General features: G+C 46.0%; 2 long non-coding RNA genes across 2 annotated transcripts; one reads left to right on the top strand and one right to left on the bottom strand.

Annotated features, from left to right (window-relative positions):
- Positions 1-31,187: 31,187 nt before the first annotated feature.
- On the bottom strand, positions 31,188-45,881 carry LOC145532965 (uncharacterized). Its single transcript, XR_014073730.1, has 8 exons — positions 45,552-45,881; positions 43,267-43,409; positions 35,386-35,536; positions 34,968-35,031; positions 34,563-34,697; positions 34,203-34,303; positions 32,168-32,977; positions 31,188-31,339 (listed from the first exon to the last, which is right to left on the bottom strand). It is a non-coding gene; the product is annotated as an uncharacterized LOC145532965 (long non-coding RNA).
- A 34-nt stretch (positions 45,882-45,915) lies between these two features.
- LOC145532962 (uncharacterized) lies at positions 45,916-50,778 on the top strand. Its single transcript, XR_014073729.1, has 2 exons — positions 45,916-45,989; positions 48,168-50,778. It is a non-coding gene; the product is annotated as an uncharacterized LOC145532962 (long non-coding RNA).
- Positions 50,779-72,089: the final 21,311 nt, after the last annotated feature.

The following is a 72,089-nucleotide window of genomic DNA, read 5'->3' as shown; positions in this document are numbered from 1 at the left end:
AACTCAAGAGAGACCGAAATAATGTAGGGAATTGACTCAAAAATTCACAGAGAAGGTAACCAAGCCCAGAGAGGGAGGCTGAAATGAGAAAGCTCAATGCAAGAACTATCCGAGTTGGCTCCCTGTTTCTGCCCCGTAGCCAAGGATAACTGGAACATTCCAAGGGATTCCCCTTGACGCAAGAGGAGAAGAGTTTGATTTCAGTTGAATGAGCTCAAGGTTTGAGTTTAGATCCAGCAAATGAAAAGGGGACTGGTATGCAGGTGAGGAGTGAGCCCAGGTGTGCAAGAGCTAGGCATGAGGATTCAGACAGAAAGGCTGACAAGGCGTCCTACCTCAAGGGACCAGCGGATTACTTGGTGGCGAGTTGACTTCTTTGGGCCCCTTCCATGTCAAAGGGCTGGATGTGCTTGCTTTTACAGGAATGGGCACATGCTCTAGCTATGGGTTTGCCATTTTCTGCCCACAAGGCTTCAGACGGCACCACGGCCCAAGTGGTCAAGATGGTTTGATCCACTGGTATTGATCCTCTGAAAATCACAAGGGAGGGACTGACTCCATAGCAAAGGCGTTGTGGGAGGAACCCATGGTTTCAGACAGAGAGCCACCCGGAAGCTGCCAGCCTGGTGGGGCCCTGGCATGAGAAGGTGACGATCAGGAGGTGACGCCCAATGAGGATGGGGTGCCCTCCTCCAGGGGGCAGGGAACCATGGAAGAAAGGGCCTTCTCAGGACGCTGTGACCCTAGTGAGAAGAATTCATGCATCAGTAACCATGGCAGAGAGGCACCCAGCTCACCATCACTCCCTAGGACTCACCAGGAGATTTTGTGAGTCCTGTCCCCATACTTCTGTGCTCTGTGGGGTTAGGATCTTGGTCTCCAAAGAAAGCTAACTTTCCCAAAGAGACACAGCAAAATCCCACTGAACTCCAAGTTGAGGCTGCCACCTGGCCTTTCAGGAGACTTGAGCCTGGTCATCTGGAAAATGTCAGTCTGCTGTGATACAGGGGTGGGAGAGGAGGTGGGTGGGAGGAGGTGTGTGGCCCCCAGCACCCCCTGGGGCACCCCTGACGCTCCCTTGCCCAGTTGTCAGGGCAAACAGGTGAGTGCCCAGCTCTGCCTGTGACCAGGGACTTGATCCGGAGAAATGGTGGTCTCGGTCACATCACCAGGCCAGCTTCAAGGCCAGCAGATGTGCTAGCTGAGGAGGGGGGCCGCTGGAAGGAGTGGGGAGGTATCAAGGGTGAGTTTTCTCTGGCCCTGGGATGGGGCCACAGTATGGAGGCTGCTGGACCTCAGCAGGGCTCTGAGTCCTGCCCCGTCAGTCCAACACGAGACCACTGTCTCGGTCCCAAGACAGGCTGAGACCTGGGACCTCGGACACTTCATTGCGATGTATACACCTAGACAGAGGTCTCCTCAAGAGAAAAATACAAAGAAGCCATAAGGGACTAAAAATAGCTGCATGCATGTACAGTTGGGGCAAATTATGGACTGTGCTGTGCTGTTCTTAGTCACTCAGTCGTGTCCGACTCTTTGCCACCCCATGAACTGTAGCCCGCCAGGCTCCTTTGTCCATGGGATTCTCCAGGCAAGAGTACTGGAGTGGGTTGCCATGTCCTCCTCCAGGGGATCTTCCTGACCCAGGGACCGAACCCAGGTCTCCCACATTGCAGGCGGATTCTTCACCATTAGAGCCAGCAGGGATGTCTCCACTGCAATTCACTCCACCCTCTCCCCCGTCCTGCTTCCTGTCCATCTTTCTAGGGGGGTCAATCCCTAGAAAATACCCTCCCTACCCCACTCCATCTCAGACGGGGTCCCAAGGACCAGCCTCCACCAGGAACAGGAAGGAGCAGAAAAAGCCAGTTTCAGAGAGGGCAGGATGCCAGAGGGAATATCCTGGGGTTATTAAGGAAACAAAGACCCAAAGACGAGGAAGAGGCTTCAGGCACTGGAGGATGTATATTTACATTCTGTAGAGTCACACCATCCCACAGGCACAGCAGAGGGCTCTCTGCCCTGGTGCTTCCACACACACCTGACCACAGAGTCCTCCTAGCCTGAGGGCGGTGTCCGGGGGCCAGTGGGCAGAAGCCATGCAGAGCAATACAGCAATCTGTCTGGGTTTCATCCATCTGGGGGAATCTACCCAACCCTGGCTGCCTCTTCCACGTGCTCACACCAAGGCGAGGGGAGGAACCCAAACTTTTCACCTTGCGGTTTCAGTCTGTATGATTGGCACTCGGACATGCAAAGGAAGAGCTCCGTTTATTTAGCTTCTTCCTTCCACTCCCTTTGTGAGAGGTTCTGTCTCCTCCCTCATTTTAAGAGCCCCGCCGCCACACATGTGTGCGCACACACACACGTACACACACACACACGTGTATGCACACACACGATTTCCTGTGAATCCAAAAAAACAAGAAAGAAAACAAAAAGCTGGCAGATGCTGATTTTTCCGCTCAACTGCACATATTTTATAGTATTTCTCTCTGTTTTTCTCCCAAGACGCCCACCTGACCTCGCTCGCTCTCCAAATTCTCTCCATTGTGGCCAAATGTCACAGATCATGTGAGGCCGTTCCAGCCCATGAAAATAGGCTGTAGATGAGTGCATCTGCCCTTTGATCTTAACCCTTGTCTTTCCTTCCACAGTCATTTCTCCAACTACATGAAAAGCCCCTTCATTAGCGAGGTCTTTCTGACACAGCACAGGGAGAAAGGCAACACCCCCTCTCTCTGAAGCAAAAGGAAAACAATCAGAGTTATTGGTTCATATTTGCATACAAAAGTCTTGGCGTTTCAGCTAGGATTTCCAGAGCTGGGGGCAGAAAACACCCAGCTGAGCCTCCCACAAACAGTCAAAAGACAAAGAACACGGAGAAACGGAGAAAGGATGAGTCCTAAACGCCTGCCCTGCCTGCATGCTAAGTCACTTCAGTCGTGTCCAACTCTGTGCAACCCCATGGATTGTAGCCCGCCAGGCTCCTCTGTCCATGGGATTCTCCAGGCAAGAATACTGGAGTGGGTTGCCATGTCCTCCTGAAGAGGATCTTCCCCACCCAGGGATCGAACCCATATTTCTTACTGCATTGGCAAGTGGGTTTTTTACCACTAGCACCACCTGGGAAGCCCTAAAACTAAAATAATAATAATAATAATCAAAGAAAAACAAAAGGAAAGATAATGTCATCACAAAAATTTAAACAATTATTTCAATAGCCTATTTAAAGGGAAGATCATTCTTTGGGTTTCACAAATACGCACTCAGCTATGATTTCATTTTCGCATCAACGTCTATGTTTTGTTAAGAGGTTTGCAACAATTTCTGCAAATACCAGCAATTTTTGGCCATTTTGAGTGCCAGGCACATCCAGATTCCAAGTTTGAACATGACAAAAGTAGTGTTTTGCTCCTAAGACGTTTCCATCTAAATAGATGTCCCAGTTTTAACTTAATTTGGGAGCTCTTTCACGTGATGGTAAACTCCACATCTACAGAGTTCTCTGCCTTTGGGGGTGCAGAGATGTGGCTGGAGGGGAGACATTCATAACCCAGCTTCTTATGAAACTCGTGAATTTTCCAGGTTTCTCCAGCACCTGTAACTTTGCTTATTTTCAGTTTGCTGTGGTAAGTCTGCGTTCAGGCTTTCTAAATGGGAAAACTGCTGTGAACATGAAAAATTTCCTTTGGAAAGTCTCCTCTCTGCTACTTAGTACCTGGACCGACTGCTGCTTTTAATCTTATACCCACTGGGACTGTGCGGAACTCTCTCTAAAATTGCAATGTATATAACTTCTGAAATGTTTTAAGTACATGAAAACGAATTAAGAACAACTTGAAAGCTCTGGATTTCTCCTCTTCTCCCCCATTTCAAAGACACTTATTGAAACTTCAGGGCAGAGCAACATTGGGGGATCAGAGGAGCAGATGGTGTGAGGATGAGATGGCCCCTCCCAGCCATCTTCTCAGCTGCAGGCTGCATATCCTTTATTATTACTTCTTCGGTCCACAGGACATTTTTGTTCTCATTCTCTAGCTCTGCCAGGATGCGTAAGATGATGCGTAATGTGTAAAGCATGCGTGTACCACTGCCCGTGAGTGAAGCTTATTGTTTCGGGTTTTGTTCTGGCTCTCTCTGTGCAGCCCAAGTATAAATTCTTCAGTGACATTGAAAGAGTCTGAGATGTTAAGTTCATAGGACCGCATGGTATGTACATACCATCACACATTATGTTTTACTGTTGGTCTTTTACAGTTGGAAAATATTTTGTTCAGGATATGACATAGCTGCAGTGATATGTTATCTCATCATCTCCTTAGCAACAGATGCTATGGTCCCTTATGCAAAACTCTGCCATCATATCTAAGGGACCACTCTCTGGTACTCTCCTTCTGACTAATGACTCTTGGAGCCTTCCCAGGAAGGAATTAAATTAGTTTTTTATTAAGTTTCTTTTATTGTGGTAAAACATACATGACATCAAATTTAGTACTTTAACCATTTTAAGTGTACAATTCTATAGCATTAAGGACATTCACATCCTTGGGTGTCTTATGATTCTTAAGATTGCCTACATATTAATGTATTGAGTCCAGCCCTGGGTCAATAAAGGAGTCAAAATCTTTGTCTTGTTATAAGTTGGAGTTGATGTCCAGCTACTTGGATCATGATGAGAAGGAAAGCAGAGGGCTGGTGGGCAAGGGCTTGATTTTTGAAAAGATGGGACAGGAGGATCCCTCTGAGAAGGTGCCCTAGAGACACCTTGAGACATGAATGGTGATGAAGGCCAGCCCTCACAAGGTTGAGAGAGAAATCCCGTGAGCAAAAGAAACATCAGCTGAATGTTTGAAGTACGAGAGGAAGTCAGGATGGGCAGGGGTCCAATCATGGCAGCCTTTGTTGGAGGCTACAGTGGACATGTCCAGGCGTCCCTGGAATATGGAGTATTCAAAACCAGGGGCAGATGAGACTTCTCATGAAATGAATCATCATCTATTTTTAATGGGCACAGAATCAACTTATCTTGGCCGATGACCCTGGGTAAGTCCCTACTCTGGTTTCCATCTGACGATCAAGGAGGCTGTCTTTGGTTGATGACAAGGCTCCTTTCCAGCTGCAATGTTCAAAGACTCTTTTTTTAAATCTCCTTCCAGGGGCTTCATCCTTCACACACAGAGTTGCCTGGATCCAGACACTGAGCGATGGCTCTTGGCTGGGAAACGGACATCCAGAAAGCCACCAGCATTCTTGAAGTTAACTTCTGACAGAGTTCACCACTGGTAAGAGGAGAAAGCCAGTTTCCTTGTTGGAAAAGAACATCTCTATCTTGTTGCTGTTTAGTCCCTAAATCGTGTCCAACTCTTTGGGAGCCAATGAAATGTAACCTGTCAGGCTCCTCTGTCCATGTCCACAGGATTTCCCAGGCAAGAATGCTGGAGTGGGTTGCCATTTCCTTCTCTAGGGGATCTTCTTGACCCAGGGATTGAACCTGCATCTCCTGAATTGACAGGCAGATTCTTTACCACTGGGCCTTCAGGGAAGCCCATATTTCTATCTTACTCTTAAGGAATATAGTGGTTGTAGATGATGGTGGTCATGAGGATTGAGGTGGAGGAAAAAGAGGAAATTGAACAAGGCTGGGTCACAAAGTATTACTTCTCCAAATGCTCTTAGTGGCTTAAGGTCTGGGTCATCTGTATCTCTCTGAAACTTCCTTCTGTCTCCTACACACACCACTGTTCTCAAATCCCTCTCAGCTCCCCAAGGACCATTAACAGTGAACCAGTAAGATAAGTAGGGAGCCAGTTGGAAACAAATCAGTCTCAGAGCTTTTTTTTTTTTTTTTTCAATAAGCCATTGCAGATTATTTGTTAACTCTTCAGGGAACAGATTTCAAACAACCATATAAATCCCCCTGGTCTTTGGCTTTGAGCAAACATATAAGGGTTTCAAAAATGAACCTGGTTTTAAGTTGGCCAGACTTTCTTGTGTCCAATCCAAGGTCACCACATTGATAAGGATCTGAGGTCCACAGTTTAGAAAACTGAAGAAATAAAACTGTCCCCAAAACCTAAGTGTTTTTTAATGAGAACCTAATGTACAGAACAGGGAACTCTAGTCAATGCTCTGTGGTGACCTAAATGGGAAAGAAATTCAAAAAGAGATTGTATATGTAAATGGAGAGCTGATTCACTTTACTGTACCACAGACACTAACATAACATTGTGAAGCAACTATGTGTGTCCATGCATGCTCAGCTGTGTTCAAATCTTTGTGACCCCCTGGACTGTAGCCCACCAGGCTCCTCTGTCCGTGGGATTTTCCAGGCAAGAATACTGGAGTGGATTGCCATTTTCTTCTCCAGGGCATCTTATGGACCTGGGGACTGAACATGCATCTCTTGCATCTCCAGCATTGCAGACAGATTCTTTACCACTGAGCTACCTGGGAAGCCAAAAGCAACTATACTCCAATTGACAAAAGAAAAAGAAAAAAAAAAAAACCCTAAGTGGTTGTTTTTTTTTTTAATGACATTTCCTTTGGCATTTCCTAATGAATCTTGAATTGACAAGTTAGTACTTGGCAGGAATCACATAGATGTGGCTTTGGATCCCAGCTTGGAGTCTTCCAGCAGTGTGGCCTGGGGAAAGTTCTTAGACCTCTCAGAGCCTGATTGCTTATGGATAAAAAGGGGACAATATTTCGGGGTTCGTATGGCTATGGTTGCTCCCATCTATCTCAGAATTATTGTGAATATTATTATTTTTACTTGTAGAAGCTGAATTCCTTAAAATCCCATAGTCCCCCAAATAAACCAGTTTATTCAGCACATACAATCACTGATTTTTCAGAAGGTTCTTTACAGTTACTATTGTTCCAACTACAACATTTGGAATGGGCTGGTCATAGCAGGAAAAGGCAGGATGTAGATTGGAGCCCAACACCATGTGGCATCAGGACACCACATTCATTCAATGGCTGCTTAGGTTGGAAAAGGAGTTGTGAAATCCCTCAAAGCTTGAGGCAGTCATACATCTCTTTCTCTGATGAAGGGGTAAGATATTAAAAAACATGGAGGAAATGGTCCACAGACAGGCTTTTGGGAAGACAGGGCACTTGGCATGACCTCACGGGGTCTAGGGCAAAAGCTGGGGCATAGCTGTGATGGAGACCTCAGCCCTGACAGCCACCAGCCCACAGTGCTGTGAAGACCACAGGATCAAGGGAAGCCACCAAATGCATAGGGTTAAGATCTCCTTTCTACTGCTGGGCAAACAATTGCCCCATCACCTCCAAAACTTTCCCAGTGTTACCAACTCCAAGCTTGCTCTGCTCACCACACAAGAGGCCAATGAATCTGAGATTCAAGGTTTTGAAGCAAGGGATAGGACTTTATTCGGAGAGCTGGCTGACCAAGAAGATGGTAGACTAATGTCTCAAAATAACCATCTGGTCTGGGTCTGAATGTCAGGTTCTTTTATGAATCAAAGATGGAGAGAGGTGAGGAAACAAAGTAAAAAGGTGATTAATCTTGCAAACACCTCATAGAATAGCAAGATTCAGGTAAGAGGATGTGTTAATTTCTTCCTTCCTGCCATCTACAGGTGGACAGGGTTCTGAACAAAGGCGTTTTAGTTTAACAATCAGGCAGAGGGGGCAGGATTCTCTGAGGCAGGCTATTATGTATGATTATAATAACAAAATCAATGGAAATCAAGTCAAAGAAATGGTTCTGACATAGGGTCAGATTTGGCTTATTCCTGCATCACCACCTCTGCACTCTGCTGCCCCATGTGGGATTCAGGCTTCAGTTTCATGCAGGATACCCCGGTTCCCACTGTGAGTAGAGTCCAGTGGGGAACTTGCCCACCAACAGGGCAAGTGTCAGTGACCTTGTGTGCAGACACAGTTTCCCTCACCAGTTCAGCTCAAGAATCATGATGCTGGGGCTTAGAGAAGGGACCTGGAGGTCTTCAAGAAAGAGAGATGAAGGAATGCCAAGAATGATGCTTCTGAAAAGAGGGGAGATCAGCACTGGCCCTGCAGGCTCCCATTGGCCAATATGGGAAAGGATTCAGGGAGAGAGAGGAAGAGGTACCCCTGGGGAACAACAGCCTGAGCTATCCAGGACCCTCTCTTTAGTCTGGGCTGTGCCGACTTGGGATGCTGGAATTTGTAAGTGTTCCAGGTGTTGGCAGTGGAGTGGAGCACATGACAGCTGACACCCTCCCAGGAATGATGGTAGGGGGAAGGCCTAGAGACAAACACCAGCTAAGGAAACACATCAACCAAGTATCCATTTGACGTGCGCGTTGACAGGACCACAAGCCAAGGAATGAGCTGCAGTCCGTTGCCAGGGTGTTGCTCAGGGTGTCAGGGGAGTGTCTGTGGACTTGAATGTCCAGGGATACCTGAGGGCTCTGTGGGACCAGCAAAGGGGCAGTGGCAGCTCGGCCTCTCTGAAGACCAGGAAGAAGGCAGTAAGATGGTGCTGTGTGGGGGACATGATGAGATGAGGGCACACAGCCCAGTGGGACTTTGCTTTGGCTCGGGGTGTGATGGAGCCTTTTAGGCAATGGCGTCACAGGACCTGATTGCATCTGAAAGAAAGGGTCTCCTTGACTGCTGCATGGAGCGTGAACCCTGGGAGGACATCAGCTGGGGTCCAGTTAGGAAGCTAGGCTGATCCTGAGAGAGGCTCGGGACAGGCAGCTTTGAGGAGACAAAGCCAGAGGCAAGAGGGTGAGGAGGACCAGAGGGCACACCTTGAGATGCACAGGCCCAGCGTACCCATCTCAACCTGCACGGCATGTGTGAAGTCACTGTGGTCTCCTCATCAGCTCTCTCCTTCACTGAAGTGTAGCTGATTTACAGTACTGTGTCAGTCTCTGCGGTTCAGCAAAGTGACTCAATTATACACATATAGATATTCTTTTTAAATATTATTTTCCATTATGGTTTATCCCAGGAGATTAGATATAGTTCCCCGTGCTATCCAGTAGGACCTTGCTTATCCATTCTAAATGTAACAGTTTGCATCGACTAACCCCAAACTCCCAGTCCATCCCTCTCCTTCCCTGCCCCCACCTCCCACCCCACCTTGCTAACCACAAATCCATTCTCTATGTCTATGAGTCTCTGTTTTGTAGGTAAGTTCATTTGTGCCATATATTAGATTCTCAGGGACTCCTCCAATGGGACTGATGAGCCCACTCATTACTGAACCAACACGATGGGATCACCACGCGGGGGTCTGAATCTAGGACAGTGTTTCGCCTGGTTCAGGAAGTTCTCTGGGAGGGTTGTTAACTCTATTGGGCCACGAGAGATGGTTCTGCATCCTTGGGGAATAATCCACAAAACCCGCCTCATGCAAGGGCATGAACTCTTCCTAGTTCTTTTTTTTTTTTTTTTTTTTTATAAATTTATTTATTTTACTTGGGGGCTAATTACTTTACAATATTGTAATAGTTTTTGCCATACATTGACAAGAATCAGCCATGGGTTTACATGTGTTCCCCTTCCCGAACCCCCCACCCACCTCCCTCCCCCTCCCATCCCTCTGGATCATCCTAGTTCTTATTCATCCTAGAGGAGTAATAGCTTGATTCCCTGTAGAATCGATGAGTGTTAAACTCTAACCTGTTCTAGAAGATTCAGCTTGAAATGTCGTCATCAGGCTATTCTAAACTGAAGTGGGATGAGATTCTGAGGAATGCTAGTCAGGCACCTTCAAAACGCCACTTGGTATTTCTAAGGACGGTTTCCAGTCAGATTTTCAAGCAAATCACTGAGCTAAAAATAATAATCAATTGAAGATGCCCTTTGATATTAGTACTGAACATTGTCTTGTTGCAATTTAATTAAAATCATGTACCAGTAGTGTGTCTTAACCTAATCACTATTTTCCAGATCTACACTGAGAAATTAACCTTAATAATCTTTTTATTCTTCCTAGTCTTTTTCCAGTTTACTTAACAGAAAAAAAAATCACAATTTATTATAAATGAAAAAAAGAAACATACCTTAGCCTTTCTCTACTTCTCACTGAGAAAACCTTTTCAAAAATTTAAGCTTTTTTTTTGTAGCATTATAATCATGTAGAGAAGCCATGGTTCCGTCAAGTGAACATAAACACCTTAGCACCTTCAATAATTAATTGTAGTATGAAATTTGGCTACATATATACATTTTTAGCAATACCTTAAAGCACAGACTATGTAGATTTAACATGCATCAGTTACTTAAAAGACACTTATTTCTTACAGGAAGTAAAATATTGGGTTTGGGGGGAGGGGTTTGTTTTTTTGGGATTAAGTGACAGGAGTTCTTTGTTTCCAAATAGAGCAGACTTCAGAGAAGTTTATTTTGCCATTAGTGCATGCCTGTAAAATCTTGAACAGAAAGAAATATAAAAGGGTAGATCAAGTAAAAATCTTCCCTCACATCAAAAACCTAGAATGATGCTGAAATGCCAGCAAAAAAAAAAAAATTAATTCACGTACCAGGCAGAACCTGCCACTCTATAAGATATATAAGACCTCTAGATAAATTATAAGGGATTTGTGGATTCTGCATATATTGATTAAGACATCAAGCATTACATACCAACCAATAATGAATTACTTCATGCTGGAAGATAAAACTTTGTGATATTTAAAATTACAGACTTGAAAGTAAGTAAAATTACCCCTAATTACGCAGAAGGGAGTAACACCTTCGCAGTAAACAAGATAAGCACCTCAAACAGCACTAATAATTTTAATTAACATTTTCAAGTTTCCTTCTACCTCTTTCCAAGGTCACCTTCTCCCTCCTGGAGGAACAGCTGCTGTGGCTCCAACTTCCATCACATTTCTTATCGTGAGGATTAAGCAAGAGGAATATTTTCTGGAATTAATTTTTTAAAACAAGTAATTGTGGGCCAAAGTAAACAGTGAATGGTGGTAGCCCATGAGCAATGATTTAAAAATGGATTGCAAATCTAATTTTCCATCTTTGTGAAGATTGCAGCTTGTCTTTACCAAGTTCCTTTATTGGAACCATGAAATATGCCTGAGCTATTGAATATTCAGATTATAATCCAAGTCTAGGAGAATTTAACCAGCAACGCTGAAAATGAATCTCACATATAACACAGCCTATCTACATAGTATTTGTATTCTCTGTTGAGTACTCGTTAATACATTCATTTGTTCAAGATTTATGATTTTGCTAAACTGTTTTCTCTCTTTTGTAAATTAAGAAACCAGCAAGAATAGGGCTTTGTTATATCAATGGGTTTGTTCCATGCCACAAATTTAATGTACAGGGTCACTGAGAATATAATGTGTAGTGAAAGAATCTCATTAGGGCTAAAATGAATGTAAAATGTGTCAATTTGATCCAAATGAGAACTGTAGTAAAACCATGTTTGATGTTCGTGTGCAATAAATCTTTAACATTTGTCTGTAAAGTATTAGAGAACCCACAGGGAAATCTGTGTTTGTGATAGCAGCACATTTCCCATGGTTTTCCTCTATTATTCTTTGTTGGCATTTAGCATATGGAAGTCAAAAGTGAAAATCTAAGATGGGGGTTATTAACCATGATTCTAAAGTAAACAGAAAATGTACCTCATGCTCTTTAATGTACTTTAGAAAAACTAGAAATCATTTCAAAAAATAAGACGAGCAAATCTTTGAAGACACCTTCATCGTGCCTTTCGAGAGATGCTACAATCTTGTAGTTTCGATCTTGGAAAACAGAGCCTGATTTGATCCATGTTTGCCTGGAGTATCTTTTACTTTTAGATTTGATTTTAAAGATTCTAATGGTTTCATTTTCTATTGTATATGTGGTGACCATTATCTTTCCAATTCATTTTTATTTTGATATATTCATATTGTTAATTACTGTTGTATTTCAATTTTCTCCCTAGTATTTTTGTTCCTTCATAATGGCTTTATGGTTCACTGGACCGAAATGACTAAAATGAAAGATTTCCAAGATTTCTTCAGGGAGTAATTTACAAAAGACCAGCATTTTTTAATTGCTCCTGATGTTTAGTTCTGGATATCTGCTTCAGAAAGAAATCAATCTTCGTCTTTTAGGTGCCATACTGAGCACATCATCATCTTTTTTAGAAACTTGATAATTAAAGCATTTTTTTTTCTAAAATTACTTAAACATTTTCCTTCTCAATGTGATTTCTCTAATAGCTAGGAGCACAAAAATGGATGACCATTTCTGTTTACATTAATGTAATTCTTTTTTTTTTTTTTTGCAGAAATGTATTTTGCTCTTTAATGTAGTGAAAAATAATAATAATCAGTGTGACGTCAAAAATAATTAAGAGAAATAGCCAGGTTTACCCAATAGGAAAATTCTTCCTGTAGACGAATGAAAAGAAAATTAATTCCCTGTGTTAAGGTAATGAAAATCATTTTCAGGGTCCCCAAGTAAAAGAAAAAGTTAACAATGGATACGCCTTCAATAAGAAACAGCTCATTTTAAAAACTGATATGTTTAAGATCTTACAGTGTCACTGATAAGATCCATGGGAATATTCTGGCAAGAAGCAATTTCTTGTGTGCACCATGCTAATATTCTCTTAAAAGATGACATTCCCTGTTTTCAGTAATCCTGACACACATTCCCAGGAAATACGGTGATTTCAACTTCAGATTAGCTTGTGGTTGGAAAGGGACATCTCCCTTCGTCACCTTTAACTAGATGGCCATTGAGATCTGGCATGGAAAATTGTCACAAAGGGACCTGCCCTGTGCCCTTTCCTGTATGATGTAATCACCCAAGTTGTAAAGGCCATGCTGATTGATAACTGATATTCTTGCTTTCTTTTGGGAAACTCTATAGTTAATATTGGGCTATAAAGAATCTGCCTGCAATGTGGGAGACCAGGGTTCAATCCCTGGGTTGAGAAGATCCCCTGGAGGAGGGCATGGCAACCCACTCCAGTATTCTTGCCTGAAGAATCTCCATGGACAGAGGAGCCTGGTGGGCTACAGTCTGTGGGGTCACAAAGAGTCAGACACGACTGAGCTACTAAGCACAGCACATAGTTAATACTGACTCTGATTTTCAATGTCTGTGTTAAAAAAATACAGAGACTGAACTATTGTACATATATCTTCACAAAGTATTGTGTGGTGGCCTACTTCCAAATGAAGATTATTTCTTCTGGCTGAGGTGGGGCAGCCTAACCCATGCGAGGATTCTGTATTGGACACTGTCCCTTTCAGTTGACATCCCAAGAAGGACTGGTCTGTGGTTTCTATTGTCATTTGGAATCTGTTGTGTGGCATATTTTCTTCTTTTTTGCAGCAGATTTATTTTCTTAACTACACCCAGCTTTGAATGATACTAAAATCAATTCCCATCTCCTGAATGTCCATCGTGCTGGAAGGAGGCCGAGGTGCCTGCTAGAAATCCAGTGGAGCCAGCCTGATGCTTTACTGTGCAGAGTCAGGAGCAGACCAGGGTGGATTCTGCTGAAGAATCACAGTTCTGCAAAGAGATTCCCGAGGATGCCTGGTCCTGCCTCTCAGCTAGGGGCAGCCCCACCTGAAGCTTCCATAGACCCACATCTAGAGTCAGAGGGACACTCTCTGCCCAGCTTAGTGCTAAGATTTGGGAAGATCCTCTTGGATGGAAAGCTTGCAGAGGCCTGGGAGCTCCCACTGCTGTGTTGGTTTTGTAACTGGAGAAGCACAACAATGGCATAAGCTTCCAACCCTCCCCTCCTCAAATGGATTTGATCCTGTCGATTGCGAAAGGCACAGATTTTATTTCTTCATTTTCCTTTCAAGTTGCCTGTCAAAGCTCACAGTAGAGAAAACAAACAGCCTGCTTGAAGTCAAGTGAGGGAGGAGGGTGCTCCTCCCTGGGGGACCATTTCAACCCCCTGCCCTGAGGGGCCTTTCTTGACTCAACCGTGGATAAGAGCACAATCCCAGATGTAATGTCCTCTGAGTGGTCCTCCACGTGTCCCCATGTCCACGACCCCACACCTCGCTTCCCAGCCAACTGCAGTCTGGGACCCCTATCAACCCTCCTCACCCATCATCTCAACCATCCCTGCCTCCCGAACCCCATTGTATTCCCAGTGTCCCTCCCCAAAACGATTGCTGCTACTTTTTGCCGGATTAATCTTTCTACCCCACGTGTCACTCATCTGAGTGGACTTTAGTTCAGAATTGCAAAGAATAATTTCCTCAGCAGCATTCAAACCCTCCACAACCCAGCCTTCCTTCTTGGTTCGTAGTTCTTGTTTCTTCTATATACTCTGTATTCCAGGAGACATGTGAAGGCAAAAGAAAGACCAAAGAATGAATTTTAACCCCTTCTCCTTAGTGGGGCTTCCATGGTGGCTCAGACAGTAAACAATCTGCCTGTAATGCGGGAGATACCGGGTTTGATCCCTGGGTCAGGAAGATTCCCCTGGAGAAGGGAATGGCAACCCTCTGCAATACTCTTGCTTAGAGAATCCCATGGACAGAGGAGCCTGGCGGGCTACAGTCCATGGGGTTGCAGAGTCAGACATGACTTTCACTCCTAGTAACTATGAGAAATTGGGTGAATTAAGTCCCTATGCTTCCCTTTGTGCCTGAGAAGAGTTCCTACCTGAGAGGGTGACTGTGAGCACAAGCAGGTCAAAATCTGTAAAGTTTGCAGCAGGGTGTGGCACCCAGTAGGTGCTCAGTAAAAACAAAGTTCTGTTTTTGTTTTCAGTACTGACAACCTCCTAAACTGTTCTCCCCAGGCACTCCGCCTGTGTCAATCTAGGGATGCTCTTCCCCTGCCCCCTCTCTCACCTGTCAGAATGCCCGCCATCCTCCAGGACCTGTCTATTAATTCTCCCTCAGTCCACTTTCGTCATGTCGGACAGGGCCCTGTCTCACTCACCTCTGAATCTCCAGGGCTAGCAGGAACAGGCGGTACACTCAACAAATTAGCCTTAAACGAATAAATGAAATGAATCATAACCTCTTCTTGGGAACTGCTCCTGCTCCTCCCATCCAAAAGCGACCCTGCCCTCCTCCGAGCTCCGACAGATGCTTTTTCTGCACCTTGAAGGTGGTGTCTAATACTCACAGTCTCATAATTGGGGAGATGAGCTATCCACAAACACAGCCATAATATATTGAGCTCCTTGGGGGCAAAGGCTGTCTCAGCTGCTATGATGGAAACGTCCATGACATCCATGGCAGACCCTAAAGGATTATTTTGATGGAAGGTGTTCTTCACTCCATGTAATAGATCCAATTTAGCCAAGTGCTCCATCAAGCAAGCTTCCGAGGCCCTCATTGACTTAATTATAGATACATGAAACTTGGCAGCGATTACATGAGTGACTATTTAACCCCTAGATCCGTCAATAAATTGTTGACATTGTTTTGGAAATAACCTCTAAAACTTGAGTTGTTTATTTTTCCTCCCACCAGCACTAAGTTGAGAGCGAAGGCGATTTTTTTTTTTACGAGCTCCCCTCCCCCACCTAGTCCCGACCCTCATACGTGCAGGTCTCTCCAGACATCTTTGCCCGGTCATAATTACAGTGTGTTCCCAACCTAACTGATGGCTGGTGTCCTCATTAAGGACCATTACCCTGAAAAAGGTGTTTATTGAACCTGGCAGAGTGCTGATATTTGTTAGACCCTGTCATACGGTTGATGGCGTTTAGTCAGAACTCATTGGGAAACAGGAGTGAGCCGCTCAAACCGGCACCGGCAGCCGGGACGCGGAGGCGCGCTCAAGATGGCGCCCGCAGGCCGAGGGAGGCTGCTCCACCGGGGCGCCGGGCAGCTCGGCTCCCCCGCCCGCCCCGACGCTGCCAGGTGCATTTCTGTTGAGGGAAAGATGCTCTCGCCAAGGAGATAGAAATGAGGGAAGCCATGGTCTCTTTGCATTTCAAAATGATCCCTGTCCTATTCATACCAGCCATGCCAGGATCATTTTCAAAGGATGGTGACTAATTGGAGAATTAATACCATGGGGGAAAAAAGTATGTTTTCAGATAAATCAGTAATTTAATTCTTTCTAGAATGAGAAAGAGTGGAAGTCACTGAGAGATGACAACATTATCTTCCAGGGAGGTATTAGGAAAATAGAAACTTTTCTGTGAAAAACTAGAACTTCCATGCGTTAGTCATTATGCTTCTTAAAAATACGTTCTTCATGGAAACTGGAATGTTGGGGCATCAAGGTCAGAGACGATGGCTGACCTTGATGGGTGCTTCCCAGCTTGAGGTGGCTCCTTGCTTTCCCTAACTGTGGGAGGACATGGCATTTCCAAGCTACAGTCTTCTTTTTGATAAAATTGGTTGATTCCAATGATTTTAAAACATGTTTGATGTGCTGGGAATGCTGATGTGGGACGAAGTCAGTGAAATATGATTTCATCCTCTAGAGGGATTCCCAGTCCAGTAGATGTGTTTCCAGAGAGCGTGTTTCTGGAAACATTTCTTGGTGAATGTATGTTCTACATATATACATATGGGCCAGAAATTGTAGAAACACAAAAGCTGAAAGACCTAATTCTTCCCAGAGAGAATGGACTCAAAGCAAAGACAGTATTGATGGTGGATGGTTTTCAAGGGCTTCCTCTGTCACAATCTGCCCTGATCATATGCTGACATTATCCTAATGTCGAAATACCATTGACTGATTCTCTAAGTCTTAAAAGTTTAGTTGTAGGTGCCCAGGAGGAGAAAGAAATGAGAGGTAACAGGGGCAGCCTCAGGAGAAGAGCCAAAGCCTTCATCTACTCACTTGTTCCTGCTTTTGTACCACAAATATCCTGGGTGCCAAGAGTCAAGCAAGGTTCTCGGATCATCATGCATGATACAAACATAGTCTCTACTGTTTCTGAAATGGGCTAGCCTTAGTTGAGAGGGAAGAAAAAGCCAGATTAGGCAGCAAGGCAAGGATGAGAGCTGGGAAGAGGCAGGGAGGCCAGGAGCAGATCGCAGAGCCAGATGAGGCAGGAGGGCTCAGAGACCAGGTGAGGAAGTTCTGGTTTGTGCCGACAGCTATGAAAAGCACCTGTCAAGCCAACTTGCATGTGGAGCCATCCTTCTGACTGTGGTATGGCGGAGGGATCGCAGGAGGTCAGCATGGACACTGATTCATCAGGCAGGAGGGCCGCGGTCCTTTGTTATGGTGCTGTGGACAAAGAGACAGGGGGATGCGTTTCATGCTCATCCTGTCCTCCTGAGATTGCACTAGACCCCAGATAACACAGACTCTTTACAGAGGCTCCACCAAATGGGGATGGGGTGTTTGCCTCCACAAAGCAGGACCATTGGAGACCACCAGCCCACACCTGGAGCAGTAGCTCCAGAACCTCACAAGGCATGTGTCTGGGTCACTTCTCCCTTCAACTGAGGCTGCCCCAGTTTAAACTCTTATTCTCATTCCAGGGAGGAAGACGGAAGTCATGGAATGAATGAGACACCACCTCCATCTGGAAAGCAGACATTCCTCAGACACCCCGGACTCACTGACTCTTAGGTCGCTTTGACCAGACACATCACATGACCATCCTCATGGTAAGGAGGCTGGATATAAAGTTATCTTTTATTTTGCTGCTGCTTTTTTTTTAGCTAGGCGCACTGTTGCCTCAAATGCAATCAGATTTTTTATAAGAGGAAAGTGGATGTTGAGTGGACAATGAATACCTCTTCCCAACCTACCCTTTCCCCTCCATCGCTGTCATATTCACTATATTGATAGCATTTATTACCACTGGGTTGTGTACTTATTTGTTGACGATTTTCTCCCTCACATAAACTCCGGGGGATCAGGGTCTTGCTTGTCTTGTTCCCACATTGAATTCCCAAGGCCCAAAAGAACGCCCAGCACATCACTGCTGTCTGATCAATATCTGTTGGAGGAATAAACAAGAGGCAAATTCTCGCAGTTGGTGATGCATCGGAGATGAGTGAGGAGGGGTTTAGAGAAAGGGGCTCAGAATGACTCCTGTTTCTCCTTGTTCCCAGGAACAGATGGTGGCACCATTTACTGAGGAAGGAGCCTGGAGAAGGACAGTTCAGGGGTGAGGCACATTGACTTGTAGGTACCAGTGAGAGCCCCACGCTGGCAGCTGGCTAAACAGATGTGGAGCTCAGAGGAGAAGTCTGGCTAGAGATGTACCTTTGAGACTCATCCAAGAATAGGTGGAAATCCAAGCCAAGGCTGGGGATGAGGTTACTGAGGGGGAAAATATAGGAGGGAAGGGCTATTCAGCTGCTGGCAACAAGGATAGATTTGGGAGGGTCACGGGAGATGAGCCGAAAATGCCAGCAGAGACGAGCTTACTGAGGGTTTGTTGCTCACAACGGTAAAGCATCTGGCTTGAGCCATGCCTGGAAAACTCTCTGTATTCATTCATTCATTCATTTGGTGAGTATTTACTGATGTTTACTTTAGACCAAGCACTGACTGGGGCCATAAGATAGAAAAACAATGAAGACACTGCCCTAAAGTGCTCACTGTCCGTGCAGGGGGACAGGGATGTGAAGGAGCCAAGGTATGATTCCACGCAGCACGTGAAATGACTGAGATGGGCACAGGGACATGCAGGGCACAGAGAGGAGAGGTGGGCAGCAGGGTGGCATCATCGCTGTGGTAAGTGATGACTAGGAGCTCACCAGCTGGCTGGGCATGTATTAAAGATACATCCAGCCTAAGAGCCTGCAAAGAAGGTGGCATGGTTTGTTCACAGCACATAGAGCTGTTGATGTCATTGAAGGCAGCGTGTGGCAAGAGACAAGGATGGAGAAGCAGAGAATTTGGGGAAGATAATGGATGCTACTAAGGGGCTGGCTAATTTTCCTTGTGGGTGATGAGGTGTCACTTGAAGGTTTCAAAGAATTTTATATTAGCTGGGTCCGTGGCAGCAGTGTGGAGGTTGAATGTAAAGGGAAAGTCTGGGTGCTGAGAGAACTCTGAAGATGTAATTAGCACAGTTCTGGTTCAAGAAGATTTTATATCAATAGTACAGGGAGTTGCTGGCATGTGGAGAAGGATGGAGCTCGAGGATGTGTCTTAGACATCTACCTGGAGGATGGGTGCATAGCTGTTCTGCCAACCACAGGGCAGAGTGACCAGGGAGGTTGAGGAAGCCAACTCTGGATAACCTACCTACCTGCAGAATACCACCCCTATGGATATGTGTGGCTAATATTATATAGGGAGTGGAGAGAAAAAAATTGAGGCTACTCTGTCTCTCGAGTTCCTGATTTGGGCGACCAGGTGGACAGTGGTGGGGGAAGTGTGGGTGCAGCTTGGGAAACACACGTTCAGTTTGAGACACAGGGTGTGGGGCATCCGCAGGAACCCCAGCTCAAACCGTCTGCCTGAGGACCAGAGGGCAGAGCCTGGACTTGGGGGAGGAGAGATTTCTGAGGCTCGAGCAACTGATCTTTGAAGCCAAGGAGAAAGGTCAGCTCCCAATGGGATAAAGGCAGGAGCATGAGGGACCCTAAATCTGGGCATGGGAGAAAGTCTTCTTGGGCATTGAATGATATGAAGGCACAGATGAAACACAAAGAATTACATCGTGATGCTGAAAGATATTCAAAATATTGTCAATCTCAAATTTCACATAAGCTAAAATTATAATTATGAAAACAATGTAAATTTCATGTATGAAACATCGATGTGTGTATATTTCATATATTTATGTTTTATACATTTGTTTGTCCATGTGTTTATGTTCTACCCTCCACAGCCACCCTGATATAACAAAATGAAAAGTCAAAAATACAGCAGAAATGCTGACTTCTGATTCACCAAGTGAATAGGTCTGGGATGTTTGATGGAAGAGAGGAGGCAGGAGATGGAGGCCATCCTCTTAAAGCTTCCTTTCACAAAGAGATATTTTCCTCCAAAACTCCTAGAGAAAAGTGGAAGATGAAACCCATCTGCACGCTTGGGTTTGATTTTAAGAGAACACCACAGTTATTTCAACCAAGCAAAAGCTCTTTCGCGGAATTGCCTTAAAACCCAGTAAGGACAAAGTCTAGGCTTTTGAATTTGATGCTTTCAAACTGTGGTGTTGGAGAAGAGTCTTGAGAGTCCCTTGGACCACGAGGAGATCAAACCAGTCAATCCTAAAGGAAATTAATCCTGAATGTTCATTGGAAGGACTGATGCTGAAGCTCCAGTACTTTGGCCAATTGATGCAATGAGCCAACTCATTGGAAAAGACCCTGATGTTGAGGAAGACTGAGGGCAGGAGGAGAAGGGGATGACAGAGGATGAGGTGGTTGGATGGCATCACCAACTCTATGGACATGAAGCTGAGCAAACCCCAGGAGACAGTCAAGGACAGAGGAGCCTGTCATGCTGCAGTCCATGGGGTCACCAAGAGTTGGATGGACATAGTGGCTGAACAACAACTAGATTTTTGACTCTCCACAGTCAGCTTTAAGTGTAAAAAAGTCTGCTTCCTTCAGAGGGAGGGGGACCTCTCCTTACAGGGAGACTCAGCCTGCATGGACTGAGAACATTTTCCTTGAGGGCTGTTCTCTGAAGTGCTGGTTTCTCGGGTCTGGGGCCTGAGTGTGGGCTGAGGCTCCTTCACAGATGAGCTTGGAGGTTATTTGTGAATCAACTACTCTTCTAGCAGTTTCTTCCTCTAAAAAAATAAATAATGTGTCTAAGGGTCACGCCTACACCAGGGAGTGTGGTCTTGATTCTGAATTAGTCAGACAAGAGGAGGTATGGTCCAGAGCCGATCTCAGCAAACCTAAGGTCTATTTCTCCCGAAAGCACTAGGAGAAAGGGACCATGAAAAATCCAATCAAGGAGAGAGAATAATTGAGTAGAAAAGACAGGCTTCTCTTTGTAAGAAAGCAGTCTGTCCCTTGCTCATTCCTCTGCTGCAGCGTGGACACTCTCGAACCCCATCGCCTCTGCCAGGCAGAGGGTTTTACATCCCCTGGTTTCAGGTGATCCTGTAAATTTCTTCCCGAGGCTTCTGGGGGTTAACCTGAGAAGCCGGGGGCGTTTTCCCAAGGGGCCCCAACCATCCTTCTCTCCAACTTGGTTCCAGTTGTTAATTATATGGAGCCCAACAGATGTCTCTTCTTACAGCCAAAGTGCATTTTCTCTTCATTCATATGTTTTATGCTTCTGATTTACAGTTTACATATATTTCTTGGCCACCTGTTCCCTAGGCTGGAGGATCCTGGGGTCAGGGTGGGAGATGCGGGTGGCGAGTGGCCCACCGTAGGAGCCTCCAGGGGATGGAGACCTCATCCCGGCTCCCAGACACTGATGAGCACTGAAGTCACTTTTTCTCTGCTGCTAATTTGCATTCCTTTGTATCTGCGTCCAGAGCTTCCATCACGCGGCACAAAGGGATGCCTGGCGCTGCCCTCCAGCTGCTGCCCTGCTGGAGTGGCTCAGGCTGCCCCGTGCCAGCTGGTGCTGCTGCATCTCAAACAACTCCTTCTTGCTGGACCATGATCCACCTCCAAGAGGGCTGCCAGGATCTCCAAGGATAAGAGCTGTGATAACTCAGGTCTTTCTCTCGTCTGACTAATGAGGAACAAACTCAGTGGTGTCAGCGTCATTATCAGCTGTGTCAGCAAGCATGATGGCTTAGAATGTTTACGTGGTTCCCCTGGCCGGACCTCGGATTGTACCACACCTGGGAGTCCCTCATCGCCCCAGCCGCACACGCTCCCAGTCACTTCCTTCCTTCCGGGGGGTTCACCTGGGCTGCAGCTGTGGGTTGTGGGGGGAGCTCACTTTAGGAGTCATGTGCCCCCAGGCTGGGGGCCTTGGTTCTGTCTGAGTTCCTGTTGTGCCTTCTGCAAACAGGCTTCTTGAGTTTTATCTTTATTCCCTTTCTCCACTGTTTCATCATCCTCTCTTCCACCCACTTTTATCTGGTTTCCACTCTTCCAAAGTGTTTTTTTGCTTTGTTTTTTTACAGTAGGTCCTTACTGGTTATCTTTTTTTATTTTTTATTTTTGGAGCTTTTTACATTTTGCTTTATTTTTTATGTAAATACACTATTTATCTTTTTATGTTTTTGTCTATTTCGGTTATCTATTTTAAATACAGCAGTGTGTAATGTCCATCCCAAACTCCCAATCTATCCCTCTCCCCCAACCCTTCCCTCCTGGTAATCATAAATTCATTCTTTAAGTCTGTGAGTCTGTTTCTGTTTTGTAAATAGGTTCGTTTGTATCTTTTTTAAGATTCTGCATCTAAGCAATATCTTATGATATTTGTCTTTTTCTGTCTGACTTTCTTCACTTAGTGTGACAATCTCCAGGTCCATCCATATTGCTGCAAATGGCATTACTTCATTCTTTTTTATGGTTGAATAATATTCCATAGCAAATATACACCACATCTTCTTTATCCATCAAGAAAGATTTGCTAAAGTCACTGATGGCTTCTGGTTCTCTAAGTACATGCACATTTATACTGCCTGTCATTGACTTCTCAGTGGAATCTAATTTGGGAGAGCTTTCTCTCTACCCAAAGACCAAGTACCTCCTTGCCAGGTCACCTCTCCCACTTCCCAAGAATTCCTGCAGGCTCAACCCCAAGGCTTCTCTCTCTCTCCCTTCACAACACTCCACGGCATCTCAGGACCAGGGCTTTACAAGGCACAGAAGTCACAGCCAAGGATCTTTTTTTCTGAACTTCAGACCCATGGAATCAAATGCTACTCAGAATTTCCTCTGACTCTCAAAACACAAATGTCCCACATAGAACTCATCATCTTCCACCAAAACCCCTGTGATGTCTTCCTCTCCATGACCCACCAGACATACCAGAAATCTTCCTCCTCCCTCCCCAGCACTGATTTCATTCAAACAAACGAGCCCTGGAAGTTGGGTCTCCGAAGGTCTCTGAATGCTCTCTCTTCACTCCCCACCCCCATCAGCCGTCTGGCTGCCATAATCACCTGTCACCTGCAGGGGTGAATATCTCCTACCTCATCTTCCTGCATCATCTCTTCCTCTTTTCAACCCTGACTCCACTAGACCTCCCAGTTTTAGGGTGAAAAATACAGCAGGTGACACGTCCTGGTGCTAGTTCAAATGGTACCCATTCCTCTACATGTCACAGTCCTCAGTCTGGCTGCAAAGTCCCACATGGTGACCCTGTGTGTACATCTGGCCGGTTTCCCACAGTCTCTGTCCTTAGCTATTTAGTCAATAAATAACCTGGGCTGGAACATCTGTGCCTTGTAAAGCCCTGGACCAGAGATGCCATGGAGTGTTGTGAAGGGGAAGAGAGAAGTTCCTAAACCTTCAGGAACTCTTGGGAAGCAGAAGGGAGTGCCTGGCAAGGAAGTACTTGGTGTTCCAAGAACAGGGTAGAGAGAAAGGTCCCCTGAATTAGATTCTGCTGGGAAGTCAATGACAGACGGGAAAAGTGTGCATGGACGTAGCGACCCAGAGGCTGTCGGTGACTTTAGCAAAAACTTTGTCGATGGATAAAGAAGATGAGAAGGTGAGGGGGGGACGTTCTGAGACAATAGCATTGAAACATGTATATTATCATATGTGAAACAGAACACCATTCCAGGTTCGATGCATGAGACAAATGCTCAGGGCTGGGACAATGGGATGATCCAGAGGGATGGGAGGGGGAGGGAGGTGGGAGGGGGGTTCAGGATGGGGAACACTTGTAGACCCATGGCTGATTCATGTCAATGTATGGCAAAAACCACTACAATATTGTAAAGCAATTAGCCCCCAACTAAAATAAATAAATTTATTTTAAAAAAAAAGAAAAAGAATACAGATAAAAAAAAAAAAAAGAAGATGTGGTATATATTTTCAATGGACTATTACTCAACCATAAAAAAAGAATGAAATAGTGCCATTTGTAGCAACATGGATGGACCTGGAGATTGTCATACTAAGTGAAGAATTCAGACAGAAGAAGACAAATATGATATTTCATGCCATGCACGTTTCCTCACGCATAGCCAGCCATGTACGCGTTCTCAGGGTCACCTTTTCCTGCTTCTCACCTTCTCATCAGAAGTTTTCTCAGCCTGGAACACATATACACACACTTACACACACACACACACATCTCCATGCACACCCACACCTGGTATCTTTTTGAAAAATAAATTCCATGTACCAAAGCAGCTTTTAAAATGTTTATTCCTTTTGACATGCTATTTTTCTCTCCTGAGAAATTTATTCTAGGCTATAGACAAAGAATTAAATAAAATGTAATCAATATTTAAAAGTTATTAAATTTATAATTTAAAAAGTTATTAAATGAAATAAGAGTAATGGTGAAATAAATAAGGACTGAAATCTAACAGTATTTGTAGTCATTAAAATTGGTTCTTTGCACCACAACAGCACAAGTTCAGCTTGAGGCCCTGCTCCACACCCTTCCAAAGACATAATAATGACAAAGTACAAGGGAGAAAAAAAAAGACCCTGATGCTGGGAAAGATTGAAGGCAGGAGGAGAAGGGGACAACAGAGGATGAGATGGTTGGATGGCATCACCGACTCAATGGACATGAGTTTGAGCAAACTCTGGGAGTTGGTGATGGACAGGGAGGCCTGGCATGCTGCAGTCCATAGGGTCATACAGAGTCAGACACGACTGAGCCACTGAACAACAGCAACAGGAAGAATAATTATAAAAGACACAGGCACTCAAGAAAGCAGGGCCACAGCTCCTAGGCCCCAGGGAGCAGGAAGGCAGGTGGCGAAAGGCACTCAGGCTGCCAAACGCCTCTGCAGGCAGAGCAGCGGCTGCAGGAGGTCATTGCTAACCGCGCTCCACAGAGGCTCCTGCCCAGACCTGCGGCGCGAAAGGGGCCCCACTCCTGAAGGCAGACAGCCACAGCTGCTGCTGGCAGTGATATCCAGGGCTGCACCCCCTCTGAAGCTCGGGCCTGAGGAAGAAAGGACCAGCTTTGTGCCCAGAACTGAGCTAGACTCTGCTGGCCACAACGACTTGAATTTCATGTCACATCCGACCCAGGGGGCAAATGGTAACAACAGGCAAACTTTGAGACTGGGCGGAAGGCAGTGTGAGGTCAGAGAATTCCTTCCTCTCTCAAGACCCACGAGCACAAAATTCCAAGAAATGGTTTCAGAAACCTCATGCTGAGGAAAGTGACAACACAGTCATTAATGGGAGGATGGATTTGCCCCAGGTGCAACTAGAACAACAGGTTTACAAGGAAAAGACTTTAACATAAATATGCTTAGAATTCTCAATATGTATTTAAAAAGTCTAGTTTTAGAAGACAAGGAATTATGAAACAAAAAGGAAAACTCCAGACGAGACTAAGTAGCTATGAAAGAAAAGGAGCCAGGTGGAAATCTTGCAAAAGTAGTGAACAGAGGGACGATTCAAGAAAACAAGCCTGAGTATAATGGAGGGTGATCTTCAAAGTTCTGAGAAAGAAAATTTGTCAGCCCAGAACGCTACACCCAGCTAAACCTTTTTTCAAAAGTGAAGGAAAATAAATTTTCAGGTAAACAAACACTAGAAATTTGCTACTCAAGGACACTCAGTGAAAGAGCTGATAGAAGTCTTACTTTAGCAAGAATATAGCAAGTCCAGAGGCAGGAGCTGGGTGAAAGAAATGGTGATAAAATACATCAGTAAGTTTAATTAATTATTGACAATGGGAAATTATAATTATGTATGTCTTCTATGGTGAACCAACCTTAGACAGCCTTGATGAGGAATGTGGGGAAGGGGTGAGGAGTTAGTCGTTGGGTCCTTAAAATGCGCTAAGGACCTAGTTCAGGAGTCCAGGTGTCATGGAATAACTCTAACATATATGTGCGTGATTTTTAAGCAAAACTGAAAGAGAAATACAATCTATAACTTTCAAACCAGCAAAAAAAAAAAAATTTTTTTTTTAAATTCCTCCAAGAAATAGAAAGAGAAAATATACCAAGATATATGTTGATAAAGATTATCCAAAAAACAAGGTAGTCATAATTCCGAGTGTGTCCATTATTGCAAAGAAAAAAATAGATTAACTTCATATATATATATATATACACACACACACACACACACACACACACACACATATGCTTTTTATAGGAGATACAACTAAAACAGAATGAATCAAAAATATTTTTAGTAAAGGGCTGGAAGAACATATGCAATGAAGTACTAACTGAAAGAAAATTGTTTTCGTGATATTAGTACAGAAAGTATAAAAATTGAAGATAAAGAGAGACCTTACATTATGATGACAAGAATAATCAATAAAGAAGATATTTGAATTTAATTAGAAAAAAATAAAAATACTTTTGAAAACACAAAAGATTTACTGAACAAATCACTGTTTAAAGAGCAAATCATAACACACCAATGAAAATTATGAAATATTTGGAATGAGGGACTATGACACTAGTCCATACAAATACATACAAATATTCATGGAATGTATCTAAAGTGGTTCTTGGAGGTAAATTTATAGCCTTAAACATTTATTAAAAGGGAGAAATATTGAAATAAATAAAAAAAATATGAGAAAGGAGTAGTAATATCAAGAGCAAAAGTGACTAAAATGAACATAGAGATCAAAAGATGGGTCTTTAGAAAGTCTAATTAACTAGAAAATCATACAAAAAACAACAACAAAATAGTTCCAACCAAAATAAACGAGAGAAAAAAGAAAAAAATAAAGAAAGAAAAAAATGAAGATACTAGGAATGATGAAAAGAAGGCTTAACTACAGACAAAATATTCTGAATAACTTAGTATCAATACATTTGAAAAGTTGGATGAAATGTGCAACTTTCTAGAAAACATTTACCAGTACATTAATAAAATATATTTATTAATAAAATGCAGAAAATGTGAATAAACCTAGTCACTAAACAAATTGAATTGTTGGTAAAAAGTTGAATGCCCCCAAAGACCCTATCTCAGATAGTTTCAGATTTCCTTGGTGGCTTGGATGATTAAGGGTATGCCTGCAATGCAGGAGACCTGGGTTTGAATCCTGGGTCAGGAAGATCCCCTGGAGAAGAGAATGACTAACCCACTCCAGTATTCTTGGCTGGAGAATTCTTGGTGGTCTACAGCCCATACGATTGCAAAGAGTTGGACACAGCTGAGCGACTAACACTTTCAAACACTTTCAGATAGTTTCAAAGGCACATGGGTGGCTTTCGAGTTGAATTTTTTCAAATCTTCAAGAACAGATAATCCCAGCTTCATACAACCATGGAGAGTAGAAAACAGTTGACATCAACCCAACTTAGATTTTTTTCTAGGAACACAGAAATTGTGTTACATCTGTAAGTGTCTGTAGCACACTAACAACTTAACAGAAAAATATAGTTTAGTATAATTTACAATATATTCAGGAAGGCACTGAATAAAACTCGTGGTGAGTAAACCACTATTAACTAGCAAGAAATATAAGAAAACATTCTTGACTTAATAAAAGATATCATCCCCAAATACACAAGTATCATCCTCAATGGCAACTTATTATAAGCACTTCTTTTCTAGCCAATGACAAGGAAATGATACCCCAGATCTTGAATGCTGTGCTGGAGGCCTTAGTCAATGCAGTACAAGTGAAACAGAATTTTAAAATGTAAGTAACAGTCAAAGTCTGTTTTGTTATCAAAACAGATAATAATATGCACATAAAATAGTAAAGCGTAGGAGAAACCAGTGGATGATCATCATGAAAAATCATTAGTAATCTAATAAATGTGAATCAATACAAAACATTATGGGAGCCTAGGGCTTCACTGGTGGCTCAGACAGTAAAGAATCTGCCTGCAATGCAGGTGACCCGGGTTCAATCCCCAGGTTGGGAAGATCCCCTGGAGAAGGAAATGGCAACCCTCTCCATTATCCTTGCCTGGAGAATTTCATGGACAGAGGAGCCTGGCAGACTACAGTCCATGGTGTTGCAGAGAGTCGGACACAACTGAACAACCAACACTTGGGAGCCAGGGTTCGATCCTTGGTCAGAGAGGTAAGATTCTACGTGCTTCGTGGCATGCCAAAAAATAAAAATAAATAAAATAACAATAAAAATCATCAATAATTATAAAACATAAATATTTTAAACAAACCACTATCTTGCATGTTAGATCAGCAAATATTTTAACAATAGAAATCAGTGCTGATAAGCAAACTAGAAGACGGCATTCCATTACTCTCTCAGTAAGTGCTTAAATCCGTATGGTTCTTCTTTTATTCCTGTGGATGAAAGGGGGTGTAGACTTTCTGAGACATAAGAATACCATCTGTGTGTGTGCTCAGTCACTCAGTTGTGTCTGATTCTTTTCAACCCTATGGACTATAGCCCACCAGGTTCCTCTGTCCGTGGGATTCTCCAGGCAAGAATACTAGAGTGGGTTGCCATGCCCTCCTCCAGGGGATCTTCCCAACCCAGGGACTGAACCCAAGTCCGCTGCATCTCTTGCATTGCAGGTGGGTTCTTTACCCACTGAGCTACCTGGGATATTAACATCTTAACACTGGCTCATTCATAACCACTTAGTAAAAATCAAGCGAATGAAAGAAATATGTATAAACTATTCACATGATTAGGATACATTGCTGTCTTTGTTGAAAGTATTTTCCCATTGTGTGACTGATCTTTGATAATGGTATTCAATCCTTTTTAGGTCAAGCAACTGGCAAATGGAGGAGGTGGATCCCAGCTCAGGTGTATGAAGGGCAAAGCTCACGCTCTCATCTATGGCATCTCATTAGATATAAGGATGTGGGTTGATGGGGCCAGATGGTAGGCAGGGACCAGGCAGACCATGAAGGTTTTTAATGCCCTCAGAGAAAGCTTTTGGGCTTTATTCAGTAACTCTCGCCGGTGAGGGAGGGATGGGGCAGTATCATGGGACTGTGCCTGGAAGGGGGAGGCGTGCCAGGAATTGTTTTAATCTAGTAGTTTTAAACAGGGGAATGACATGGTCCCATGCGCATTGGAACGGTGGAGGAGGGATGGATGGGTAGAGCACAGAAGACTTTTAGGGCAGAAAAACTGTTTTACATGATACGCTACTGGTGGGCACATGACATCATACGTTTGTTCAGAACCGTATTATGAGCAGCACCATTGTGGGAAGCCTGACATAGGCCAGGGGCTTGAGTTAACAGCACTGTGTCAATATTGGTTCATCAACCGTGATAAATGCACCACGTGACCTCAAGATATTACTGATGGGGAGACTGATGGCGGGGCCAGGCCGAGGGAGAGACAGGAATTCTCTGTACTTTTCAGTCATTGTTCTAGGAAATGAAACTTTTGTAAAAAAAAAGTTAGTAGGAAATAAAAAGGGTCAATTCTGGTGACAAAAAAGAGGTGGATGAGGGTGTGGTGGGGGAGACAGTGGGGGAAGCCCTGTCCAGGTTGGTGGGGCCACCTGCAGCTAACCTAGACCTCCTCCCAGGAGCACAGTCCATTCTGCTGCTCTGGGTGCCCTGGGGATGGGCAAGGGGAGGATCCAAGGGGGAGGAGCCGGCAGGGTCCCCCCAGTGCTTTGAGGATGGGGAGCAAGGGAGGGCTGCTGAGCTGTTTCTCCTGACAGTCAAGGTCGGCTCTTGAGAGCAGCCTGCACACCCGATGGGACTCCTTGCCCAGTCTCGTGTCTCAGCTAAACTTCTTCCCTGTGAGGGTTACCTGGGGAGGCTAGTGCATCTGTGTTCTGAGTGCAAATGGCAGAAGCGCTGCTGTGTACATGACCTGTATTCCGGGAGCCTGGAACCAAGCAGATTTTGATAAGGACTGAATTCAGCTTTGTCAAGGGAGCAACCCACACAGCACCTGTGGAGAAGCACCCTAAATGCTTAAAGAAAGGAACACTCAAAGTCAGCATGCGCAATAGCCTCCTGCCAGATGTAAACACCTGTTTAGTGGGCATATTCGATCTTCCAAAGATAAGCAGGAAAATGAATCCTAAATTCCAGAGGAATTCAATTTCTCTTTGAGCATCCTCCTTGGCAAGCCATGAGCCACAAGGCCTATAGTGGGCCACCTCATCGGACCCCCTGGCCCTGGGTTTCTGCCCCCAAGCACACAGTGTCCCCAGAAAATATCTTGGAAGATTTTCCATTACACTTATCTATACTTTTTAAAAAAGTGGAAGTGGGTGGGTATTTGTACATTACATGTCATTCATTATTCCAAATGTAATTTTAATCAGTTCGACATGAAAGCATCTTAATATTTTCAATAATGGCACTGGTAATTTTAAATATTAAAATCCACATTAGGAATTCCCCTGCCTATGTGAAAACTGCAGTATTTGCATTATGAATTGGGAGTCTGACCCAGTCTATCCTTTCTGATCTCAGGTTTAGATGATCCTCAGTCCGGTTTTCAAGCCCACAGCAAATACCAAGGAGATTAGTGGTAAACAAGACCCTAACACATCAAAATTAAATGTTTCTAATTATCAACTTTTTAAATAAGTGCTCATTATGCAGCTCGGGTAATTCCGCACCACATGTTTTCAACACTCAGAGAAGGCTTTTAGGACACACAGCATTACCATAATTTTTTCGACTGGGGTTCTCACAGGACATTAGATGAAGTCCCGACCCTTAATTTTAATTGCAGAGGCTGCATTCTTAATTAAAAACTGTACAAATGGATTTTATGCCATGCCAAAAGAAATCCAAGTTCATTAGTTATAAAAATCTTTTAAAAATTGATGCAAACGTGAATTCCTTAAAAGTTTGAACTCAAAAGTCCTCATTTTATGTTGAGCTGCTTTTAATTTAGAGAATAATGAAGTCAACATAAATTAAGGGTTTTTTTTTCTGTTTTCTTTTTTAGGGGGTTAGTTTCTGTCTTACTGGTTTTACATTTTTGCCTTGTAGAATGAGATTCATTTTAAATTCAAATTCTTTAGAGAATTGTAGGGGGAAAATCCTTTTGACCTTTCCTCCCTGAGTTTCACAAATGAAAGCTCATAAACCCTTTAATAATTTTGCTTATTAAGGCACAATTACATCATCTTCAATGACAGTAGAAATCAAATTTGCCAAGCCATAGAATTAAGAAGAGCTTTCTCTAAATCACATCATTTACTTATTGCTGTAAATTCATAATTTTCTAATTTAAATAATTTTACTCCAAAGAGTTATCAAAGCTACACTTGCACTTTTTAAAAAACCTTTTTTTTTAAACAGCAGAGCTTGAAGAAAAGAATAACCATTTTTTTCTCCTTTTAATCCTGTGTTGCCAAGCAGGGTACATTGCACACAGTGGGAATTCAATAGAAATGCATACTTGTTGAAGATGTGGGTGCTGGGTCTCTGAACAGAGGAAGCTCATCTCTTATAGACAGAAGAAATTCGGGCAGCTGGATGTATGGAAATTAGTCAAGAATAAATCACAGCCCAGCATTTCCCTGAAATAATAGCTCTACAATATTTGTTATAGGAAAAAAAAAAAAAAAAGCGTAGCTATATCTTGCAGGTGGCTCAGTGGTAAATAATCCACCAGCCAGCGCAGGAGACACAGGAGACATGGGTTCGATCCCTGGGTAAGGAATATTTCCTGGAGTAGGAAATGGCAACCCGCACCAGCACTCTTGCCTGGAAAACTCCATGGACAGAGGAGCCTGGCGGGCTGCAGTCCACGGGGTTGCAAAGAGTCAGACACAGCTAAGCAGCTGAGCCCACAGCACACACCTTGCATGGAGCTGCTGTCGCATATGCCCACCACTGGTCCTAGGTGGCTATTTAACTTAGCCCAATGTAGATAAAACCTTAAATTCGACTCTGCAGTCATGCCAGCCACATTTGTAATGCTCCACAGCCAGACCATCAGGGGAGGAGGTTCTATGGGGAAGTGTTGACATAAGACATTTTCGTCCACAGATGTGTATCTCATTCTTATCGTCCCCTGGATTTTGCTTCAGGCCATTCCCACCTCACTCTGCACTAAACATCAAAACTTAACAACCATTCAGCTCCTTCAAAGTGTGCCTTCCCGGTGAAGCAACCTCTGTCCTCTCCCATTCATGTTTCCTAGGACCCTTCATGCGAGCCTGCTCCCCAGCGTTGCTTAGGCCGGTGACAGGATCCTTGAAAGCGGGCTCTTCCTGCACGTCTCCAGCCACCCAGGCAGCTAACCAAGGGGTTTTATTAAACATCTCCTGTATGAGGACCCGGACTCTCACACTTACCCAAGCTGGCTTCCTCCCAATATCCAAGAGCAGGCTGTGTCAGATGCATCAGGATGCTGTGGGTCTGACCCACGTGTGACAAACAACGTGATGAAGCTGCCCAGCCGTGGTGCCCAGCTGCCTGCACCAGCCCCGAACTTCCTTCCCAGAAGGTCTGGGAGTGTGAGTGGAAAGGCCATGCCACCTGAGGGCGAATTCTAATGACCACCAGCTCCTACCTAATCTAGGATGCTTTTCACGACAATATCCGGAGGTTTGGCAGGTGAAGGGCAAGCCCTGTTCAGAACCTGAAAACCAGAGTGAAATTCTGGCCTAGTGTGTAACCAGGATAAGCTCTGCATGTACTCCTTTTTCTATAGTCTGTACTTCTTATACTTCTAGAATCCCCAAAAGATGGAACATGTATCAGTCAGGCAGTGCCGCAGAACAAATCGCTCCAACGTGCTTCCTAAAGCAAGTTTTTATGCTTGATGTGTCCGTGGCTCAAGGAGCATTTCGTTTCCTCTGGCAGGCTGGCTCATCTTGGCTGGGCTCACATGTGTCTCTGCAGGCAGCTGGGGAGTGGGCTGAGACAGCCACGACTGGGATGATGGCTCTGTGACATCAAGTCTCTGATCTTCCAGGATGAGTTTTCATAGTGGAGACGGTGCACAGGAGAGTGAGCCTAGGCACGCAAGGCCTCTGGGCATCACCACTGCTCCAGTCTTTCACAGGCTGGCAAGATTTGGAAGGTATCCTGGGGGACCAATGGATGGGAAAAGAGGTTCCCCTCCTTGATGGGAAGACCTGTCAACTCACACTGCAGAAGGCCTACATCAAGAAAGGAAGGAGAGATGGTGGTTATTTATTTTTTTTAACAGAGTTGCTTTATTGAGATATAATTCATATACCATACAATTCACCCATTTTCAAGGGTGCAATTCATTGGGTTTTGGTGTATTTAGAAAGTTGTGTAATCACCACCACAATCGAATTTAGAATATTTTTTTTAACTTCAAAAAGAAATCCCACACCCATCTGAAATCACTCCTCATTTTCCTCCAAATTCCCCACTGCCATCCTAGGCAATACTAATCTACTTCCTGTCTCTGTGCATATGAGGACTGCAGCTGTTTTTGCAACCCATCTACCCACACAACTGCTCCTTCTAAAAGAATAACATGAAATACGCTCTTCCATGACGTACAGAGCACTAGTCTAAGTAGGTAATAGATGTAATTTCTGCTTCCGTTTCACCCTGGGAGGTTAGGCTAATGGGTGCTGAGACTGGAGCCTGAGTTCCATTGTCAGACGTCCTTGAGTTGATGCTAAATGGCCGTCTTGGACCACAACCTCAGTGGATGAGTCTCCCATGCCTGGGAGGTTTCCTAGGCAGAGGCAGCTGGCCTCAACCTGGGATGTTCTGGCTTGAAATTTCATATAAAAGCTGTGCAATAACTTCTAGGTTAAGAAAAGTTCATGTTTTCCTCCCATTCCTTTTTTCCCTCTGCTCTTCTCCATCTGCAAATGGAACTAGAAGTGTTGAAATGTTGGAAATTGAAAAAAAGAAAAGAAAAAGAATACTCTCATGGTATTTCCGATCCAAGCAGAAGCAGAAAGTGCCAAGGGATCTCATGGGAGGACCTCTTCTCAATGATTTTCAGTTGAATTTTTACAGGCCCATGAGGTTAGGATAGTTAAACAAACTTTGGATAAATGCCGCTGGCTTTTTATTCATTTATGAACTAACCCTTCAATTCTTTTGAGGTTCAACCATCAGCACTTCCTACAAAGCCTGAACACAAAATGTTTCAATATGATCGGAATACACAGTGTTCAGAAAAGACAATAAAATGGAAAATAAAGGCCCAGAATCTCATTTAATGCAATTATTCAAACACTTCTTCATAAATTTTGTGTACACAGAAATTCATTTGGGTCAAGTTCAGTAAATCGCAAATTAGTTAGGCTGGTCCCTGACAATTCGGCAGCATTTCGGAATTCCAAACTTTCTGCCCAGTTGGCTCAGTCTGCCTGTGGATTTCGAGTGTCTCACCATAAAGAAACAGCCAGGAGAAAACTGTAAATTTGATCCTCCAAAAGGAAACAGTTGAAGATTTGCACCACCGGGTCGTGGATCCAACAAAGCCCCTAGAACTGTAATGTGTCCTGGTGAATAATGCGGAGATCATCTTCCCAAATGTACCCCCCACCCCCGCCCCCGCAGGACAGCAGGAGCCCGACAGACTCAGAGACATTGCATCAGGGGGGAGGAGGGAGGGGGAAGACGGGAAGGGCTGGCTGAGTGTTTAGCCCAGGACTTTGCATTGGTAAGTGCCCCCTTTTCCAGAACTATTCAGGAGACAGAGGAGAGAAGCAAAGAGAGGGAAGGAAAGTGGCAACGAAGGCTCAATACCTTTAAGTGCTTTGTTTGTCTAAAAAGAAAAGCTCCAGGAAGACAGTCAAGTGAGCTGAAGGGAGCCACAAGCCTCCCCTGCCAAACCAGCCTTTTCTCTGTAAAGCTTTTGTTTCTTCAAAGGTGCCATAAAGCCTGAAAAGGAAGAGAAAGCAGGACTAGAATGTCATTCTTTTCAGATCTTTCTCCTGCCATTGACTTTGATTTCAGACTCCGCAGCCTGCCTACCTTGGCTCTGCTTCCCTTCCCCACCCCGTTTTGGGGCCATGAATTCAGTTTATCAGCCAGTGACGGGCTTGTCGTTAGCAATCCAGGTAATAGCGTACACGGGATCCATTTGTATGGATTCCTTTACACCTTGAAAAGCAACATCTTGTCTTGGACTTCCCCATTTCAAAGACTTACCTGAGACTGTTTCACAGGCTCTTGGAACTGCAAGAGTCCTTGAGGACCCACAGAGTATAATTGTCTAGCCATGTGCCAGAAAGAAAAAAAAAATTACGTGAAATGCAATAAGCTCTCGATTTGTCCTAGAAGCCTCAGCTTTACTAAGAAACTTTAGACCCCTTCTAAATACATCTTGGCTGCTTCCCCAGGAAGAGGAACAATGGAAGGTGACCAGCTAAGGACCTAGTTTCTTTTTTACCCCTTCTCCCAAGCTCCGTTTATCAAAAACAAATAAGCACAGGCCTCAGCCTGTTCTTGCCCTCATCTCTTCCTGCACTTTCTCTTCCTAACCCCCAGCCCCCTTTCTCTCCCTGCAACCTCCAACCCCAGGCCTTTGATCTTTCTAGTTCACGCTGGAATTCAGATATTTGAGTACCTGTGATTTCCAGGCATTGTGCAACGCACTGAGAGGGCCTCGGTGAGCAAGACTCAGTTCCCATCCCCAGGGACCTCCGAGGCCAGCGAGAGAAACTTCGATACCGTGTGATGCATTCTCACCGGAGGTGGACACTCATGTTTCCTGGCACCTACAGAAGGAAGGCACTGACTTTGATGGGGAAGTCAGGGATGATTTTTGGGGGGAAGGGGAGATGTTTTAACAGGATATTAAATATGAGGTCAGAGTTTTCGAGGCAGAAGGAGAGGAAGGTGCTGTAGGAGCAGGAACACAGCCCTGCAAGCGCAGAGGAGGGGATGGCATGTTCAGGAGGGAGAGGGCCTACAGTGCAGAGAATGGGAGCAACATCAACACGGCTGCCAGGAAAAGGCTTTGAGTGCCCCGAGGAGGCGTCTGGTCTTGGGTGGTGCCCCTGGATGGTTGGGTAGTGGCCTGAGAAGTGGGTGGACCAAGAGCAAGATCGCCTGTCAGGAAACTGCACCATCATCCAAGCAAGGGAGGGAGGAGGCCTCAGAGGGGAAATAATCAGATCAGTGGCTGGTGCACTGTGGAGGGAGGGGTTGAAGGGGAGCCCTGGGGCTGCCCGAGCTCTAGGTGACTTCAGGAAGGTGACAGCGATGGCATCAGTGCAGAGGCAAAACCACAGGGAAAATATTAGAGGCAGGCGTGAGAAAGCTGGGTCATTTATGGTATAACCCAGCTGAGTTGTCTAGGAAGGCTCGGGAAATACAGGAACGATTCTGAAGGAGGGTCTAGAGAGAGAAACACGGGATCCCAGAGCATGTCAGCTGCTGCTGGAAGCCTTGGAAAGATGGGAATGACCCAGAAACCTTCCAGAGAGGAAAGGAAGTATCATGATGTGTGCAGGTATGAAGTGAAGTAAGGTTCAGATCTTGTCCCTTGTCTCACTCACCCGCCCTGCAAAGCGACAGAGCATGTACACACATCAGGATGAGAAGAGAGACATCAAACCAGGGAATGCAGGGCGTTGCCACGAGCCTTGGATAAAGTGAAAATTTACTGGCGACATCAGTGACTTATAGGAAAGAGTGCTGAGGGCAGAGGATGAGAGAGAAAGAGGAGAAGGCAGGGCAGGAAGGCTCAAGCTGATCTCTGCAGACAGAGGGGGTGTACAGGCTGAAGGAAGAAGGGAGGCAGCCCAGGGGGCAGTGGGACCAGGATCACAAGGTGGGAAAGGGCCCAGATCCCTTCAGCTGAACCTCAAGTTGGGAGTCAGGGGTGAGGGGCTGAGGTCATGGTGAGGGAGAGGCTGGGGATAGGCTCCCAGGACAGATTAGGGAAGGTATTTATGGCAGGAAAAGGAATTTCTAATCTTTTAACCTCATCTTGTAATCAAGGAGGAAATATCCAAGAACTAGGCGAGAGGGTGACATGGTCAGATTTAGTAATTTGAAAGGTTGTCTTGGCAGAGGTTGCAGGAAGATTTGGAAAACTTTGAGGTGCAAGGGAAGCAGACCAAGCAGAAGGCCCCTCTTTATGTGGATGAGAAAGAGCCGTGGTTTTAACTATGGGGCAGGAGAGAGACCCCAGACATTAAGAAGAGAAAAGAGAACCAGTAGGAATGGGTCACTGGAGCAGCTGCTAAGGAATGAGGTCATGAAAAGACACGTCTCCATTCCAAGCTGGGGCCTGGTGGCGGCGGGTACTGCTGACCCAGATGGAGAGCCAAAGCAGAGAAGCTCTTCAGGGGAGAGGATGAGGTGTGATTTAGGAAAAGGGAAGGGGCTGAGAAAAATTACCCTCAAGCTCTGCTGTGGGCTGTTACACCCACACAACCTCAGCTCTAGAATGGGCCCTCCTGTCCACCTTATCACAATCACTGGTGTTTTAATGTTCAGCCATAAATAACAGTTTTACCATTAAAATGTTGAAATACAAATTGTCACATTAAAATATACGCTCAGATTTTTATCTGCAGGTATTAACCCATCCCCAGCTTCTCTCAAATTTTCAATAAGCATCTTACTGCTAGAAAACTAGACACAGTTAAATTCATTTACCAACAAAAAGTAATGATACTACATGGGTGTCTAGTAGGACTATTTCACCAATCCATGTGGGAAGCCAAATTCCTCTCAGCCGGCTCATTGAAGTTCTAATTTGAGTTTCTATCATAGCATATTTTCTGTCCCACTGGTGTGAAATTATATAATGGGCAGAAAGCACAAAATTTACACAAATAGTAAGTACCAGATAGTCCAACATTTTTCTGAGCATAATAATGTCTTCCAGAGATGGAAACATGGATTATCTGCAAATAATTATCCAACAACTATGGTGTAATGACATTACTCATCTATTTTCTGGGATAATATCATCCTTGAAAACTACCATGTGTTTGCTAACCAAACCTATCACCTCTTTTAGTATTTTCACAGAGTAAGTTTTATGAGAATTCTCTGTTCTTCTCAAAAGCCAAGCCAAATATTTGTTCTCCTAAAATAGCTAACAGAGAAGGTACCATCAAAAAAGAAGACAATTGAAAAGAATTTATACTACGGAGCTTTTTATAATGTAAAATATATATATAGAATTCATCTGTGTAAATTGAAAAGGATTTATAATACAGAACTTTAATTTTTAAAATTAAAAAATTTAAATGCACACTTTTTTGTAGTTTATTTGTGTGCTGACCCCAATTCTACTAACACTCTCTCAGTTTTAGAAGGACCTTGTGAAGGGAAAGCATAATAAGTATAAAGGTAAAGGAGGGGTGGTTTGGAAAAACAGAAAATATAAGGCAGAAATACTCTAAATGCGCAGCCTCAAGTCTCCCAACCAAGTCATTGCTACTTGTCCACATCAGAGCTTGAGAAAAAGGTTCGGAAGTCATATTACCAGTTTCCTCTGTCTGGGAGTCAGTGATGCTATCTAACTGTTCCATCCTCTGCCGCCCTTTTCTCCTTTTGCCTTCAGTCTTTCCCTGCATCAGGGCCTAAACTCCAGGAGATAGTGAAGGACAGGGAAGCCTGGCATGCTGCAGTCCATGGGGTTGCAAAGAGTTAGACACGACTTAGCAACTGAACAATAACTGCCTGGGAGCTCTGCTTCCATTTAGGGTATAGAAAGCCTCCACAGACTTTTGCTCCCACCCTAACAATGAGAAAAAAACAAGGCATAATCTACAAACCTTATGTTTTCTTGAGCTATTGTCACAAGACAACTAGGTAAACTGAGTTCTGAATAGTGACAAATCTCTTCTAGGGGACGTAAGAAATACTAACGGTGTCACTTTTGGCAGTGCACACGGGGAGAAGAGGCAGACACCATGAAAGCAAGGAAGAAGAAAAAAGTTGAAATCTTAACAAACTCATGGAGACCAAGCGTGGGTGGCAATGAGAATTTTAAATCCTCAGACACAAAAGGAGACCACAGTCCCTCATAAGCTGTTTTCTGAGGGCTACTACTGGGAGCTTACAAGAAAGATTAGGTGAGGTTCCCCTCATTGGCACATATGCACTAAATCCTACTCCCCAGAATCTTCTTTCATATTAAGGAAAAACCTTAAACCACTAAGGAAGGAACAGAGATTTCCTGCCCTGAACACAGGACATAAGCCAAGCCCCACTTCGCCTCCACAGAAGAGACAGAAACAAGATAAATCTGTCCCTGCTCTGACAGGAAGTTCTACCTCACCAAAGATACTTTTACAAATTTACATTTACAAATATGCAGCAGAATTTGACTGCCTGTGGTGAGGGAGAGGTAGAAACAGTAAGGAAATCCCACCCTTAGTAGCCAGAAATACAGAGCTGTCCTAAGACTGAGACAAGGCTGAGAGCAGAGTACCACCCCCTAATCTCACCCTGCATATTGCACCAAGTACAAGCAAAAATAGTCTACCTCTGTGGGGTGCAGAGCAGGAGGAAAGATCCCCAGTTTGCAGAGGTGGGTAGGGACTGTTGAAAGCTAGAGATGCAACAGGAAAACTGAAAAACTTTCAGGCAGCAGCCAAGGTTCAGACAAGTAAAAAGACTGCAGCAGCCCGCCAGTGGAGGATTTTCAAGTCTGTGGAGCATTAAACATAACTGTATTAACAAAACATATGCAACTTAGCTAATGACTAGATTGACTCAGTCCTCCACAATAATGAATTGACAAGGGAAGAAGCATGCCCATTTTGAGGATAAACGCGTTTTGCCTCATGATTCACTACTCTTCTGTGCTTAATATCCTTCCTTGAGCTAAAAATTAGAAAATACACATACAGAAACAAAGGGAGAACAACTCTTCAAGAGGTAAAATAGTCAACAGAAATAGACCCAGAGTTGAACCAAAGACTGAAACTAATGGGGAGGAGCTTCAAAATAATTGTAGTCAATATATTAAAGGCCTAGTGGAAAAGTGGACAAATTTGCATGAACAAAGAGAAGAAGTTCAGCTGTGCGATTGAGATTACAAAATAGAGCCGAATGGAAATGCTAGAAACAAAAAACATGTTATAAGAGAGAAAAATTTCTTCAACTGACAAATTAGCAGACTGATCAGAGCAGTGAAAACAGAGAGTGAATCTGAAGATGGATCAATAGAAATTATCCAAACTGAAAAAAAAAAAGTATACCGTGAGTTTATAACATGTAGAATAATATGTGTGACACATTAACACAAGAGGTGGGAGAGGAGAATTCAAAGTTGACAGTTATGAGATGAGTGCATTTCACTTGAAGTGCTGTAACAGTGTTTGAAGGTGACTGAGATAAGAGAAAGATGTATATTACAAACCCTAGAGTAGCCTCTAACAGCTATATAAGTGATGCATCTAACAAGCCAGTTGTGAAGATAAAATGAAATCATGAAACTACTCAGTCCAAAAGCAGACAAGAGATGATGAAAAGGAAAACAAAAAGTAGGCAGGACAAACAGAAAACTATTGCCAATGTGTTATATTCAAATCCAATCATATCAGTAATTACTATTAAATGTAAATGGTTTATACGCCCCAATTAAAAGGCAGAGATTATCGGATTGGATGAAAGAGGGAAACCTAACTATACGCTGTCTATAAAAAAAAAAAAAAACACTTTAAAATATATAGACACATAAAGGTTAAAAGTAAAAAAAAATAAATGGAAAAGTAAATACCAAGGAAAACTAGTCAAAAAATAAAATAAGTGGCTACACTAATATTGGACAATGTAAACTTTAGTAAAAAAATCTTACCAGAAACAAAAATAAGCATTAAATAACAATAAAGAAGCTACTTTATCAAGAAGATATAATTTTATTAAATGTATATACTTAAAAACAACTTCACAATACATAAACAAAAATTGATAAAACTGAAAGGAGAAATGAAAAAATACACAATTATAGTTGGAAAATTTAATTCTACTATTAGAGTTTAACTCTAGTACTATTATTATTAGGCAGTATCCTTACACTGCCCTCTTAAGAACTTACAGTCATGTCAGGCAGAGGGACCCCTTCAGATTTTGTGTGTGACATTTGGGACCTGTGTGTGTGGAACTCTAAGGAATGCCAGAGAGATGAGGTACAGGGTTTCAAGTGGGCTCACACCAGGACTCACACAGTCACATCGCATGCACCTCCGGCTTCTCCAGTGCTTTTCTGGGCCACGATAACCTTGGAAGGCATTGGCTCCAATTTAGCCACCATGGTACTTCTTCACAAGCATTTATTTATCCAATCTTCCTCAGGAAGGGTGGCATCTGTGGATTTTGCTCTGTATACCAAAGCTTCAATAACTACTGATTGTATGGGCTACTGTACACCCTTAGGTTAAGTTTCATATGTGCCTTTATCTGAAAGAGATTGGTTTAACTATATCTACACCAAGGCAGTTGGATAAGAGAGAGTAAAAGACTGGCAAAAAATCTTTTATGAACTCACGATTAAAATATTAACAACAACAATAATAATAAGCATTGCTAGAAAGTGCCTCTGTGTTCCAGGAAATATGCTGATGCTAATAAGTCTGCACTGACTCCTTCAACCCTCCCAACTGTCCTCAAGACAAAATTGGCCACATTTTCAGGTTGAAGATAGTATGTACTGGGATATTTTACACTGTTTGCCTAGGTCACTCAGCTAGCAAGTGGTGGAGTTGAGATTCAAACCTAACCTTGCCTAAATGAGCAAATGTCATTTGAGTTTGGTTAAGAACAATGACTTTGAAACCAAGTATTTATTGAGCATTCATTTTGTTTAAGAAACCTGTTAGGAGCTGTGAGGGCAGGTGGGCTAACAGTGGATCGTTATGGATAGTTGGGCAGGGGAGGCAAGGCAAACAGCCTCTTCGTTGTAAAGCCAGCTCCCAGGACCACAATCAGAGGGCACAGGTAATTGGAAGGAGGTTGCTGACGGTCATTTCAAAGGGCAAAGAGATTAAAATCCACTCTCTTGCCTTCTGCAAAACAGCACTTGTTCTTAGAGACAGGAAAAAAAAATAGACTTTAAATTGACTTCACCATCTGTTTGGAATAATTTTACATAAAGTGAATAAGCTTTCTAATCTATCATTTCTCAGATTAGTATCAGAATTTTAGAGGGAAATGCAAAGATTGAATTCAGTCCTTGTTGATCACATCTTATTTTATACATAAGAAAAATGGAGGTGTGGAGATATGATTTTTCTATCTAGGGGACAAATGGGACAAGAACTCAGAGTTTTTGGCCTAAGAACTCTTTGCAGTTACTTTGCGAAGGATGGTGGTTTGTGGGTGTTGTGTGCTCAAGGGTAGGAGCCCTTCAAGGGATATGGTAGTGTTGGCCACTCCAGACACCCCAGCGAGGACAGACTGGTCACCCTGGCCATCCTGAAATGGAGTTTCTCCACGATCCCGCCTGCACACGGAGTCCCCCAGTGCAAGCTGCATGCTCCACGTCGGCGGCTGGCTGCACACACCGTCTTGCACGTGTCTCCCATCTCTGGGCGCAGACCCACCCCTGCGTGCTCGGAGACCTGGCCTGGGTACCAGTAATGACGTGAGGCTATGAGTGGCCCAGACTGTCTCTGATATATGATGTGAGCGGGAAGAAGCTTGGACAGAGGGGAAGGCTGCGAGGATTACCGAGCATTCCACTTCCAATTTCCTGACCCCCGCCTCGGGCAGCATAGATGGGCCTGGCTCTCGGTCAGTGGAGGTGGTGAGACCCTGCATGTGAACACAGCAGGAACACGTCCCAAAACCAAACTGCTTCTTTAGAAAACCAGCTTGGAACAACCCACTTAAAAACCTTAAGACGCTCTTAGATTTCCATGTATTTTTCTTTCATAATTAATACATACGTCATTTTTGACAAAATGCGTGTTCCTCGGGCAGCGACACAAGCTCATGTAATGAACAGTATTGAGTTGCAGGTATAATAAATAGCTGTTTGAATATTTATGCCATCTGTAACCTATGCACTTAACTAGAATGACGCTTATTTATTTTTCTTTCATCCTTCTGTTTTTTTTTGATGTAGAATGTATCATGGTGGGGGGAAAGGAACACGGTTTCCAAAGGTAGCAGAACCCTCATTGTCTCAAGGAGCCAGGAAAATGCTTGCATTTTGACAAAGTCCATCAGTTGCACAAAGAAAACCAGATTCTAATGATTACTGCTCAAACCAGTTCAGGCTGAGTGAGCGAAAGAAAAAAAAAAAAAAACCTCTCTTTCCTTGTTTAGCGTCTTTTTTTCTTTTTTTTTTTTGTCCCGCTTCACATTGGCATATGCTCGGAAAGTGTGCTCACAGGAGAATTTTAATTTATTGATGTTTCTTGCCCCTACTGTACATTCCGGGCTCCTATGTGAGTGTAATGGATGAAGCAGATGTTCGACACCACAGCACCTCTTCATAACTCCACTCTTCAAAAACAGTTTTACAAGTACTTACTCGCGCTGGTCCCCACTGCTCACAGGAAGCTGAGGTCACCGTGAAACATGAGGCCGGGGCAGGAGCCCGTGCTCATGTGCTCCGCAGCTGGGCCTCCTTCTTCTGAGCACGTGAGCGATTTATGAAACAGCCATAATTTTCAGCTTATGGACAAAGAAATAAAAGTGTTGACACCATTATTGTAACATCTGTGGAGGGAAAAATATGAGCCCATTCCTAAGTGCACAAATGGTACCGGAGTTATAAGGATTCTTTTATGCTTAATTGTATTCATTATCAGCGGTAATTATTTCCAACATGAGCAGTTTCTTCCAATTTAATGTCAGCCTAAAAGGTTAAGACCTTCCAGTAGAGGCATTTCAATCTCATGATTTGTTGGGCCTGCAAAGTTACGCTAATTGGGAAAGCGAGAGTGGCTTCTGATGGCCCCCGCCTGCCTTGGTTTAGCATGTCTGTGTAGAACGGGTCTCTGACTGTTAATATCACAGAAGGGTACTTCCAGGCAGCGTCTAAAAGGATTTCCTGGCTTACACTGTGAGCCGTATTTTTATCATCCATGGAGTTGACTCCTAAAGGCTCTGTCTCTCCACTCCCATCCCACAAGCATCTTTGGAAGAAACGCTTGTCATTTTGAGTGCTGATGCTGAGTGGTGCGCTGGGGGAGAAGAGCCCAGAGCACTCTGACCTGTCACTTATGGAAGAGAAGCTGGCCTCTCTGGCCAAGGCCATGAAGGCACATCCTACCTGTGTCAGGAGATCAAAGCCCCAGTGACCAAGTCCTTCTGTTCTCACTGGGCTGAGGTGACCCCAGGATCTTTGGACTGCATCCAACAGGCACCTCCTTTGACCTGTCAGCTGTCTCCAAGGGATTGTGGCCGTGAAGAGAGCTAATGGCAGAGGGTTGACAGAGCCACCTTGCTGGATAAGTACCATTCTTATCCATCCCTGGATGAGTACATGACATCATGTGTGTGTGTGTGTGTGTGTGTATCTGCACACAGGTGTGCATGTTGCAGGAGTTGGAGAGGAAGCATAGATGTTTCCACGGTCATGCTCTAACTTAGCTCAAACCTCTTACCTATTCTGCCTATTTGGCGGGAGGGAGAGCAGCCCTGGTGATGTTTTCCAGGCCCCCCTGAGGCACACAGCTTTCTCCCGGGTGGAATGCAGTTCAAGAGCCCCACCTATCATCTCTTGCATCACCCTATCCCTGATGCTGAAAATTGCTGTCAAAATACTAGAAACCTGACCCTCTCTTAATTCCTCTCCAACATTTTAAAACTAGCCATCACTGTACAGGAGCTGTAATAAGTCCCAGCTTGAGTTCCCTTCAGAAGGTCTGTTTTTGGTCCTCAAAGATGTCCGCTTCATGGGATCACAGGGCTTCCTTTCATGCTGACATATTTGTTGTTGTTTAGTTGCCGCGTCATGTCTGACTCTTTGTGACCCCACGGACTGTAGCCTGCCAGGCTCCTCTGTCCATGGGATTTCCTGGGTAAAAATAGTGGACTGGGTTGCCATTTCCTTCTCCAGGGTGCCGCCCCAACCCAGGGTTTGAACCTGTGTCTCCTGCATCGGCAGGCAGATTCTTTACTACTGAGCACCAGGGAAGCCCAGTCCATGTATTTATTTACCCCACCACTAACAACAGCTCCTGGCACAGAGGAGGGTCTTGTCTTAGCGCAAAATCCCTAGGAAACAGCTGAGACAGGGCTAGCGGGCCAATGTCCTGCTAAAAGTGAAATTCCAGTGCAGAGAGAAAGAAGGGAGAGGACACTGAGATAGACGGGGAGCAAGAACGGAGTGACGGGGAACAAGAACGGAGTGACGGGGAGCAAGAACAGAGTGACGGGGAGCAAGAACGGAGTGACGCGCTACCTCCTGTCTTGCTTTGGACCCGACTCCAGCTACCTGAGCACAGCTTGACAGGTGGGCCCTCTCAAGACCAGTGAGATGCCACCAGACAGACCGTATGGAGAACACTGCCCGGAGTTGCATCCATGCGGGGAGCAAACAGAAGGCCTGACTGCCTGTCCTGTGTCTCCCCCGGCCCATGTGCCCCCAGAGTGGAGTCCCAGATGAAACCCCTCCTTCTGGGTTTCATCACTACACACAACCATTAGTCTCACGGTGTAAGGTCTACCTGCCTGGTTGGCTTTGGCTCTCAGGCATCCGAGCCACGTGCTCAGGACCGTGCTTCAGTGCTAAGGATGCTCGTGGGCTACTCTGCCCCTCCCCCAACCTCGCAGGCACAAGAGACCTCCTAATCCACATGCCCATCACACCTGCCAGGCTGACCAAAAAGCAGTCCCAGAAAACAGCTCTGCCCCCTCCAAGGCGTGAGGCTGAGCCTTGCACAGCACAAGACAAATGATCCTCTGTTGATCCCTGGTGCCACCTCTAACAGAAAACGGTAATAATCTGACAGTGATTCCCTTCCAGAAAGTGATTTGGACGAGTGCCGATGAGGAGTGTCTGCCAGACTGCTGCGAACTTGTCTTTCTTCTGCCCACCCCAGCAAATCCAGGTCAGGTAATTAGCACCCGTCTTTATGCCTTATGCTTTCTGAATTTCTGCAGTACTAGGAGTAGGAGGCAAAAGTTCTGAAACCTTCCATGAGGTTGTTGTTGCCGTGGCAACCACTCCCTTGGAATTCTCAGACTTATTCCCAGTCGGTGAACAGAGTATGTTCTGAACAAAACTGAAAGAGTCCTTAAAGCCAGGTAGGAGGTGGGAAGGCTGGGAGGTTTGGGCAGTCCAGACAAGGTGACAGTGAGGACAAAGGATGCTAGAAGGACAAGGACTGAGTCCTCATTCCCGACTGGCAAAGGGACCTGTGCCTTGGCCAGGACCACACCACTGTCTTTGTGACGTGTCCTTCAGGGTGCTCCATGCCCAGCCTTGTCATGGCAGTGTGGGCCACGTCTGGGTGATCCTCAGGAGATGACTGACCTCTGACTAGCTCCTGCCTCTGCAACCAACCAGGGGCATGCTCTTGGGTCAGCCATGCCCACTCTCTGAGCATCAGAGTCTGCATCTCTATCAGTGACGGCTTTGGGCTGACTACTACTCAGGGTTCTAGGAATATGATGCAGCTATTAAATGGAATCGTGGAAGTTCCAGTTAACGGCTGATTGGTGTGGGGTCTTCTCCTGTAGTTCACAAGCTAAACTTCCCAAAGAGATGAGGTTTGAGGCTGCCTGGTCTGTAGAAAGCTTTTTGCATGAGCTCCTTCTTCGGACCTTGAGGGACCCAGGTACTGTGCTTGCCCTTAGTTAGTTTCATCATCAGAGATCATTATCAGTACGTTTTTCGTTTGTCTAATACTGTGAAGAGTAGCAAGGGGTAGCAAGCAGATTGGAGGACTTCTTGGTCCTTGTAACTAGCTTGAGAGGGAGTCTCACTACTCCACTTCTGCAGAGGAGGAGACAGAGGTTCAGAGAAGTCCGACAGCAATGAGTCATAAAGTTAGCGTCCGTGCTGAGGCATTCCATCCTGAGCCTCTGGATCTGGTGTGTCTACCTCTGGTCAGCATCCTCTCAATTTGAGAGAAAAAAAAAAGCACCTACTCAGGTCTCAGCTACTCAAAGTCACTACTAGGGGAAGCCTGTGAAGTTGAACTTGAACTTTGGCCCTTTCTGGCTGGTGGGAAGAACTTGGCAAACAATGGATTGCTGTCCCATCTGAAGATGAGAATGTGTGCTCAGCTTTTAAGGTAGAGAATTACTAGGTCAAACTTAAAAGGAAAGTCTTAAGTCTGCCCTCCAGGCTGAGGAGGAAGTACAAGGTCAAGAGTCGTCTAGTGAAGGGATAAAAATAGAACAGGATGATGGATGGGGCTCCCTCTTAGAGGAGATGATGGAGCAGGTTCCAGCCCATCTGTAAATCCTCCAGGAGGAGGGGGAGACCCAGGAAGGAAAATGTTGCCTTAGAGACCATTGGCCCCCAGTGGGGACTGGAGGGGGGGCGGCATCTGGGTGGCCTTTGTGCACCCCACTTTTCAAACAAGTACACCCAAAATTTCAATAAAAACCAACAGGACAATGGTTTGCACATGAAAGGCCAACTCTCCTTGAACAGTTTTTAAAATTCTAATTCAAAATTTCAATGAGTTGGGGGGCGGCAAGGAAACGGGAGCTTAGGGAGAGGCAGGAGGACTGTGAGTGCTGCTCAGGAGAGTCTGACTCTCTGCGACCCCATGGCCTGTAGCCCTCCAGGTTCCTCTCTTCATGGGATTTCCCAGCAAGAATGCTCAAGTGAGCTGCCATGCCCTCCTCCAGGGGATCTTCCCAACCCAGGGATCAAACCCAGATCTCCTGACTCTCCACGTGGGAAGCTAGGGAGACGCAAAGCTGCAGGATTTAGAGAAAAGCAAAAAGGCCCTAAACTGTGCAGAAGCCCAATGCTGACCGGGGCACCTGTCCACGTTTAAGGTGACTGTATAGTGATAGCTCAGTTGATAAAGAATCCGCCTGTAATGCGGGAGACCCTGGTTCAATTCCTGGGTTGGGAAGATCCACTGGAGAAGGGAAGGGCTACCCACTCCAGTATTCTGGCCTGGAGAATCCCACGGACTGTATAGTCCATGGAATTTCACGACTTGCACCTTCACTTTTCATACTGTATCGTGCCAGAGCAAACAGCAAATGCTTTAAGCTCTTTGGTGTTTCTTTCTGATTGTCTTGAGTTTTAAGTAGTTCATTCATATCTGGGAACAAAGCACCCACATTTTAAATCTGATTTATAAGTATATCCTGCTCCACACCAATTTAGAATGCAGACCCCTCCATTTAGTACTAAATTAAAATACCCAAGTCTTCCAGGAGCAGTCAGTTGAGTCTGAGGTTTTGGGGGGTTTTGTTTTTATCTTGTTTCTTTCTTTCTTTTTTTTTTAAATACAGGATGAAATGATTTTGAGAAAAATTCCCAGGAAGATATTTGGGACAAAGACAATCGAATGCTTAAGGAAGTTTATTTCCGAGCCTGCTATTTTTATCCCCACTTCCATCCCTGCCACAAACAGGGTGGCAGGTGCGGCTATGGAGAGGCAGAGCCTGGCTAGGTCCCCACGGGCAGTGATAGTGATGGAGCTTGGGAGGGAGGTGGGCACCGCAGATCTGTAGTAGCTCGGTGCCATCCTCCTCAGCCCCCACCCAGAGGTGTTTCTAGGCTGGCACAGGGACAAATGCCAAGACATTCTGGCTGCTCCCCGAGAAACAACTTCCAACTCCCTGGCAGGTTGCTAATGAACATTCACAGCAAGAAGGAGGCCATATCTGGACCCTGGAAGGGTGTTTATAAGAAACGCTCATGCAGCCATCAGGGTCAAAGTTGATCTTCCTGTTATTAAACGTGGCCCAGAACATTCCCGTGGAGTCTGGCAGCAAGCCAGCCTTCTTCATTTAAATGGAGTAGTAGGGAAAAAGGTAAGAGCGCACCTTCAATAAGCCTCAAGCTAACAAGGATGTGCCAAGGCAGGAGGGGACCCGGACCAACACCTTCCCTTCCCAGGGAAGAGCTCTTTTCCGGGCACTCTCAGAAGCTCAGCTCAGAGCCGTGGGCACCTGGTCGCTTTGGTCACACGGGGGCCACACCGCGTGCACTGACTGTGTGTCACGGGCCTGATGCTTGGACGCACCATGAGTTCACACCAGTGAGCGGGGAGGTGGGGCCAGAAGGCTCTTGTGGGAAACACACACAGGCCCAGGCTTCCTTCTCCAGGTTGAGGAGGCTTTTATGAGCCCTAGCAAGGCCGACTGCCCCAGGCTGTGAAACCCCAGAGGCATTTATCATCTCCCCTGCACTGGCTGTTTCCACGTCAGGGTCTCGGTGGGAAGCGCTCGGGTGGTTTGTTTTTCAACCGAGAGCTGTCGCCAGCTCTGTGGCTGTGGCCTCAGCTTTTACCATCACCGGAGCCTTCTAATTTTCTTCACCAGATTGAAAAGGCATTTCCTAAATTCATAATGTTTGAGACACATTATGGTCTTAGGACTGGATTGTAAAGTTCTCTGTGGAAGAGGGTCTGGCCTGCCCCTCAACTCTGGCCCCATTTCCTTAAGGAATTGGTAAATGCAAATACTACGGTTTTATATTTTTACAGCTGCCCATATTTTCTCATTTGATTCTCATAGCTCTGGGAAGGAAGGCAGGGGTTATTATTCCCATTTCTCAGATAAGGAAGTGGAGGTTAAGGAACCAGGCGTGAGGCACACAGCTGTGCAATTTAGCACCAGGGGCTGAACCCAGGGGTTCTCATCCCCTCACGGTTTCTGTCTCCACTCTAGACCCTCCCATGCTGGGTGGCAGACCATCCCAGAAACGGTTCCTGGGCCTCTGCCGACACTGGGACCCTAACCCTGCTTCTCCCACCTCATCAGAGGAGCCCAGGGGGTCACCTCCGTTTTCCTTTCCACCAAAGGGCAGGAAAGCCATGCGTTGCTGTGCGGGCCCCGAAAGTGTTCACCCTCAGCAAGCTTCCCCCACTCCTGGGGCTGAGGAGCCTTGGCCGCTGCCGCCATGACTCGGCTCACAGAGGCACCTTGAGGAGAGTTTGCTGGGTCTGTCTCTTCACATCTTGCCATGCCTCCTTCCGTCTCAGGCAGCTCATCCACTGTACAAGGAAAAAACACACAAGTAAGGGAGAGCACTTTTTCAAGGGAGCTCTAGCCTTTGAAACCGCCTGACTCTTTCGGCCAGGCTAGCAGAGATGGTTCCATCACGGTTAAGCATCAGTGGCCTGCGGCAAGCTCACGTGCTGTTGGCTGCGTCCTTGTTCTGCAGGACGCCCCCTCTTCCTTGGCACTAGTCACCCTGGGAGGGGGCTTCTGCCCAGTGAGCACGTGGCAGAGGAGCCCTCCTCTGATGACCCGGCTAGGCAGCTCTGCTGACCATCACAGCAGCTCTACCAGGGAAATGTCCGTGGGCAACATTGCTCATGCATAGAGATGCCCACTCCTGATTAAAGTGAGAGGTACCCCGAGTGCAGAGAAGTCCCTGACTCTGTTCCAGAAGCTTCTGAGACCGCCATTAGAGCTGACTTGCCTCCTGGGTGAAGGCATAGTCTGGATAAGAAGGACTTGGAGAGACCCCCCTGGAGTGGCAGGCCATAGGACAGTGCCGTGGTGTAGGAAGGCATGTACCTCTGCAAAGTGAAGGCATGTGAGCACATCGCTGAAGATGCTGTGGGAGAGGAGGCTGGGGGTTGAGAAAGGGACTCTGCAAGTGTTGGTTTCCCTATGTTGTCAAAGGCACCAGCTTCCTGCCAAAGCCCGAGGCTCACCCGCCCAGAGAAAGGCTCAGCTCCTCCCTGCCTCCTGCTCCACCACCACCACCCCTCTGGCCCCTTCCCCACTGACTTAGAGACCAGCCCCATCCCTACCTCCTTCTCCTTCCTCACCCAGGCGGCCACTCACCCTCACAGCTGGCTCCACACTCAGACCTAGGTCACCCCTATCTGGGGGAAATGTTTTTTTCCTCAAGAATCAGCTAACAAATAAAGATGAGAGACCAACACTTCATTCTATTTGTAATGAGTCTTATGGCAGAAACAAATTAGCACAAAATAAAAGTGACAGTGGTTAAAATGCATGTGGTCAAACTGTCAAAATAATCAAAATTTCTTAGCAGACCTACATCTGTAAAAATGATCTAGAAAGTATCAGAATTGGAAATTATGAAGATTGCAATAAAAAGTATACACTAGCAAACACTAAAATTAATTTTAAGAATATGTTGACAGAAGAAAACTCATCTGTGAATCAAAGCTTGACTGCAAAATTTACTTGGGAGAGAATTGATGAAAATTATTTTGCTCAAATACTTCCTTGACCAACTTGCTATGTGGAAGCTTATTGCTTCAAGTGTTGTGTCTCTATTTTAATTTTAAATAAATTTAATCAGATTTGCTCCAGAAAATATTTTCTCCACAAAAACTCAGTACTGATATAATTGTGCTTCAAATATTAACATTCTTAAAAAGTTATCAAAGTATTTCCAGAATATTGAGACTTCCCTGACAATCCAGCAGTTAAGACTCTGGGCTTCCAATGCAAGGGACATGGGTTTGATCCCTGGTTGGGGAACTAAGATCCCCCATGTTGTATGGCATGGCCAAGAACATGAAAAATTTTTTTTAAAGTATTGCCAGTAAAAAGAATATGTGGATGAAACAGCAGAATCAAAATGCTATAAACCAACTCTGGTTCCAGACAAAATGGAATAGACAGACATCTTCCTAACACCCTCACCCCACTAAGTACAACTGAAAAACACAGACATTATATGTAAAATAATCATATGCCTCTGGATGGAAGCAAAAGAAACACAACTGGCTAGGAAACCAGGTCCTTCAAAAACATCTTCGTGGTGAGTGCCAGAGTTTCCCCTTTGCTGCCTGTATATCCTGAGCGAGGCGCTAAAAAGGCTTGCAGTCCCCAAACAACAGCTGATACCGGTTTCAAAACCTAAGAAAATCTTGTTTGCTCTAGCCAAAAATAGCCAGCAAAAGAGTTGTTTAGGTATTATCATAAGCCATGATCCACAAATGAAAGTTTTTATAAATTAGACTTCATCAAAACTTAAAACTTTGGCTCCACAAAAGACCTTGATAAGAGGATGAAACATCAAGATACAGACTGGGAGGATATATTGGATATATTTTCAAAACACACATCTGACAAGGGACTCACAAGGAATTCTCAAAATTTGATGATAAAGGACTTCCCTGGTGGTCCAGGGGGTGAGACCTCGCCTTCCCATGAGAGGGGTGCGGGTTGGATCCCTGGTCGGGGGGCTAAGATTCCACGTGCCTTTGTGGCCAAAAAACCAAAAAAAACCCCAAAAAAACCCCAAACAAAAAAATACAACAGAAGCAATATTGTAACAAATTCAATAAAGACTTACAAAAATCTTCAACATAAAAGGACAACTAATTCAAGTAGAAAATGGACAAAAGATAGATCCTTCAACAAAGAGGATACATAGATGCCAAGTCAGTTCAGTCGCTCAGTCGTGTCCAACTCTTTGCCACCCCATGGACTGCAGCACACCAGGCTTCCCTGTCCATCACCAACTCCTGGAACTTGCTCAAACTCATGTCCATTGTGTCAGTGATGGCAAGTGGGCAGATTAAAATACTCGCAACACCTTCATATGTTAGTGAAACGCATGCTAGAACCACGATGAGATATTACTATACATCTTCGAACAACTAAAATAAAAAATTCTGACAATACCAGATCCTATCAAGGATTTTTAATACACTTCTGTGAGAAATACAAATGGGACAAGTTCTCCGGAAAATAGTTTGGCAGCTTCTTAAAAATCTAAGCATCTAGTTAAATGACCAGCAATCATGGTGCTGACCATGTATCCCAGAGAAATGAGGATATTTGTCCACCCTAAACTCTGGACACAAATGTTCATAGCAACTTTATTTATAAAAACCGAATACCGGAAACAGTCCACGTGTCCTTCCCCGGGTGAAACCATGCATTCTATATTTGCTATCTAACTACAGAATGTGCCACACTTCCCTGATGGTCAGTGGTTAAGGGGTTTCCCTGGTGGCTCAACTGGTAAAGAATCCGCCGCAATGTGGGAGACCTGGGTTCGATCACTGGGTTGGGAAGATCCCCTGGAGAAGGGAACGGCTGCCCACTCCAGGATTCTGGCCTGGAGAATTCCATGGACAGAGGAGCCCTGGGGGGCTACAGTCCATGGGGTTGTGAAGACTCAGACACGACTGAGCGACTTTCCAGTGGTTAAGATTCTGCACGTCCCCTCCAGGGGGCGAGGGTTCAATACCTGGTCGGGGGACTAAGATCTCACAAGCCCTGAGGTGATGCTGGTAAGATTGAAGGCAGAAGGAGAAGGGAGGACAGAGGATGACATGGTTGGATGGCATCATCGACTCAATGGACATGAACTTGGGCAAACTCCAGGAGAAGATGAGGGACAGGGAAGCCTGGCGTGCTGCAGTCCACGGGGTGGCAAAGAGTCGGACTCAACTTGATGACTGAACAACAACGACATAGTATATGCCATGATATGGGATGGGAATACATAATGCACATTTCTATCTCACATGCATGCATACACACTGACATCCTGGCGATCATTTGGTCAGGACATTTGAGATTCTGATGGAGAGATCCCTGCACCCTCCCCTGTTTGACTGGCAGGTCATGGCTTTCTCAGAACCACTCCCTGGACCAGCAGGAGTGGTCTTGACCTGAGCGCTCTGTGCCAAAGCCTCCTGCCCCTGGTCCTCCTTAACTTATGACCCTCTGTCTGTCCACCCCAGGCCAGCTGCTACTGCCCATCAGTCTAGAACTCTAGCCAACGGACTCCTGGACCCCAGGCCGAAATTCCTTCCCTCTTTGCAAGGATTCTGCCTCTGGCGCCAGGAACCCCAGACGCTGACTGCAGCGGGGGCAGGGGAGCCGCAGCTGCCCCCCACCCCGCCCGGCCCTATCCAGTGGCTCTCCATGGAGCAGAGGGGAGAGGACCCTCAGAGTGGAGGTGACCGCTCTTTCCAGAGAAGCTTTATCCCAGTACTGTTTCTCTGATCTACAGTCCCTGCATCCTTCATCTGGGTGGAGGGTCTGAGGTGGGTAAAATCGGTTGTGTCTGACTGTGATCTCATGGACTGTAGCCCACCAGGCTCCTCTGTCCATGGGATTTCCCAGGCAAGAATACTGGAGTAGATAGCCATTCCCTTCTCCCAACCAGGATCTTCCCAATCCAGGGATCGAACCCACACCTCTTGGGGCTCCCACTTTGGCAGGCAAATTCTTTTACCTCTGTGCCACCTGGGAACCCTTCGGTATTTTATGTCTACCAAATTGAAACCGAGGAAAGAAAGTTACTATCCTTTAGCAAAATTACATTTTGAGCTATTTGGCAATGAAATGGATTAAGAGAGGAGAAAACAAATCAATCTTTCCCTAGAGGGCATTGCAAGTAGATTCCCAGGTTTCTGAGACCTCAGCGCTCCTTCCACATAAGCATCCAGAACTTTCTACACTAAGCGCCAGCCGTATGGTCCCTTAAACCAGGTGTAGAAGCAGCCGAGCTGGCCCCACACCAGCTCGCACACCCTGAGACCAGGCTCAGCCGCGTGAAACTTTATTGGCCTGGGACGCCTGCTCTTTCAGAGGCTGTGATGGAGAAATGGTCTTTGGGGCCCTTCTCCATCTTAAAAGGAGGTGGAGGCTCACGCAGGTAGATGAGGTTGGCGGTCTGCTCTCAAAACGAGCACTTGGATGGGGTCCCTCCCACAGGTCCTCTGCTGAGTAAGTATGTGTTAAAAGAGCTGAGTGGGAAGACCTGGTCCAGGGATAGTTTACATATGTGTGGCCTTTGTATTTTATGTTCCTTTGACCTCAGGGCTCCTTTCCAATTGTTTCAAGAGCTCAGGCCTGCTTGCTTATAGCGTTGGAACTTTTTAAGACAGGACAGTGAGATTTCATAAAACTTCAATGTCTAAAGCATCCAGTATAATGGAAAAAAAAATTCCATTATTCATTTCAGCTGCAGGCCTGAAGGGAAAGGTCTAGATCACTTTCAGTTGCTGGTGGTTCTCTGTGCATTTCTCTGCGTCGATCTATGTGAAAGGCAGAATGGAGGCTGCAGGTGTTTGAGGAAGGCTGTGCCCCAGCCTGTATCTGGGCTGGCACCGGGTCTCCTGGATTCCTAGGCTGGTGGCACCAGGTGACAGCAGCTCAGGGCACGGCCTGCACCAAGACCTGCTTCAGAATCCCTGGAGGGAGTCTGTGCTCAGACCATCTCCGAACTTTGATCTCTGGCTTGCTCCAGACCAGTGAGAGATTCACGAAACCTGGACCTCAGCAATTCATAGGACCCAGAAGAGTGGACCCCAGAGGCCCCCAAGAGAAACCTGGAGTCCCACTGTCTTTAGCATTTGGTGATGGAGGGGACCCCAAAACTGAGCTGGACTAGGCCCTGCTCAGAGGGCAAGAAACCATGTTTTTCAGTTGCTTAGATATGCGTAAGCCTGGGGACCTGGAGGGGACAGGAGGGAGACTGGGGGGCCCTCTGGGCGGGTGAGAGAGAACGCTGCTGCCAGCTGGACACCACTCGGCCAGCTGAGTGGCCATGAGCAAGTTACCTAACCCTGCCCACCTCCCAAAGCCGTCTCCTTTCCTGTACCATCCTTAGGTTCTTGAGGACAGCAGAAAACAGCAGGCATGCTCAGTCACGTTTGACTCTTTGTGACCCCGTGGACTACAGGCTCCTCTGTCCGTGGGATTTCCCAGGTGTGAACACTGGATTGAGTTGCCATTTCCCCCTCCAGGGAATCTTCCCGACCCAGGGATCAGACCCACGTCTCTTGCATTGCCAGGTGGATTCTTTACCACTGAGCCACCTGGGAAGCCCATAAAGTAAAGGGATTCGGGTTTTTGTTTTGTTTTGCTTTTGTATTTGAAAGTTGGTTTTTCCGTTTCAGTCAGGAGACAAAGATGCCAGGGAGCTTCCTCCTATGCCAAGCCTCCAGAGCCCAGGCCGTCATCTGGGGGTGCTTCCTGGCTGTTTAGACGGCTGTTCTGACCACTGACCCCAGGGCGTGTCTCCATCCATGGATGTGACCCGACACAAGGAATGCGGGCCTCCCACCAGCCTTCGTGCCCCAGGACCTGTGTGCTTCCCACACCAGGGGCCTCGGGACTCAGCTTAAGCAGTAAGGTTACAGGACACCATGAGTTAGTGCTTCCATGTGGGTATTAAACAGGCATTTTAAATGCCTTCAAAGGGTGGTTATTAGACAAAGCCCTTGATGCTTCTGTTCTCGGGGGCACCCAGCCCATGGCCTGTGGCCTCACGTAGCAACCTGGGCCCAGCTGACCAGCTGAGTTGACCCTGGGTTCTGACGCTGAGTTTAATACGTTAATAAACATGTTTTCAGGGATCCTTGCTTCTTGATATCTGGCATATTAACAAGTAAGTGCTGCTAGGGGAATAGAAACCAGAATTATACCATCAGAAATCACATTTAGGGGCAAAATCCTTTCCCTTCTGTGATCACAAGCTGGCTTTTTTATTTTAATAAAAACCAGAAGCCATGACTAGCTCTACCCTCCTCGGCACTTAAGGAAGACGGGCTTCGGACTCAGGGAGTTCACCTCTGGAATTAAAACTCTGCCAGTCTGGGAAGCTTTGGTTTGTTTTATTCTAGAAGCAAACTGAAAATGTGTCTTCTAAGAAGGAGGAAGAAAGAGTCAGACAGCACAATGTGAAAAAATGATTTATATTTGAGGCATAAAATTAAAAAGAAAACCCAGCATTGCGTCCAGTACAACGCAGAAATTTGCCATTATTATTATTATTTAAAGGAGAGTGTAAGTGTGTTTCTTTGTCTGAGAAACTTTTCTCATCACATTCTCCCCTGGGGGCATTTTTCATGCCTCAGCCCCTGTGTACATTTTAGGAAAATCACCCAGGTCTTAGAGATACGATATCTATTAATTCAATTGTGCTCATTGCAAAATACACAGAAGATAGTTGTCCAGTCTGGCAAGATTTACACCATTTATCTTGAACAAAGGCCAATTTTTCCATCACCAGAACCTCCAGAGGCCAGACTTCTTCAGAGGCTTAGAGGTTTAGACCCCTGTTTATTTGGATATGGCACCAAATGAAGCCTTTTCATTATGTTCCAGCAATTTCTAGAAGCCAGTTGTTCGAAATTTGGTTTAAAACATTTGTTAAAGTCACCAATAAATGAAAGAGAGAAGGAACCGAGCTGGCCTTGCAAGAGGAAAAAGCTCTCAAATTCCCTTAAACAAGACAGGCCTTCCTTCTAGATCGGTTTTATATTTGAGATGGGCCTCTAGGGGATTGTTTACACGCAGGCCTGAAGGGGACAGCTTTTCCTGCCTGCCTCCTCCTCCAGGGCGCCCACTGCCCGTACGCTGGGCAGCTGAGAGCCAGCACGGCAGACTGAATGGAGAAGGCGGGCTGGGCCCTCAGTGAGCTCACAGGAGGAACAAAGAGACCCCAGACCAGCCGTCAGGACACCCTGCCCGTCCTGCCCACAGCCCCAGGCTCAAGAACATTCTCACCGTGCACGTGATCGAGTGGGTCGCCCGTGAGCGGCGGTGTGAACGGAAATCCTTGATGGAGGAATATTTCCAACACTGCTCTGAAATCATTTGTCTGGAGTAAAAGGCTGACCTCCTCCTGGAAGACGCGGCAGGGCCTAGGGGGGCAGACCCCTCTCCTGTGAGACCCCCGTGTCCACCGCGGGCTCTCAGACTGCTCAGGGCTCCCTCCACTCAGAGCTGGGTCTGAAATGCTCCTTCCGGGAAACAGAACAACCACGCGTGTCTTATATGCACCCGTCTCTGGATTCTAGGATCTTCCTTTACCACAGAATGTTGAACAAAGTTGCAACATTGCTCAAAACAGCAAATCTGACCTATGACAGTTTTACTTGCTCAGTCGTGTCTGACGCTTTGCAACCCCAAAGACTGTAGCCCACCAGGTTCCTTTGTCCATGGAATTCTCCAGGCACAAATACTGACGTGGATTGCCATTCCCTTCTCCAGGGGATCTTCCCAACCCAGGGGTCAAACCCGGGTCTCCTGCATTGCAGGCAGATTCTTTGCTGTCTGAGCCACCAGGGAATCTGAGTTCAATGCATCTCCAAAAGCCAATGTTCCCAGTGATGGTGGCTGCTTTCTCTCACAAACAGAATACACACGTTGATGACTCAGGATCCCCTCGGCAAACCACTTCTGAGTTCTTCGTCAAGGTGCTGCATGGAGCGCCCCCCTTTCTGCCTCGGGGCCCTTGCTCTCACTGACCCATCTCACTCAGAGGCCCTGCCTGCCCTTCCCACCATCACACCCTCCGCCTTCAGCCTGTCTCATGTCCCCCCTGAATTTTCCCAAATGTGCTTTAATCCCAGAGCCCTATTTTGCAGTTGTCGCCACAGTCACTCTTTCAGATACAAACCTCGTCTCTCCACCTGGACCCTGAGCCTCTTGGGAGCTGGGTCCTTGTGGGACCCGTGGCTGCTAGGACAAGTGTAACGCCCAAGGAAGAGGAGCCCCCAGCGAGTGGGTGTGGGTGAACAGACACTACCAGGAAATACGCGGCCAAGTCCCACATCAGAAGTGAAAACTTCTTCACTCAGCGTTAGAATATGTCACAGTGAAAACAAGTCTTCCAGGATCCAGTGAGGTGCGTAAAGTGAATGCAACCCAGAACTGTATTGTAGCCCTCTTGACATTTCCAAAATAGTGACCAATAAAAGCTGCTATTTATGCGTGCCCTACTGGTGACACTATTAAATCTGCTTTGTTTCAGGAAGGTTAGAGGCTGAGAGCAGTGTGGATTGGAACTGTATCTAAATTGGAATTTTATCTGGCACCATTTGGCTCAAACTTGGATCGCCAAGCTCCAGGTTTTACTCAGACTGGAATTACTCAATGGAGGGCTCACTGCTGTGTGGCATTTTGTAAAAGTGTATGTGTGTGTGTGTATATATATATATATATAAAACTCTTGGGCATGCTGCCCACACATGTATTTTGTTTGGAAAGAACCATTTTCCGAACTCCAGGGATGAAAAGGAGATCTAATTTATTAGCATTTCAAAAATCATCGTGGCCACAGAAGGGGGAAACAGGGCGATTGTGATTAATCTAAACTGAAAAGACACATTTTTGTTTGTTAGATGTCTAAACTATCCAAGCTACATGTTTTATAATAGTTCAGTTTTCTTTTTTTTCCCTCTCGACCCTTCAGAAGTAACAGAGAAATATCCGTTTCTTGGCAGAACTCATCTCAGATAAATTAATATCATTTTTCATATAAATTTGTTTGGGAACACTTGAAACTGTAGCATAGCCTATTGGTTTCATGATTTGAATAAAGTTAGAGCCTACAGCTGTTTGCTGTCAAAATTTAAACCTATTGTCCATTTCAGCTGGTTTTCACGTAATGTACACTTCACCTGGTGGCTCAATAATGTTTTAATATGAAAGTACAGGCTCATGAAACATATGCTCAGGGTTCCTCTGAAGCTTAATGGCAACAGAAGGGGCAATAATTAGCAGTTTTGTTTTCCTGGGCTTGAAAGTTTTCCTGGGCTGCTTCCAAAAATTTAGTTCCTCATTTCTTGACCTTTTTGGAGTTTGGAATCAATGAACCACATTGCCTTCCATAAGAGTGTCAAGCATAGAATAAAAAATTGCATCACATCATTTTTCATCGTGGCCAGATGAGGTTTGAGTGGGAGAACAAGGAACAGGACAGAGTGAACATCTGAGAAATTGGCTTTGCAAGCTGGAATGCGATTCTGCTCAGAGAGGCCACTTTCCCCACCCCCCTTTCTCTCCAGAACAGGCAGGTTGTAGACAGATCTGGGTCTTAGCCTGCCACCCCAAGGGCCCCAATGTCAAGAAACAGTGATAGAACACTGTTCATTTAGGCAACATCTGTAACACATACAGCAAATTATTAATAGCCCAATATGCCAATCTGCCACTGTGCATTTTTGACATAGTGGGGCCAGGAGCACGGAAGTTTTGCAGCTCAGAAATGAAAACGGTGCTCCTGATGAAAATTAAACACAGGTGCTTTGAGTTTGCTTGTTTGAAAGTGAACATCACTGGCTGTTTTGTGGGGAGGGGGAGCAGGGAAGGCCAAAAGTGGCAATGCCTCCAGCCTGGCTAAAGGTTAACGGAGCGCCTCTGCTGCAGACGTGGGCATCGGTGTTATTGACAAGGTGTTGTGTCACTGGATGCTGGTGGCTGTGATGCTGGCGGTACTGCAAAGAGCCAATTATGCAGTGGCGGGTGCTGCAGAGGACCACGGAGTGGAAGACTTTTGCTTACAAAGAAAACAAACCCGAAGCCGCAGCACAGATCAAAGCCCACGGCGAGGGGGAGCTGCTCAGATTCACTGTGTGCCGTCTCTCATTATTAACCACCACTCAGGATTTCTGAGACAACTTCCCTCCTCCCACTGCAAACCTTCACCTCATTTTCCCTCACTTTCTCTTTTTAAACAACAGCAAAATCTTGCGTTCATTGCTTCCAAATTAACACATGGCTAGCATCCTTTATTTCCGCCCCTGGAATGTTATCATTTGAATTTCTTAACTACCTACATCCATGTCCCTGCAAAGGTGCATATGCCGCCTTTGTTTCGAGACCCCTTTGCTTAGGGTCTGAGGAGTCAAGGCTGTGCTTGCACTTCCGGCCACATTTTAGCTTCTTTCCCTTGACTCGACATTAACCTTGAAGATGCTGCTGCAGGCACTCATGGAGTCGCAGGTCAACCCGTGCAAGCCCCATGTTTGCCAGTTCTCACTCTCTGCCAACCCTGGTTTAAGAGCAGGCACTTCAAAGGATGAACCCAGCACCTGCCCACAACCATCATGTTGCTGGGCAGAGAGTGATGTTGAAAGAGACGGAGGCCAACGGGTTCCCAAATCTAGCTGTAATGGGGCAGCATCCTGAAAATTGTTGACGTTTGATTCCTCTGTCTTTGCCGGAGTTGCCTAGAGGACCAGACTTCCTGATGGGTCCCTGGGATTTGTCACCCAGAAAAAGCAGAGTGGGATGGTTTCCAGATCTTCTTCCAGGCACAGAAGAAGAAACAAGACCTCAAAGGAAGAACTCTGCCAGCAAGACCACTGTGGGGAGAGGGCACTTGCCAGATTTTCCATCACCTCCTTGTGGCCGATGAACCTGAGCTTGAGGGATGCAATGTGAGCATGAGGGTGGTGATCCCCCGCCCGTGACCAGATGAGGCCGTCTGTGGCCAAAGAGGTTGTAACTCAGGGAAAGCAGAGGAAAGGTAAGCCCCTGCCCCAGCTCTGGGGCAGGAGGAGGGGCGGGCAGATCTTAGTCTGAATTACTGAGAAGTTCAGGAACCTCAGAGGAGGCATCTTAGTCGGTTTGGGTTCTTATAACAAAAATACCAAAGGTGGGAACACTTGTAGACCACAGAAACATTTTTCTCAGGCTTCTGGAAGTCTAAGATCAGGGTGCTGGCAGATTCTGAATCCGCTGAGGCCTCCCCTTCCGGTTCTGAATCCGCTGAGGCCTCCCCTTCCGGTTCTGAATCCGCTGAGGCCTCCCCTTCCGGTTCTGAATCCGCTGAGGCCTCCCCTTCTGGTTCACAGAGGGTTGTCTTCTTGCTGTGTCTCCATATGGAGGCAGGGGTCAGGGAGCTCTCTGGGGTCTCTTCTTGTAAAGGCACTGGTCCCACTCCTGAGGCTCCACCCTCAAGACCTAATCAACTTCCAAAGGCCCCATCCCGCAGCACCAGCCCATTGAGGGTTAGGGCTCAACATATGAATTGGGGGGGCTAACTAATATTGAGTCCAGTACAAGAGGGGTCCTTGTTCTTCCTCTGTGTGACACCACAGAAGGTAGCTGCCAGTGATCCTAGCACAGGGATTGGCTCCAAACACAGCAAAGTTGAGTGAGGTCCACCCACAGAACTCTGACCCTGCTGATGGGAAGGTCCCAGGTGGATAAGACAGGATGCTCTGGGCCACGGGGAGAATAGGGTCCTGAATCTTCCCCACCACGCCCCTGTGCAGACCCCTGGGTAGGAGGGGAGAGGAGGGCAGTGTCAGAGCAGCTGACCACTTCTCTCCCAGAGAAAACTGAGAACTGCCTGAAGGGATCCGGTAAATTGTCAGGTCTGAATGAGCTTAACACCGGGCTAAATAACACCAGGTTATTTAGCTACTTTTTTCTCTACTAATCAATAGATGGGTAGTGGTGAGCAATGCTGGATTAGGTATAAATAAAAGGATTTTGTGTCTCTGTCCACATGAATTGCAGTATGTCAATTCTGGGAAAATATCACAAGTGAGCAAACTGTGGATCGCTGTGTTTTCTCCCTGACCAGGTAGAGCCGCCAGTAAGGAAGAGGACGCTCTCAGGAAAAGAGCCAGAATGCTGGAGTCCCAGGAGGCTCATTTTTTCTAGGGTTACAGCCAAAGGCTCCACTCTGTGACCAGAGCTCTGGGGAGGGGGCCATTTAATCCCCATGTGCCCTGAAACCCCCCGTGTGCCAGGCCCTGTACGAGGCATAAAAGGGTAGCATAGGGTACCTGTGAGGGGCCCACCAGCTGCAGGAAGAGAAGAGCTTTGATCTGGGGACCCTGAAAGACAGGGGTGGTCTTATAGTTCATGGGAGAGTTCAGCCCATTGGCAGGTTCACTTAGATTTATCACTAGTACGTGTTTTTTCCATTGTCGTTTCTTTCTTTCCTTTTTTTTTTTTAACTGATTTGGTTGAATTACTAGTCACCTCTTTCTCCTTATTAACTTGGCCACATTGCTGTACATTTTCACTCCTCTCTTGGCCACTTTCTGTGTTGGGCATCTTCCAATCGCCCCCAGCCCATCTCTGCCCCTCTCCTCTGCCCTCTGTCCAGGGGCTGAGCTGGACACAGCTTCAGGCTTCCTCGCTCTGGGTCCCACTAGCTTCTGGCGATGGGGGATCAGATGGAAACTGGGGGGAGGTGCCTGTGCTCAGCACGTGGCCCATCACCTTCCTCCTGCAGCTCCTGGAGGTGGCTGGAACCCTTGGGGAAAGACCTCAGCTCCTGCCAGCGTGTCCCTCCACAGCCTGGCCACTGTTCCATTCTGTGTCCGGGCTCTGGCCCGGCGGACCTGCCCCCTCCTCTTCTCATCTCGGCCGGGGGCAGCAGAGAGTCACGGATCCCAGGGGCCCTGTGATTTCCCTGCTTGTCCCAATTGCAGTGTGCCCTCTGCCTCCCCCTGGGACAGGCTGAGAAACCTCCCCTTCTCAGGAAAACGTCAGACAAATATTTCTCTAAAATGATGTAAAAACAGATTCTAAGTCTTCCTCCCAAAGATATCCTATTCCTCCTCTTCTGCTGTGACCCTCAATTACTTCTCTACCCTCTTGTCCCAGACGAGGCCTGGGAATGACTTATTTCCCCCTTTCACAGCCCCCCACTCACTCCCGGGCTTGCTGGGTAATTTATTACTTGATTTCAAGATTATTATTAGAATTTCCTTTGCACTGCATCTCTTCTGTCTCAAGAACCTCAGACATCTGCAGATGCTCTGCCGTCGGACACTCAGACGTAACCTCGCGGTGAAGACAGGCCAGGCCGCAGTTTCTTCGCTTTACCACCCTCTGTCCCAGTCCAAATAGGTTCCTTTGATCATAACGCTTTTAATTTAACAGTTAAAACAACTGTTCTGGATCCGTGAGAGGAAACTACTGTTCATAATCTCTTAGGAAGACACTCGGGATGTCAGTGTGGAGAACTCAAGCCCAAGGCAGCCTGTTTCCTGCCTGGATTTTTGGCTGCCCGGGCAGGAAACCCCAACTCTGTCCATAGATTGTTGCAATTATCAGACTGTCGGGACTGGACATGTGGCCCAGAAATTATGAAGCGATTTCTCTCCAAAAACTAGAGCTGCCCTGCCTATTGCCTTTGATGTGTAGAATTTCCTCAACAGCTGGAAGGTGGAATTATCTTTCAATTTGGGAGATAATAGTGAATGGATTCTTAATCCATTGTTTGGTAGTATTTGGTTCTGCGGGGGGGAAAAGAAAACAGCATTATGCTCTGTTTCAGCCTTTGGATACAGTTTTGGAGAATTCCCAATACTAGGTAATCAATTTTGTAATGTCAATGTGTAATAAAATCACCAAATATAAGAAAAGAAAAATTCTGGCTGTTCAATGAGTTTGAGCCACATTTTGATCTAAGGGGAAGAAAACCAAAACAGAACACCATTTGAGCTTGAACTTTAAACATCATATTTCAACCCCCAAATGCCAAGTTCAGGCTATTCAAGAACCGAATACTTGGCTGAGACTTGTTTCTGGAGTAAGCTCCCCAGAAAAGGTCTGCGGATGTTCCTTGGGGACGTCCAAGGTCAAGCAGAGCTGTTCTAACTTCATCCCACATCCTGGAATTCTGCGATCCTTTCCCTGACAGGGGAGGAGCTGTGTCCTGCGTGCTCTCTGCCCAAAGGACAGGTGTGTGGGCGCCGCCCGGAGGGTGCTCACCGCTCTCACTCCTTGGATGGGAGGCCCAGGGCTGACCACCCCTTTCTGTGAACCAAGCAGGTCTGCACTGCATCAGGTGCAATACCCTGTGTTCAGTTGCCATGTGATCCCAAGGCTTGTCACCAAGCACGCTTTTACACTAATCCCAGGTTGCAAGGTAAATATTAACCGGATTAAAATTCTGCTCTGTGGTAGCACTGACCGGCTGTGAGGAAATGTTGATGACCCAAGGAGGCTGTGAGCACTTCCTTGGCACAGAGATCACAGCGTCCTGCCCTCAGTGGTTCTGTCCACCCAGAAAGCCCAGTAGCAGCTGCCCTGCACATGCTGGAAACTTTCCTGACAGTGGCTGCAAGGTCCAGCTATGCCATGGTGGCAAACGGGGCCAGCAGCTTATTTGACGTCCCCCTCTATTACCTTTGCAGCCGGGCATACAAGTGCCCCAGTAGAATTACTGCTGGGATCCTTTCTCATGGTTTTCAGATTGAAGGATGTGATTCTGAAGGGTGGTCGCTTACATCACTAGTTTTAGATTTCAGTAAAACCCTTGAGCCGTCTATTTGCTTTGCAAGAATTATTTGACTACAGCAAAACAGTGTGTGTGTGCTATGTTGCTTCAGTTGTGTCCAGCTCTTTGCGACCCCATGGACTGTAGCCCACAAGGCTCCCCTGTCCATGGGATTCTCCAGGCAAGAATACTGAAGTGGGTTGCCAGGCCCTCCTCCAGGGGATCTTCCCAACCCAGGGAGCGAACCCAGGTCTCCCACAGCTCCTGCATGGGCAGGAAGATTCTTTACCACTTGAGCCACCAGGGAAGCCCTTGACGTAACAGTGCCAACTGCAAACTGGCACTTGCCACCTGCCTCCACAAAGATTAAATCAAGAGCCACTACAGCTGCTGACCTTCAACACTTCCTGAAAGAGTTCAGGGTGGACATCAGGAAAGAGGCACTCTGTGCTCTGGGAGAAACCGGCAGAACAGGTCCTCAGAGAGTTAGAGATATTCAGGAGATGAGTGTGTGAGCCCAGTTCTCACATCTCCTCATATCTAGACAAGCACTAAGGTCGTTGACGATGACGTGTGCTCCTCGTGACGACGGGCCAGCCTCTGTTGCAGCGCGCGCTTGGCTGCACGCACCCTCTTCACTAAAATCCTGTACATACTGACCTTCCCCTTGCCTCTTTGGAGCAGTTTCTCAGAGTTATGCTGTTTCCCGGACTATCGCCTCATTTTGCCCCAAATTAAACTTCACTCTCAACTCTCATGTTGTGCATTTTATCCTGTGTGTGCTTTTGTTCAGTCGACAACAGGGCAACACAAATACAAGTGTGGCCGTGATACATAGCTCCAGGTGCCATAAAATAATGCGGAGGAGGGTGAAAGACACCAAGCGAGTATTATCGAGACTCTTGTGACAGACACTGTGCAAGCTTCAAGAATCCAAGGGACTACTCTAAAATCCTGATTATTTTCGCAGTTCCCATTTGTGAGAAGGACACAGATGAAATTGTATCATTTCTCCTTTTCCTCTGACACTGCAGTTTTGTAACTGCTGGCACCCAACTGGGGGTCTAAAGACCACACAGTTGCTGAGCTGAAAAATGGCTGCGTAACCCATGGCACGCCCACTGGTCACCTGCCTCCCAGTCTTGCTTTGGCTGGAGCCGTCCCAGGTCAGCCAGCTGGCACCACAACCTGCTGGACCACAGTCTGCTAGGAGCCACAGTGGCCCTGGGATTTCCAAGGCCCCCTCTGCTTCTTGTGACTCATCAGGGCCAGCTCCATCTTTGCACATCAGAAAACCAGACATGCTTACTTATCTCTTCCCAGCCTTCCATTGTGGCATCACTGGCTATGTCTTCTTATACCAAACTCCACCTGTAACTAAATGGACAGAGCTAATGACGTCCACTCAGGAGTCCCTCATTCTACTTAATCAACTTTCCCTAGTTGACTCCAGAGCAAAAACTACAAAAGGTTTGGTACTTTAATACATGTTCATGCTAAGTTGCTTCAATCATATCCTACTGTTTACAATCCCATGGACTGTAGCCTGCCAGGGTCCTCTGTCCACGGAGTTCTCCAGGCAAGAATAATGGAGTGGGTTGCTACACCTTCCACCAGGGGATCTTGCCTACCCAGACTTCGAACCTGCATCTCTTATGTGTCCTGCATTGGCCGGCGGGTTCTTTACCACTAGCACCACCTGAAAGAAGTGCTTTAATACATACGAGCGTGTATTTCAATATCCTAGTCCTTCTGTAGACAGAAAAAGTTACAAGATATTTATTCTAAAAACTATTTGCCCAGATTCTTTGGACGCCTCCTCCATTGCATACAGAATATTAAGTTTCTCCTTTTGCATAACAAATAAAATTGGAAACCTATTTCTTATATTAAAATATTCCCAGGAAAAAATGGTGCTCCCTAGCAAATCTTAAGTAAGCAAGGCAATTGCCAAAATTATTAGAATAATGTAGAAAAGGCCAGAAATGCTTCCCCAACACCCTTCTTCTCTTGGTTTTTCTATTCTCAGGAATCCCCCTAAGCTGTTACTCCCCAGTCCTTGACCCTGACCCTGCGATGGCCAAGCCCACCCAGAGATGAGTCTGTAGCTGATGCCTGCCACCCAGGCTCTGAGCAGGAAGAGACGGGTTGCAGAGGGAGCAGGAAAGCCTCTTCCGGATGAGGTCATGGGACAACCGTGACATCAGCTAGGGAAGAAGAGGAGGAGGGGAGGGGAGGACTGGGGGAGGGGAGCGAGGGAAGGGGAGATGTGGACATGAGCAAGGCTGCGAGGGAAGCCAGGGACGGGTCCCAGCCTGGGCAGCTCTCCCTGGGGACCGCCAGCATCCTGGAAACCCGGCAAGGCATCCAAAAGAGGACTCAGGAGTGGGAGAAGCTCAGGGTCCATGTTTCTGGAGCCTGCCCGAGCTCTTTATGACACGTTATCTGGTGTGTCAAAAAAAAAAAAAAATGTTTTATTCCATAAGAAAGAAAAACTTTGGCTGAATTGTTTAAATTATTAAGGCTCAGTCCAGCAGTTTCCAAGGGCTTTTGAACTTAGATTCTTTTACGGTTTTATAATCTCGCTCTTTTGGAAGCCTCTCTGAATTTTCTCCCAGTACAGAAGAATAATAGTCCACCATTCCAAGATGTTTTTATGACAAGGTGATTTCCTCCCGGAGTTGGAGGTAAATTATGAGGTTGAAAGTCTTGTTGCATCATGAAAGCACTAATATTTCATATTCATATACAGTGCTTTACAATTTTCCGACTCCATTTCGTACTTCTTCTCATTTCATTCTCCCAAACACGTGGGGGAGGGTGGGAAGCTTAATCTTTCTTGGCTCTGGAGATAAGAAACCGAGAGACAAGGCAGCCAAGGGCTTTGCCAGGACCCCTCAGGAAAAGGGCTTCTGTTTCGGGGTCGCTGCTCTGCCTACTTGCCACCCCCCACCCCACTTCCCAGCATGTATCTCCACCACGGGGCTGCAAGTTTAAAGGTCTTCATCTTATGTCACAGGTGAGGGCACGGGGGCTGGACACCCAGGAGCCCAGCACAGTGTGTGTGCATGAACCCCGTGAGTGTGTACACCCAGGGAGTGCAGAATCACACGGGAGACTCCCGGCTCTGAGCCCCCATGCCGCCTGGCCTCTCGGCTTCTCACACATCCCACCACTCTGCACACTCCTCCTCCGGGGAGCAGCGGTGCGTCTGGAAAGAGTCATTTCTCTTCTTACAGTTGGAGATCAATATGAAACCTGGAAATCATCTTTGTTCTTTTCCTGTCTTTGTTCCAATGCCTTAAAGTAGAGGCCCGTCTATGTTGTGATTCAGTTATGAAAATTCCAACCTCTCTGTGGCCAGGGAGTAGAAGCTGAGTTAAAACTATTTTCACACGTTTCCAAGGCAACCTGTAAACAAAAGCACCCCCTCCCTAGCCAGGCTCCAAGTTTCCACTCAGTGCTGGGGGCTTCAGGTATCAGAGAGGAGAGGGAGGGGATCCTGAGCGGGTCCTTGGGGCTGTCCTGAAAGTTGGTGCCATTTTCCTCATTCCCTTATGCTACCTTATTTTTGTCCCCAAACTTATGATCTGGAAGTGCCTCAACATTCTACTCTTGTTTCTAAAATAAAATGAATTGGGTCTTTGCAAAATCAGTAAAATGTTTGCAGAAACAATATTTTTTCTTTAACAGTGCAGGGAAAAAAAAATGGAGCATGGTTGTGAAGAGCATTAAGAATTCCCATTACTTGAGTTTAGACTATAAGAAAAATGACCGGATATAAGACTAGATTAGAGAAAAAGATGTAATATTCTATTACTGGGTTTATAGCTAAATATAAAACCCAAGTACACTGCTCCCAGGCACTCGCCCTTGTCCATTCAAACCACTAATAAATGGTGAATTCCCTTAGTTTAAAGATTGTGACTCTCACCTTTAAGCTTTCATAGCTGTTGGAAGGGAGAAAATTAAAGCTACGTAGCCCCATCTATTATTTTCCAAAAGGAAAAAAAAAAAAGTCCATGAAATCTCTTGCAGAGAAGAGGGGAATTTCTTTCACGGGCATGACACACGTCAATGTTTGCTCCCTCACCCAGGGAGAGGCTTATTTTGGAAAGATCCAGGGAGAGCAGGAAGGGGCTGTGGTGATGGTTGGCTGGACCTTGGAGAAGACCGCAGCAGAGTAGACTCCATCCTAGGAGGTGGAGGTCTGGGCCATGGAGACCCAGAGCCACTTGCTTGTTGCAAATAAGACCCTTCAGTGAAACCAAACAAATGAGGCCGCCAAGAATTTTTTTTTCTTGTTCCTAACTTTCCCATAAAAAGATTCAGGTAAATGTAGCATGACGAGACAATTTAAGCCAATTTCAAAGTTATTTGAGTAATTGGTTATTAAGATAACAGTCTCAAATTTCAATTCAGCAATTATTGTCTTAAAGACACAGACTCCAGCATCAGGAGAAAAGTGAGTGTTTTAAAGGGAAAGAGCCTCGGTTTTTCTGGGAGAAAACCCACGAACAGGGGGTTCACACTGAGGACGTCCTCCTTGTCTCGAGAAGGGGCTCAAATGTCCACGTGAGGAAGCGTCCAGAATACAACAGCACTGTGCTCCCAAACAAACACCAAAACCGCACCCTTGTCTTGGTCTTTACCAAGATCCAAGACCCTGCCGAGTCTTTCTCACACGGATGCACACTCACACACGTGTCCTCACCCCAAGCTGAACCCCACAGAGGGACATCTCCCTGTCCCCAGGAGACACCAGCACAGCCGCACACAGTCTCCCGATGGGAAAGACGGCCTTGGCAGAGGTTCCTGGTGGAAGGCCAAGTTTTCCTTTCTAATTATGGGTGGAATTACCTCCAAAAAGCCTTACAGTAAAGAAATACAAAATGCTCAGCTGATTCCAGCTAATCAACCCCCTAGGATGAATGCCTTCGACCAATTATTATAAGCTACTAGATAATCACTAAGCCCAGCCTGCAAGGAACTTACCTTTAGGCTCTGGTGGCTGATAGTTTTTTGGAAACAAACACAAATCCTTGATCCTGGAAAGACTAGGGAAGCTAGACATCAAAGATGCAAAGTGACCCTTTAGGGATGGTAAATGGGAGTAGGAGGTACTTCTGTCTGAAAGTCGGTCTCAGGCATCCGCTGGGTACCAGGCAAGGTGTTTTAGATGAATCGACTCATCTACTTCTTGCCGAGATCCTAGAGAGCAGGGAGTTTTAAGCAGGAAAACTGAGGATGGGACAGCTTACACAGCCTGTCTGAGGTCCTGGATGGTAGAAGGGTGCCTGGGGGCTGGAAGACAATCACCACTCTAAACACCAAACCCATGGTCACTAGACAAGACTGTCGCTAGAGTAGAGAGCAGTGGATGCCCTTTTTCTCCAGGAAGCCAATCTTAGGAGCCTGTTCCCAGGGCCAAGCAGGCTAATCTGCTCAAAGCTTCATCGCCCACTCATCCACCGAGGGTACAGACACTCACTGGGAGCTCACACTGAACTCACAAGTCTACTTTGAATTAAACATAAATGCCCACAAAAGGAGAAGTATTCCCAAAATAAACAATTTCAATTAGCCTGTGCAATTCTGAAAGGCACTGCTAATCTCTGCGGACAGGGGAGACCAGCTCCCCCATCACAGTGGGGTCCTCCATGCCTCTCACCGGAGGATGCAGGTCTCAACTCCCGTGCCTTGTACATCCCTGTCATTCCACCGCACCCTTCCGAGAGGACTCCTAGCCCAGGCGCAGCCCTCCAGGAGCAAGGTGGGCCACCCTGAAGAATGAAAGCGTCTCCGTGCAGAAAGGCACAGGGCTGCCCACAGGCACCCCCTCTACAAACGAGTCTCTGCACTCGCCGCTGAGCAGTGCAGGCCTCAGCGAGCTGGTCGAGGGACATGAGAGCAGGCGAAGGGCCCTTCCTGCCTTCTTTGCACCTGCCGCAGCAGCTGACACCTACTACATTTGTCATCAGAGAAAATTCTTTTCAGGTGGGCAGTTGAAAAACGGGAGTCATTTCCAGCATATCCCGAACCGTGCAAACAGATGTTATTCACCGGTTACACTCCCTCGTCATTCCTCCTAATGCAATCCTTAGGAGTTTCTTTCCTGATCTACACATTCCTAGACAGGGACCCCCGCAGTGTGGAGTTTAAGACAGATATTTCCTGAGGAACGGCCATGAGTGGGTTTGAGGGCGGGTTGAGTGACACGGCCTCGGGTCAGCTGGGCAAAGTGATGAAAGATTTCAGCGGTTCAGACAGAGGCAGCCGGAGCAGCCAGTCTTACAGCTTACATCTCCTTTTAAAAAAGGATATTAGGCAGCAGAATGTCCCTCCAGTATCATCTATTTACTCTATTAATTTTGAAAGTTTTTTCAACCCTTTGTTCAATTCTACGGATTATGGAGAAGGTCGATCAGTGTAGTGCGCACACATACACACTCACAAACACACTCTCACACACACACACTCACTCACTCTCACCTCACACACAACCACTCACATCCCCACACACACTCTCACTCAAACACACACACACACTCACACACCCAGTCACATACACTCTCATGCACATATATACTCATTCACATAACCCTCACACACACACATACACACACACACTGACATACACAGTCATTCACATACACCCTCACACATACACACTCACACACATACACTGCCAAACACACTCACATACACCCTCACACACACACACTTAACATACACACTCACACCCTCACACACACATACTCACACACAGTCACATACACCCTCACACACACATACTGACACACATGCATACACTGACACACATACTCACACACACACTTACATATGTACACCGACACACATACACCCTCACAGACACACATACACTGACATACACGCTCATATACACCCTTACACACATGCACTTAATTTTTTGAGATCATTTCCAAAAGAAGAGAAATTCATCCCTGAGCAGAGATGTCTGGGGGAGAGCTGGGGACCCCAGGCAGCGTGGAGAGCAGGCCAGGTCCTCTGGAGCCCTGAGCCCAGGCCCATCGATGCCCAGCTTCTGAGTTGAGCAGGAGCAGCGTGGCACCCATGGGGCAGTGCCCAGGGCTCAGGCCACCCTCCGTCCAGGGCAGGAGGGAGCCTGCCGGCCCAGGCTCTCCAGGCTCCTGCCAGACCTTCCAGAACTCTCCCCACTCCGCAGGCTGGCACAGGGGCTCCCTCCACCCAGCTCAAGCCTCCCCCCGAGGCCCCAGGAGAGGGTGAGGAGC

Source organism: Giraffa tippelskirchi, chromosome 2 (genome assembly GCF_054371585.1).
Source record: "Giraffa tippelskirchi isolate mGirTip1 chromosome 2, T2T-mGirTip1v1.2.pri, whole genome shotgun sequence".
NCBI lineage: Eukaryota > Metazoa > Chordata > Mammalia > Artiodactyla > Giraffidae > Giraffa > Giraffa tippelskirchi.
The sequence above is the reverse complement of the archived record's forward strand: the minus strand, read 5'-3'. Positions and strand labels throughout refer to the sequence as shown.